We start from the raw sequence: 61,703 nt of genomic DNA on the forward strand, positions 1-61,703 counted from the left end.
ACTGCAAATCGGTTGATCGGCTGAGGTGCAGACGCCACAGCAGAAGTGGGACAACACCTGAAGCGGAAAACACATCAGAACCACGGAGACCTTCAGGGCGGAGGGAAGAGGTTTCATGTCAAATATTAAACAGAGGAACTCAGGACGGATGACAGCAGCAAAGAGAGATTAGGAGTAGGAGTCAAGACAGGACAAAAGAGGACATCATGCACCACCTGCAATGCTGCACTAACTGTGGTGTTAGCTACCTTTAGCCCTCATCGCTACCCGCTGCAGCCGTCACCAGTCTGACAGTCACACGTCAACTCTCACTTTTCAATCTCTGCCAAAGGTCATATTATTACACTGACCACACCTGTTACGCGTCACTGTGGAGATTTTCTTCTCTTTTTCACTACAATTAGGAGTAACTACAGCAGGCGGTGACGAGGGAGTCGGGTGGAGGCTGAAGCTCCACAAACTCTCCTGAAGTGTGAGCACTTAGACCAGGAGGTTTTCAGAGGTACCACAGAAGTCTTTGTTCTTTCAAACTCCACCCACATGTCCCTTCTCAGCCTCCGTACGTCACAGAGGAGAACAGAGGGATTTCGCTGTGACACTTTGTGGTGTGAACGCCTGAACGTCCGTGGCAGGAGACTGGACTCTCACCACATAATTCTTGCAATTTACGCTTTTTGACCAGCAGGAAATGAAGGAGCGATTGAGGTCTCTCGCAGCCTGCCATCTGTGCACTCACAACCTGAGCTCTGATGGCCAATTTCAGCTCAGAGAGGCAATAAAACACACACACCCAACTGTTTTCTCACACTCAGTGCAGGTTGATGTTTTCAGGGTTTGTCCGTCCTGTGAATAACAACCCAACAACAACAACAACATCAGCCAGTTTCAAGGCGTCGCCTCTCAGTCCACACATCACAGCCCGGCAGTCGTTCAGCATCGTGTCACTGACATTTGGCAGGTGAACCACACCTGAAAACCTCTGCTGACTTCCTGACCCTGTGACAGCAGGTTGTTACACTTTACGGCAAACTGGCACAGAAATCCTCTTCACGCAGAGCGACTGAGCTCTGATTTTATTGTGTGCAGTAACTTGCACCATGACTCAGCTGCAGGTGCTGAAGTAAACAAACCAACAGACTCATGAATTAGTTTGGTTATTCTGAAACTAGTTTTAGACAATGTGTTGTAAACCTGCGTTTCCCACGTGGACCACGTGGACCAGGCAGACCAGCTCACGTGTTCTGAACACCACACACACAGGATGAGGTGTGATGTGGTTCTCCCCCCAGCAGAACCTGCTGATGTTCTCTGAAAACTTCAGGACCTCCTGTCACATGAATCACACACACACACACACACACACACACACACACACACACACACACACACCTGCCGAGTGATGACACGCACAGAAAACAGTTCCTACAACAAGCTGCTCACAATAAACTCTGTGGATTGTCTTGGGTTGGACTCCTGGACGGTTGCTGTTGTCATCTGGTTCCATTACGCTGCAGAGGAGGCAGACGTCCCCACAGCTGACGGACCAACAGCACGACGGGGGAGGAAGTTTTCATTTTGAGGTGAACTGTTCCTTTAACACAATATTAGTGCTTGTTAGTGCTGTTAGTCTTTCTGGATACTGTTTACACAGTTACCACAGAGTGTGTGTGTGTGTGTGTGTGTGTGTGTGTGTGTGTGTGTGTGTGTGTGTGTGTGTGTGTGTGTGTGTGCTTCTCACTCGCGTTAATGTGAGTGTGCATGCGTGAGTACTTTAACATTGTTATTTCAATTATTTGTGTGTTGTGCGGTTGGGAATCCACTGTGACAGCTCATGAATAATTCTGCTGCTGCTCAGGAAGCGTGTGTTGATTCACAGACACACACACACACACACACACACACACACACAGCGGCTCTATTGGAATGATAATGCCACAGATAATTAAGAGTGATACTGAATTACAAAATGGATGAGAGTCCCAGTTTGAGTCTAATTAAAAGGTTCTTTGGCCCTGTTTTGTGGAAAATTAATATGAACCCACACAGAAAAAATACATTCATGCATGTTGGCTGTTGCTGCCCTGCACACACACACACACATGTGGACGCACGTGGACACACACACACATGTGGACGCACGTGGACACACACACGCACGTAGACACACACACACATGTGGACGCACACACACACGCACACACATGTGGACGCACGTGGACACACACACACATGTGGACGCACACACACACGCACACACATGTGGACGCACGTGGACACACACACACACACACACACACACACACATAGTAAATAAGTATAAATAATGCAGTCTTAGGGTGTGTCCTGACCAACAGCCAGAAACATCTGAAAGCAAAGTTAAGTTCTTGGCTCGGTTTTACATTTTACGTCCTCACGTCTCAGACTCCTCTCAGTCGTTTGTTAAAGTCTGTGAAATGTGCGACTTCAGACGGATCACATGACCCTCCTGCAACATGCATGTGAGCCGAGGGGAGGAGGCGGAGGATGCAGAGGAGGTGGTGGAGGTGGAGGTGGTGGAGCAGATGGCCCCTTTGTCTGCACTTTAAATGAAAATCTTTCCGATTGTTAAATCACATGTGGGTCCTGATTGGCTCACACAGCCTGCATCTTTTCCTGTGAACACACGTGGACATTTATGAGGAGGTCATGTGACCTGACGTCACCACCCACAGCGATCTGATCTAAAGACATTTTGTTTGCCGTTAACGAGCTTCCAGTTAACTGCACGGCCTGACCGTGTCAACTTCCTGTTGTTATTATCACACGGATTCACGTGATTCTCCTTCAGATCTGATTAGATTCGATGACTCATATCAGTTTCATTAATGATAGAAATTGTGAGCCGAGTGTCGGGGTGAAGAAATGTCGTATTAACGCACATTAACGCACGTATTTGATCGTATCGCCATGTAAACACGTTGTGAACACGTGTTGGCTGGTTAATCTGAGTGAATCACGTCTTGGTTTCAATTCGTTCCGGCTTGACATTTTGAAAAAGCGTCAGATTCTTCCAGGCTGCAGTGAAATCAAGACGAAAACTCTCAAAGCAAACCAATGAGTCAAAAACAAGACACGCACAAGTTTAAGGCCCCTGAAAGCTTCAACGGGACCTGTCTGTCTGCAAACAGCCACAGACAGCTTCCTGTGCACACACACACACACACACGCACACACACACACTGTGGGACACACAGGACCAGTCACTGTGAGCAATCAAAGCGGTGCACAGAGACAGAGGCGCCACATACCTGCCAGCATCCATCAACATCACAGGTTCACACTCGTCCACTCACATTCATGTCAACAGGAAGGGAGGACAAGAGAGGAGGAGAGGGGGAGGAGAGGAGGAGGGGGAGGAGAGATGGAGGAGGAGGAGAGGAGGAGAGGGGGAGGAGAGATGGAGGAGGAGAGGAGGAGAGGGGGAGGAGAGAGGGGGAGGAGAGAGGGGGAGGAGAAGAGGAGAGGAGGAGGAGAGGGGGAGGAGAGGAGGAGGGGGAGGAGAGATGGAGGAGGAGAGGAGGAGGAGAGGAGAGGAGAGATGGAGGGGGAGAGATGGAGGAGGAGAGGAGGAGGAGAGGGGGAGGAGAGATGGAGGAGGAGAGGAGGAGAGGGGGAGGAGAGAGGGGGAGGAGAAGAGGAGAGGAGGAGGAGAGGGGGAGGAGAGGAGGAGGGGGAGGAGAGATGGAGGAGGAGAGGAGGAGGAGAGGAGAGGAGAGATGGAGGGGGAGAGATGGAGGAGGAGAGGAGGAGGAGAGATGGAGGAGAGGGGGAGGAGAGATGGAGGAGGAGAGGAGGAGGAGAGGAGAGGAGAGATGGAGGGGGAGAGGAGGAGAGGGGGAGGAGAGATGGAGGAGGAGAGGGGGAGGAGAGGAGGAGGAGAGGAGAGGAGAGATGGAGGGGGAGAGGAGGAGGAGAGGAGAGATGGAGGGGGAGAGGAGGAGAGGGGGAGGAGAGATGGAGGAGGAGAGGGGGAGGAGAGGAGGAGGAGAGGAGAGGAGAGATGGAGGGGGAGAGGAGGAGAGGAGAGGAGAGATGGAGGGGGAGAGGAGGAGGAGAGATGGAGGAGGAGAGGAGGAGGAGAGAGGGGGAGGACGAGAGGGGGAGGAGAGATGGAGGAGGAGAGGAGGAGGAGAGGAGAGGAGAGATGGAGGGGGAGAGGAGGAGAGGGGGAGGAGAGATGGAGGAGGAGAGGGGGAGGAGAGGAGGAGGAGAGAGGGGGAGGACGAGAGGGGGAGGAGGGGGGGAGGAGGATGACATGAAGGAGGTCAGTTGTTACAGATCAAGAGGAGTTTGCTGGGCTTCTCCCTGACACTTCAGAAGCTCCTCGAACGTCTCATCTGAGTCAGAATTATTTCATGATGATCAGACAAGTCGAATTATCTCCACAAGTGACCAGTTTAACCAGCAGGAGAGACAGAGAGAGACAGAGAGAAAGAGAGAGAGAGACAGAGAGAGAGAGAGAGAGAGAGAGTGTGTGTGTGTGTGTGTGACTCCACAGGGTGTGAACACACACTCAGCCTCTTAAAATGCCACCTGACAGGTCTGTGAGCTCCTCGGCAGCAAAACTGATTTACATGCAGCTCCCACTGAGACTGAGCTTTACCCCGGGACACGCAGACAGGGGGACAGGCAGGGGGACAGACGGGGGGACAGACGGGAGGAGAGACAGGCAGGGGGACAGACGGGAGGAGAAACAGGCAGGGGGACAGACGGGAGAAGAGACAGACGGGAGGAGAGACAGGCAGGGGGACAGACGGGGGGACAGACGGGAGGAGAGACAGGCAGGGGGACAGACGGGAGGAGAAACAGGCAGGGGGACAGACGGGAGAAGAGACAGACGGGAGGAGAGACAGGCAGGAGAACAGGCAGGGGGACAGACGGGAGGAGAGACAGGCAGGGGGAACAGACAGGAGGAGAGAGAGACAGGGGGACAGACGGAGGGAGAGACAGACGGGAGGAGAGACAGGCAGGGGGACAGATGGGAGGAGAGACAGGCAGGGGGACAGACGGGAGAAGAGACAGACGGGAGGAGAGACAGGCAGGAGAACAGGCAGGGGGACAGATGGGAGGAGAGACAGGCAGGGGGAACAGACAGGAGAAGAGAGAGACAGGGGGACAGACGGAAGGAGAGACATGGGCACAGATGGAAGGACAGGCAGGAGGACAGACAGACATCAGCTCGCTGCAGTGAAGCAAGCTGAAGATGCTGGCACTGATCTGAGTTCAGCTGCAGGGGAGTTTGTTCCAGTGAACAGTGATGCTGCTCTGATCCTGTTACAGTCCCTTCATCCAGCTGCTCTGACCAATCACATCCCACAAACGGATCCGCTCGGCCGGCCGTCTCACGTGTTTTTTCAGCATGGATGAAGAAAATGTCGGGTGATGAGTGAGAACGTCCACATTCACACATGAAACCAGCGCTGGAGTCCATGTTGACTTCACAGGCGTGAAGTTTAACGTTTTTCTGCCACCCCGTCATGTGACGACCCCTCAGGTGTATCAGGTGGCCCTCTGCAGGGGCCCAACCCCTCTGGTTGGGAACCACTTGACTGAAGGGCCCGCAGCTCAGCCTGAGGTTTGTCAGGAGAAATCGCATCCGGACAGACGAACAGCAGCTTCGTGACCAGCGTTTGGGTTTACCTGCAGGCCACAGAGCTGCTCTGGAGAGACCACCCTGACTGCGGTTGACCTGGCGGTGTTTGGACAAGCATCTCGACTGAATGTGCAGTCAAATTCCAGTTCATTTTATCACACTGACAGACGGTGAAACTCACAGGCCAACAGCGCCACCCAGTGGCCACCTGCAGGAGTGCTGGTCTGTAGGTGAAAAATTTGCCGGCAAACTGCAGGACTATCAGATCCTGTGTTTTGATTAGTTTCACTTAGTCACACCCACTGAGGGGTATGTATTTGTTCCCCACCAGACTTGCCTTGCTTTAACTCTTAGAGTGGATATGACCTGGATGACTGAGAACCTCCACAGACACGTCTGTAGGTGAAGCACAGCAAACTTTGATTCTCTGGATGGAAAGCGACTTGACCTCCTGCTGTAGTTTACCTTCAGGTTTCTGGTATCCACAAACTAAACTGTGCATAAATTACTGCTGGTGTCAGTGATTTATAAATGTATGAATGGATGTTTGACATTCATTACTTTCAGTCCGCTCTGTCAAAACCTGTCACATCAGATTTTGGTTCATTTTCAAAATGGATATGAAATAATCAAAAGTGAAAGTTAAACTTATTGTGTCAGCGGAGCAGCAGAGGTTCTCCGACTCCTCTGAAGTTCTTGAACTGAACAGAACATCCAAACATGTGGAAAAAATCAATCAGGCAAAGATCCTTTTGCAATCAATACAACTGGGTAACTGAGCGTTATTTTCATCACGGGTTCACCTGACAACAGGGTCCGTTTTGTGGGCTTCTGATCGGCTTCTCGAGGCGCTTCAGTCGCACGTGGTGAACCTGCTCATGATGGACTGCATGTACTTCATTGTGGACATTGAATGTAAATAACACATGAGTCCTGCAGCAGATGTGGAATAAGGACACAGCAGCAGCTTTTATTTCAGATGATACATGAGGCACCAACAGGAAACATTCAGTGCATGCAAGCCCATTAAAACATCCAGCAGGTCAACATGCACACACAGCTGGAACAGAAACGCGTCGACGCTCAAAGTCCACAACACAGACACAGAAAACACTCGAGGCTTTTGGCGCGAGAATAAAAGGATGTAAAGAGAAGAACACGGACATCAAACACCGAAGGAATGAAGGTTCACTTTCAGCCTCCACATGCACGTCGTCACTTCGTCTTCCTCCTCTAACACCGACAGCACTTGATCCGAACAGGCCGCGTAGCTCACCGCAGAACACGACGGGGTGTCAAAGTGTCGCGATCGTGTGGCAAGAACAAGGACAGGAAGTGTGCGCTGACCGCCAACAGAAAACTCTTTAATGAGCTCACGCGCCTGTCATCAAACCTCTAAAGTTCACTCAGGTGAGACGTCTCGTTAGCCGCGGCGCGTTTACACACAGAAATGTTGACTCCGGCCGAAGCTTCACTTCAGCCTTCAGAGAATAAACACGAGGCGAGAGCTTCAGTCGGCGGTCGTGACGCTCGATCACAGCAAGTTTTGAAGCTTGAAAACGATATTAAAAAGTTACTCATCCTGCCCTGAAAAGCTTGTTTCTACTGACCTCTGGTGGTTTACCTTCTCAGCGCACTGCAGTGACACACAGGCGGACTGCAGTGCGCTGTGACATCACACTCTCCTCTCCCCTGTGGGATGCCTTTAAAGGAACAGTCAGACATTTTGGGCAAAACGTCCAACGGCCTGACTGGTGTGAAAAGCTGCTGGGATTCGATTTATTTCTGGACTCGTTTGCTAACTGATCGCCCACACGGCGACTTGGTTCTCGACACTCTTCACATTCACACTGCGAACACATACAAACGTCTGCGTACGTCGGCGCTTCCTCTGCATGTTTCCGGTTTGTTGAAGCAGAAATGGCGTGTTGTCGAGGCCACGTGAATGTCAGGACGGTTACAGCATGTGACGGCACAACACTTTACTGTATGTACGCCGTGAGGGTTCACTGAAACACCTCAGTGTTTGGCTTCTCGCGGGTAGAACTCGGCTAAGGTGCTCTGAGGGATCCTCTTCAGCATCTCTTTGGGGAAGATCCTCATGAGCTGCCATCCGATGTCCAGGGTCTCAAACACGCTGCGGTTCTCGTAGGCACCTGGACAGGTAAACACAACACATCAACACGGCAGCTTCATGTTCGCCCACTGACGTGTTCTTCGGTGGCCTACACTACATTATTATGTCATCATGTGCTGTCAGTAGCTTCAAACTGTGAAATGTTGTCACATGACGTGATGACACAAGCTGCCTGTTAGCTGACTGACAAAACATCAGATTTCTGAACTCCTTGAGTGTTTAAATGCCAGACAAACGCCGCCCCACTGCACCTTGGGAGATGAAGTTTTTCTCAAACTTGGTCAGGAACTCCAGATAGAGCAGATCGTCAGCTGTCAGAGCCTCCTCCCCCACCACGGCCTTCATGGCCTGGACGTCCTTTCCTATGGCGTAGCACGCATACTGCACGCACGCGCACACACACACACACACACACACAGACGCTCAGAGCGTGCTCAGAACGGCAAGCGTGTGTGAAGTGTGTGTGTATGAGAACTCACGAGCTGGTTGGAGACGTCCGAGTGGTCTCTGCGGGTCATCCCCTCCCCGATGGCGGACTTCATCAGACGTGAGAGAGACGGCAGCACGTTGATGGGAGGGTAGATCTAAACCACGACGACACAACACGATGGGTGAGGAGAAACGAGCACAAACCACACCGAGTGCCGCCTCCTCAGGGATCCCATCAGGAGCCGACTCCATTCTCACAAGAAGCCTCCAACGGTGGAGGCCTTTGGCTTCTTTTTTGGTCTTTAAGGCTTACAAATCAGAATCTCAATGAAATGTTTGCCAAACGTTGAGGACTTAATGGCACCTGAACAGGAGGCACCACACACACTTAACTCAGGAGTCAGGATCCACAGCAGGAAACGCTTTCGTGTGTGTGTGTGTGTGTGTGTGTGTGTGAAGGTCTCAAAACCAAAGGGACTGAATAATCTACGTCCCAAGTCAAGACAAATGTCCCCTGAGCCAAATCCCAAGTTAAGTCCCACTTCCAAACCAACAAGGTCCAAGTCAGACCCCAAGTCAAGACCAGCAAAACAAACAAATCATTTTGTCGAGTCAGATTCACGAACAAAGTCATGTGACTCACATGCGTCATAACGGACAGGAACACGGTCTGTTACCTGTCTGTTGTGGAGCTGTCTGTCCACGTAGATCTGTCCCTCTGTGATGTATCCGGTCAGGTCAGGAATGGGATGAGTGATGTCTGCGGGACACAAGAACACAGCGTGTCAATGGCGCTGCGGTGCGAGCATCACGAGCTCGCGGTCGGGCGTGTGCGTACCGTCGTTGGGCATCGTGAGGATCGGGATCTGAGTGATGGAGCCGTTACGTCCCTCCACCCTGCCGGCTCTCTCGTAGATGGTGGCCAAGTCCGTGTACATGTAACCGGGGAACCCTCGCCGGCCCGGCACTTCCTCTCGGGCCGCCGACACCTGAGTGGCACACGGCTGAGTAAATGCACAATTTACTTCACATTTCCTGCAGTCATTCGAGAACAGATGGACTGAAAGAGCGTCTGACCTCTCGCAGAGCCTCCGCGTAGGAGCTCATATCGGTGAGGATGACGAGGACGTGCTTCTCACACTGATAGGCCAGGTACTCCGCTGATGTCAGAGCTAAACGCGGCGTGATGATTCGCTCGATGCTGCAATGCAGAAGGAAGTTCAAAACCTGCATTAGTCACATGAGACCCTCTTCTGGCTGATGAACCTGAGGCTTCCTGAAATGAGTGATGAGTGACCAAAACCTCTCAGTGAGCCTCCAGACATCTGACTTACAAAACCCAGTCACTCAGGAACTTAATATTTTCTCGTGTCCACCACATCTGAAGCTGATACGTGAGGGTTCTCGGGTTTTACGAGGCAGAAGTGGACCAAAGCGTCCCGTGTGCCAAATCTGTCTGAAACATCTCCAAAACGCCACAATCTGTTTTCAGTATTTCGATAACTAATCTTTGTTTGATCAGACTCTCCGCCGCAGCTGATGATGAACGCAAGCGGCGCTTCATCATCCTTCACTTTCGCCGCCCGCTCGTGTTTCTGTGCAGGTCACACGTACGTGGGGTCGTTGGCCAGGTTGAGGAACAGGCAGACGTTGTCCATGGAGCCGTTCTCCTCGAAGTCAGACTTAAAGAACCTGGCCGTCTCCATGTTGACCTGCAGCAGGAGGAGAGACTGCAGGTCACTGTGGAGCACAGGCCAGCACGCTCAGCGCAGGTTTAACGCTTTCCCCCCACCGCCGTCACTTCATGAAACTCAGTGAAATCTGAAACGTGTACAAAGTCATGAGTTTGTCGTAACGAGACGTAAACCACTTGTGAATTTGTTCTCACCCCCATGGCTGCAAACACGATGGCGAAGTTGTCCTCGCTGTAGTCCATCACGTCTTTGGACTTCCTCACCAAACCGGCCTGGCGGCAGATCTGAGCCGCGATCTGACGAGCAGCGGGAACAAAGATTTCCGTGTAACCAAATACATTTACTCAAGTGGTGTACTCATGTACACATGTGTACTTTACCTGTAAACCTCAGCCATCACCTGCAGTCCTGATGAGTGTGGGACACCATCAGCTCATCACAGATCAGATGCAGCAGGACAGCAGTCACAGGGGACATTTTACTGCATACTAAGTACTGAGGATACCTTATATAATACTTCTACTGTGAATACTTTATATATATGTTGATTAAAGGAAGAAGTTAAAGGGAAGTGACACGATAAATTAATGAAATCTAATCAGGATTCAGCCCTCAGGCGGCGGCACACAGAACGTTTCAGTCAGGAAACAAACTCCCTGTGTGTGTGTGTGTGTGTGTGTGTGTGTGTGTGTGCCTGCCTCATTGTGTGGCAGCCCTGCAGCAGAGAAGATGGGGATTTTCTGCCCTCTGGCGATGCTGTTCATGCCGTCGATGGCTGATATTCCGGTCTGGATCATCTCTTCAGGGTAGATTCGACACTGAGGGTTTATAGGCTGACCTGCAGAGGGGGAGGAGTTAAAGCTCGGCTGCCATAACCACATCTGCAGGTTGGCAGCAGACGTCAACATTTTGTTATTCTGCATTTACTGAAGCTAACTGCAGCTTGACTGTCTGTGTGTGTGTGTGTGTGTGTGTGTGTGTGTGTGTGCGCTTCAGAGCACAAACGCACCCATGATATCCAAGAAGTCTTCAGCCAGGACTGCTGGTCCTCTGTCAATAGGTTTACCAGATCCATTAAAGACACGGCCTGCAAACACACGCATGCAAACACAAACACATGCGCGCGCACACACACACACACACACACATACAGTTTTGGACTGTCACGGATTTATGGAAGGCTGCAGAGCTGAAGTGGTCTCAGTCTGGACCTGAATCAGTGCAACATGGTTATGGTGTTGTGTGTCGTACCCAGCATGTCCTCAGAGACAGGCGTCCGCAAGATGTCTCCTGTAAACTCACAGCTGGTCTTCTTGGCATCGATACCTGAAGTCCCCTCAAACACCTGCAGGGGGCAGAGTGGAGCAGGGACACGACAGTCCATCAGAGGACTATCAGGACACACACACCTGTAATGATGGACAGCTTAAAGACAGAAGTATTTTCTCTGTTAGGATTTCACTTTTACTCTCTGATCAATAAAAATAAATGACGTCACAGAACAAGAGCCCCAGTCTGCAGGCATGCAGCTCCACCCACGGGGAACTGGTCACAGACCAAAGTCTGGGACAAGGTGCCGTCCATCCTGAGGCCAGCCTGGATGTCATCACAGTCTGTCCAGTCGTACCTGGACCACGGCTTTGGAGCCGGTGACCTCCAGCACCTGGCCGCTCCGCTTGGTGCCGTCCGGCAGCGTGAGGTGGACGATCTCTGCGTACCTGGGGAACTGTTGGAGAGGGACACTCAGAGTGCGTTCATTCATGTCCTCGAAGGACAGTCGGATCATTTAGCAGGACAAACGTTTGATCTGCACTGTGACAGCTCAGTCATCGAGGTCGTCCTCACCTTCACTTGGTCCAAAATCACCAGCGGACCGTTGACTCCCGACACGGTTTTATAGGCTGAGGACGAAGAACAGCAGAGTGATAACCTGAAGGGACTCTGTCAGCGTACCTGCACAGGTGGCTGATGGGCGGATTTATTCAAACAGAGCTGAGCCCATTTGTCCACAGACAGGAAATGAACCAGCATTAATTTATCACTTCATCCAGTGTGAGGATTTGCTTCTCTGTCTAACAGCACGCTGGACTGAGTGTCCTTCAGCCTCTGGACGTGTAGAAACCACACAAAGCGCCTCATTCAGGTCCCACAGAACCACAAGCCTCCAGCTCAGCGGCTGCAGGGCTGAGGACCCGCCGAGCCGAGCCGAGCCGAGCCGTCAGCGTCAGAACATCATGACAAATGGGACCGCAACGTCTCTGTTTGGTCAAAGCCCAGCATAATCTACCAAACATCCCAACAGAGGAACACAAACACTCACACCAGCGAAGCTGAGAGCTCAACACGTTAACGGCTTTGAAATGACGCATAGGAGACACGCGTCGTGACTCCGGACTGAGGCGGACTCACTGAGGCGGGGCTGGGAGATGTAATCCCGCTTCACGGCCATCACATGCTCCCGGGAGGCGGCGGCGGCGGCCGGAGCGGCGGCCGGAGTCCTGTTCCCGCTGACGGCCGAGGACAGCTCACTCATGGCCCCGTTCATCATCCCTCTGAGCGCCTTCATCGCCATGTCGACACCCGCAGCGGCAGCATCCGAGTCGTGACGGGCAGCCTCGGCGCATGCGCGATGGACACACCAGCCGCATCATGGGGGAGGCTGAACGTTTATTTATTTATTTGCTCATTAATTTTTTTTAAATTGTAAAAGTGTGACTAAACACAATGGAAAGAACATTCAGATTAACCGACGGGATCAAACCTCTGAACTGATCTTAATGAGAAATCTGTGACGTTTGAATAACCTGAGCCATACCGCACCTGGCTTCTGCTGTCACGTGGGCTTAAGGAAGTGAGCTTCACATCCGTCAGGTAATGAAATCAGTCGAGATGTCAGAGATGATTTACAGTTCGTTTAATCCCACTCTGTAAAAGTTCATTAAAGTGGGTTTGACAGGCACACCAGGACACAGAGGACCAACAGAACATGATACTGTCACTTTGGACATCCACTGATTATCAGTCAGCTTCCAAACAACACGTCCAAGTTCACATTTTGCTTCTCAGACATCTGAAAACATCATTTTGGAGATACAAAGTGATCAGCTGAGTGAATAATCGATCGTACAAAGAGTCCAACAGAAACAAAGTGAACCTGAGTGTTAGCTAACTTTTCTGTGTGCTTCTGGACACCAGAGGAAGACATAAAGCTGTCCTTGAAGTGTCCATCAACTAGCCGATGAATCAGAACGGGACACACGGAGACACAACAAAAGAACTTCACCATCTTGGTCTTTCTCTCTCTGTGAATCTGTTTCTGTGTCTCATCCCGTGTCTGTCCCAGTCCTCCTCCGGTGCGTCACGGCCGCTGGACTCATTGGTCCAGCGCGGAGAGTAGCAGGGGATGGGAGGCGGGGGACGAGGAGCTCTCCTTCGATCCTCCTGCCAGTGGGAGGCCAGACTCCAGTCCGGCTCTGCTGGAGGATATCCGGACCTGCTGTCCTCTGAGCGGGGGGGTCTCCTCCACTGACCGTCCGGGTGTGAGGGGGGCCATCGGTACGGGTGGTGGACGTGGGCTCCCATCGGGGGACAGTAAGGAGGCGGAGGCAGTAGTGGCGGAGAGGGAAGGAGGCCGTTGAGCGGACGGTACGGATGTGAGCGGTGGTCTGTTCCAGATCTGAGACAGAGAGACAAGAAGACCAGTCTGTCCAACGTGCCCACAGGAGACGGCAAGCAGCAGAAACAGGACAGAAGGAGTCGGAAGCTCCTCGACTCATTTTTATTAACAAATAATATTTATGTGCTGCTACCCCAATCCAGACAAAAGCCCCAAACTTTAAGCACCACACGAGCACAACCGTCAGGACGGACGGCAGTGAAGAAACCCTCGCAGATCAGCCGTGAAGCACAGACACAAACCCCCCGCGGCCATCACAGCTCGTCCTCCCACGGGCCGTTTCTCCTCCTACCTGAGGTACCACGAGTCGCCGAAGTGAGGTCGTCTCTCCTCCCTGCTGTCGGGCCGACGTGCAGCGCGGCCTCTCATTGGCTCCTGCTCGCACTCGTCCATCCCCTCGTTACTGTTCCAAAACCATCACAGGAGACGAATCGATAAGCGCCATCGATAGTCCCATCAAACTGGAGCACAGACTTCAGATAATATTCACACATTTCTGCCCTCGCTGACCTGCAGCAGTTACTGTTAATGTTAATATTGTGCTAACGTTAAGACACCACCTTGTCCAGCAGGGGTCACCCTCGAGCTCTGGCTCACAGACAGTACAGGGAGGGACTGTCACTCAGGGGACAGGAGCTGCTGGGCGGAGGAGGACAGATCGTTTTTCGATGCTAAGCTAGGCTAACACGGCGTTGTGTTACTGGTGAAATGTTTGGCTGCATGGAGATTTACAGACACGTAGCAGGATGAAGAAGGTTAAAGGTGAGCCGTAAACTTCTGAGACAGGAAGCAGAGGTCGGACGTCAAACAAACACTAAAGTCTGGACGTGTTCTCAGTGAGGACGACCGTCTCTGTCTCACCTCCTCTTCGGTCCATGCTGCAGGTCGTCCAGGTAGTTCTGCCTTTCTATGGCGTGACCGCGCGCCAGGTTGAACACTGAGAACAAAACAACATTCACGTTCATTCAGAGATGCGGCCGACGCACACCAAAGTAAGACACGAGGACGCCGGCACTCACGCTCCACAGCCGCCTCAGGATCCATCCCGTCGACGTCAATCAGATACCTGCAGGACAGACACAGCGGTTAGGCGGCGTCACAGCCACAGGACAAAGTGTGCGCTTCGTGCCGAACACACCTGCAGATCAGGTAGCCGGTTCGATTCAGACCGTGGGTGCAGTGGACGCCGATCAGCTTGTCTGGAAAGGAAACCACAGTTTTAACGTGTGCGTGTAAAAGCAAAGCGTGTTTGTGTGTGCGTGTGCTCATCAGGTTTCAGATGGCCTGCACTACAGGAGCTGAGGAGGGTCAAACGGGGACAGAAAGTGATTTGTACTGAACATCACACAGACTGACAGAGAGCTCATCAAACCAGCGACCCTGAGGGGGACACGCAGGACCAGACTCACCACATGTGAGCGCATGTGGAATCTGGTCCCAGTTTGCCCTGAATGATGGACAGGAAACATCATGATGTCACAGTGAAGCTGACCTTTGACCTTCTGGAGAGAAAAAGTCTTCATTTCATCATTTCACCCTGTTAGACATTTGGGTGAAACGTTGTCATGATTAGTGTGTGTGTGTGTGTGTGTGTTTTGTTGCGTTATGTTTCGTGAATCTTCCTGTCAGGCTGCGTTCAGCTTCAGCAGAAGGTGCTGACCGTTTGTAGCCAGGAAGGCGAAACTCGGGGCAAAGAGAGATGCTGCTGGCCGAGCTGCCTGACGGCGGACATTAGCGCCGGCTCGCCGAGACTCCAGCGAGGCAGCCTGAGGAAACTACACGGTCACATGACGGTTCCTGACATGTTCCTCACTGACTAACACATCATCTTCATCAGCAGCTCGGGGTTGTCTCACCGTTATCGGCGTTGTCTCGCAGGAACCTCCGCACGGCGCGTTTGAAGCTCAGGATGGTGCGGTCGCTGGGAACCGCGTGACCAGCTGTGAGGATCTTCACAACCAGCAGCGACTCAGGGACATCCTGCGCACACGACAGCAGACGTCAGCTGACGTCCGTCTACACGGGAAACCCAGTAAGACCCGAGCGAGGTTACCTGCAGGCTGTAGTAGCGTGTGGTGAACGTCAGGTCGATTACCAAGCCAAGCTCCTGCTTTTCTTCGCTCAAAGCGTCCAGCAGCTGCCAGTGGCCAAACGCCTCCGAACTCGGAAGCTGACGGCTGAGAGACTAAAGAGAACAGACTGCGATCAGCGGCCCGCACACCCTCACCCCACACCAAACCAGACGGCTGCAGCTGCTGACCTGCTTCAGGGGCACTTTGAAGGCGACGAAGCGCGTCCCGTCCAGTCGCCTCCCCACAGCTTTGTAGTCCTCCCACCTGCCGGCCAGAAAACATCGCACGGCTTTAAAACCAACAGGCCGCCATCCTGTAGTCACCGTGGACTGAGTCACCCGAGACGCCAGGGACAAGCTGCTGTGTGGATCACTTCTATTGGTTCTTATTTTTAGCTTTACTGTTTTACTTTACTTTGGGTTCAGATTTTCTGAAGTTTCAGGGACAACAAGGTGACGCACTGAGCTCCCGGTCCTGCTTTGATTCATGTGATGTCATTGCGGTGAACCTGCTGACTTTTGGGCCTTTCCAGCCCAAACTCCATCTGAGGATCAAGTTTCTTCCAGTCTGCATATTGAACTGATCCCACACAGCAGCGACGTGACTTTCATGGCTCACCTGCACTCTGCACACCTGGCAAGGTTTCAGTCCTCAGCTGAACGTTGTTGACGTGAAGCCTACCTGTCCGGCACTCCGCTTTTCTTCCTGTGTCGGGACATCTTCAGGGTCTCCCGCAGCTGTTTCTTCCTGCTTTCCCTTCGCTGCTCGGAACAAACCAAACATTAAAACGTCCCCACGTGTGACCGCAGAGCAGGTAGCCTGCTGCTAGCCGGGTACTTCTACAACTGCTTATACTTACTGCCCTGTACACGCTGACTAAACGTACACGTACAAGTATTTCTAATCATTTCTCAAAACAAAAAAATGCTACAAACGATCTGAGAGCAGCGGTGCCCACACTACAAGCTGCCGGGCTTTCGTGGACAGCGGCTAACTGCCCCCGACCGCAGGCGCATGTTGACGACGTCACCACACGCCGTCCAAGCGCGCGTGACCGCCCCCTGGTGGCCGGCGACGCAGCTGCCACAGAATGTTGTGTTGGCTCGTACGCCAGGAGGACACCGAGTGTACCCGACGGCTCCTCCAATCAGGAACGAGCTACAGTGACTGCGCTCAGACGCTTAGGGAGCCCCTCTTCCTGTGACCTGTGAGCCACACGTGACCTCTGCCAGAAATACTTTTCAAGGTGAAAAGGGCATTTGGTTTATCACCAGAGTGTTATGAAGATTGTACATTCATGTCATTCTGATCAGCTTCTCAGCTTCTAACAGGCACCAGCATGTCAGAGTGTCACAGCATTAATGGAAAAGCTCATTAATGTTGCCTACACAACAAACTGTGAGTTTACAAAAGGATTTACAAAATGATGTCAAATCAAGATTTTACTACATTTTGCTGAATGTTGTGGGGTCAGTTTAATGTTTAAAAGGTTCCAATACAAACAGTCTCTGAGACGCTGAAGGAAATGCAGAAAGTGTTGCAGCTGCTGTGGACTTCAGCTCCACCTCACACACACTCACACTCATCACACACAAACACATCAGTGACACGTGACAGCAAAATACTCGCAGGGGAATTTTTCAGCATTAGATGTACTTCTACTTGTGATACTTTCAGTACATTTTACTGATAATACATACTTGTAAATCAGGAATAGTTTACTGCTGTACTTTCACTTGTTCACAATATTGTACTTGTACTTCACTTTCAGCTCTGAGCAGTTCTGATTACTGCACGGAGTACTCTGTCTCTCAGTACTCTGCAATACTTCTGCTCTACTTGTCATGACAGATTTACTTTGTTTGTGTGTCGTGTGGTGGAAATTCACTGCAGGCTGCGGGACTCGTTCTGTCACATGATTCTCCTTTTCAGGGTCATTTTTATTCTTATGTGCGACTGCAAGAAGTCCTGTTCTTTAAAAACTGACCAACAGTGACTGACTTCAAACTCCACCTGACCCTCCATCACGAGGCCTTCTGCATGAACTTTCCTCAGACTGCAAGACTGGAATTTCCTCCTCGCCTGCAGCTCGTTGTTTTTATGGTGTGTAGACGAGCAATGACTCACCTGGACACACCTGGAGGAGACGGCAGAGCGACTGCACACACTGTTTCCCAGCACATGCGAGAAAAGGTTAGCTAACACACCGGATCTAACTTCCTGTTTCAGCCCATAGGGGGAAACCCATTTATGTTCATCCAGGTGTGACTGATAGTGTGTCTGCACCTTCACAGGTTGGACTTATTGGGGGGCGGAGACAGAGACACAGAGAGACATAACGGACACACACAGCACAGGAACACAGACGTCACTGAGTGAGCAGAGGAGTCGAACACAAGAAGAAGAAGAAGAAGAAGAAGAAGGATCCCACAGTTCAGAGGACAGATGGACCACAGCGGGAAGTGTAACAGGGCAGTGCTGGTCTCCGTGGGACAGTTTGACCCCGAGGTGAGGCTGAGGAGGAGGCCTGGAGCCAAGAGGGACACCAAGAGCCTCCACCGCACCCTCAGCAACCTGGGCTTCCAGGTGGACATCCACAACGACCTGAGAAGTGAGGAGATCTATGAGCTGTTTCTGAAAGGTACCACACACACACACACTCACACACTCTCTCTCTTTTGCTGGGATCTCCATCCGCTTTGTGTCTGTTAGCTGCTCGCCCTGCTGAGCTCCGCTTCACTCAGAGCTCAGACGAGCTCTGAATGTTTTCAGAAGTCCAGGACTCTGGTCCCACAGGCAGCCTCACCGGCCTCTCTGGTCAACCTGCCGAGTCAATCCCAGCACGCACCGATGGACTCGTGTCCCGCAGCAGGTCACGGTCAGCAGGGCCGCAGCCAGGGTTTTAGAAACCCTGTGGAGGCCCAGAGAAGAGGCCCTCGGGGGCCCCGACTGTGGAAGCAAAGTTTTACACCAAAGCATTCAAGGCTTTCAGGTTCCACATCAGACTTTCCTGTTTGGAGTCGGCTGAGTCCTCAACTTCCAGACTAATTAACAAAGTACAGCCTGACTGTTCAGGCTGTTATCACTGACAGATAAAGTGCAGCGCGGTCACGAAGCGGACGTGATCATTGGTTATGTAATCACCTCTGAGCGTCACAGAGAACTGAAGCCGTCCCACTGAACGTTAACTGTGTTGTGTGAGCGTGAACACACGCTCTTCACACTCTGTCCTGCGTGCATACCTGCTGTACTCCACCTTTTCATGTGTCTTTGTCTTTCTGCACGCGGACTAATAAAGACCGACTGAAGCGTGTAATCATCTGAGCGTGTGCGTGTCGGTGTGTGTTTGTGTCGCAGAGAGCCGGCGGCCCGTGAAGGACTGTTTTCTGGCCGTCTTGTCGTCTCACGGGGACGAGGGCCACGTGTTCGGAGCTGATGGGGAACCCGTCCGCCTGTCACGGATCTTCACGTGTTTTGACAACGACTGCATGGAGAAGAAGGCCAAGCTGTTCCTCATACAGGTGGGCAGCGGGAGGAGTCCGCCGGCCGACTTTTGACTTCAGGACGCGTCTCACCGAGCGCTTTGTCTCTCTGCTGTGTGTGCAGGCCTGCCGGGGAGACGGTCTGGATGACGGCGTGGAGGTGGATTCGGCCGCTGAGACCGGCGCAGAGTGCAGCCTTTCGCAGCCTCTCTCAGTTCCTGTAGACACAGCTGTGATGTACGCCACAGCACCAGGTACGTCAGAGCCAACAGCTCAGCGAAAAGTCCTCGTGTTGGACGCCACATCAACCTGTCCTCTGTGTAAACCCTCTCCTCAGGTTACGGAGCTTTCACGGGCCCCCTCGGCTCGGTCTTCCTCCAGACCTTCTGCACTTTATTGCAGGAGGAAGGCGGTTGGAAGCTGGAGCTGACTCGCCTGATGACCCGCCTCTCCCACAGAGTGGCCTACACCTTCCAGGCCAAAGGCGGCGTCCTGGCCGGGAAGAAACAGATGCCGTGCCTGCTGACACGACTGACCAGAGACGTGTTCCCGTTCGTCGAGCCGGGGAAGGCCGGCGGGGGGGCGGGGCTCTCGGCCACGTCCCTGGTCTGCTGACGTGTTGTGCTGGTGTTGTACAGAACTGTGATTAGACTGTAACATGTCCACGTGAGAAATGTTCTTTATTTATTCCTGCATTTGTTATTAAAGACAGAGCGTCAAAAAATGTCTCAGTCTTTATTGTCTCACGATGACACATGCTCGTTTAGGTCTGTTTGTGGCTAATTACTGCCACGCCATTTTAGGAAAGATTAGATCTAAAATATAAAAAAAGTGTAGGAATTGGGTTTCTAAGTTGTGTTCCAACAAATAACTTTTGCAAATTTATGACTTGATGAGACAAGACACATTCATCAATAAACTTGAACCTGTTTGTGTGTTCTGTCCGACTGGTGTTGCCGTACTGCGGCCGGCGTCAAACACTGTCCTGTCTTTCATTACTTTCAGATGTGTTAAAAAGTGGAAAACCAGAATGAATATACAGAAGTGATCTGAAAACATTTTATTATTGGTTATTCATTATTCATTTTACATTTCATTTGTCAAGTTCTGTGTAAATATAAGATCCATTAACCTTTACACTTACATTCCTGTTAGAAAATCCATGCAAAAAATAAAATATTTTGAAAAATATTTTACAAAGGCAGGAAATGAACTTTGTGGATTTCATGAACACTGACTGCGTGCTGTGGCCTTCATTTATAGGCTTTTTAAAAATCAGCACAGCAGCTTTGGCTACAAGTTTTAACTCTGATAAAACAAAACAAAACACACTTAATGTTTCTAAACAGAAAAGAAAGCAGAGCAGAAGTGACTGTGTTAGCATCAATGAGTCATCTTAAACTTTAAATGCACCAAAAAACGTCTTGGTCGAGTGTGTCACAAGCCACATAAAGTAGTTGGTTTCCACGAAGAGTCTGTCCCCCTTCTGCAGGTGGAACACTGCACCCAGGTAAGAGGAGTCCAATCCGTCCTCAGCAGTGCACACCGACTTCACTGTGTCCATCAGCACGATCACTCTAGAATAACTTAAGGACAAGCACAGGATTCTGTAGCTGAGACGTGAGGGCCCTGAGCTGCAGGAGGGCGTGAACGCCGCCTGGCTGTACACGAAGTAGGCGCCCGTTTGAAGGATCACGATGGTGTTGTTTTCCAGGATTAAACCACCCTGAGAAAACGCCTGGGAAAGATCAGCTGTCCACTCCAGCTTCTCATCCAGTTGGGATGTGATTGGAACTGCAGCAAGAAGAAGCAAACGAATAGCAACTGATTGCAACAACTTCCTTTCAGTGCTCGTGACCGACAAACTCGAGAAGCAGGAGCTGAGACGCTGATGCCGGATCGAATGGGGGTGACTCACCTAAGTGGATGGCTGCTTTGTCTCTGCTGCTGAAGCTCAGCCTGGAGTTGGACTCTGAGGAGAAGAAGACGAATGTGAGCTTAATCCACAAAACACAGCAAAACAAAACCAAAATAAATCCCACCGTGATGCTGTAAAGGAGGTGAATAATCGGTGATGTTCTCAGCAGCTTCGGTTTCCGTTTGATTGTGGTGCTCTGCTTGTGTCTGTGAGGACAGAAAAGAGACGAGAACACAGTCCGGATTTCTGGGTTGAAAAATACAATTTTTAATCATGAGGATTTCTGATTGAAGCTCCTCGTTACCGTCACTTCTGGCCTTCCACTCCAGTACCAAGCAAAGAGGCGAATGGCTCCGACACAGAGGGCCACACAGAGAAGGGCCCCGGACACCCTGCACACCCACCCTGTAGAGGACTTCCTTTCCCTCAGAACCTCCACCCTCCCCTTGCGGTCCGTCTCCCCGTCCCCTGGTGCCAACATGTACTCCGCCATAGTGCACACAGCTCAGATGTTCACTGCACTCGCCTTCAGAGCTCTGTGGGAGGCTCCTCCCGTCGTGTTGCTCTTGTGTTTGAATGGGCCGGAGGGTGGAGGCTCCGCAGGTGCAGCGTCAGAGCAAAGTGTTTCCTCTGTGACTCTTCACATGGGAACTACGTAATGTGGTGCACTGGCTGTAATGTGACGGCTGTGCTCACTGTTGTCTTCATCACACGCACCTCAAACGAACGCTGGCTGATTCATGTCTGGACTACACGAGTGACGGAGAAAACATTTGCTCCCGCGGTGCTGGACTTTGACCCACGAGGTCGCAGCCCGCTGAAAACCCTCTGAGGTCCGAGACGCCAAACATAAAGCAGCTGCTGCTCATATGAAGCCTGCTGAAGTTACAGAATAACTGAGAAGCTTTGGAGGCTTATCAATCTGCACTCATCTGTACACACTGAACGAATGTCGAAACGTATCTGAAAAATCAGCAAACGGCAAAACCACATGTACAGTCTGACTTTCCACTTCCTTTACGTCTCTGTAGATGTTAACCACATTTTCCAGTCCACACCTTCTTTAATTTTTGGGTTAAAGTTGATTTGTGTGAGGTCTTCTGAATTCATTTTACTTTTCAGGATGGACGCTGGCAGCTTGAGACCTCGAACACCAAATGAAGGTGGCTTTGTGAAGCTGCAGCAGACAGGAAGTCAGACGTTCTGTTCTGATATCTGCTGGTACAATCAGAGGCGAGTCGGAAAAGTGAGCAGTTTACTGTGATCTCACATCACGCACGCAGTGGGTTTTCTGAAGAAGCTGACATTCATTTTTCAAATTCCAAAACGAAATTATCTGTTGGTGTAAGCAGGAGGCCTGAGCTGAGTTTCCTTATGGCGTGATGTGTTGGAGACACAAACGAGCCGTCGTGTGCTGGGCGTGAATGTTGGCTGGTTGCTCTCTGAAGGAAACAGAAACTCAGTCCAACATGTCCGAGTTCAAGGTTCACAAGCTGTTGGACCGTGACGCCTACCGACACCTGAAAATAAACTTTAACAAGAAGAAGCTCAGCGACAGAAAGCGTTTCTGGAACAATAATCAGATTTTATTTGGTTATTCCCTCCCTTCTCTGTAATTTTATTTGTTAGATCTAATCTTTCCTAAAATGGCGTGGCAGTAATTAGCCACAAACAGACCTAAACGAGCATGTGTCATCGTGAGACAATAAAGACTGAGACATTTTTTGACGCTCTGTCTTTAATAACAAATGCAGGAATAAATAAAGAACATTTCTCACGTGGACATGTTACAGTCTAATCACAGTTCTGTACAACACCAGCACAACACGTCAGCAGACCAGGGACGTGGCCGAGAGCCCCGCCCCCCCGCCGGCCTTCCCCGGCTCGACGAACGGGAACACGTCTCTGGTCAGTCGTGTCAGCAGGCACGGCATCTGTTTCTTCCCGGCCAGGACGCCGCCTTTGGCCTGGAAGGTGTAGGCCACTCTGTGGGAGAGGCGGGTCATCAGGCGAGTCAGCTCCAGCTTCCAACCGCCTTCCTCCTGCAATAAAGTGCAGAAGGTCTGGAGGAAGACCGAGCCGAGGGGGCCCGTGAAAGCTCCGTAACCTGAGGAGAGGGTTTACACAGAGGACAGGTTGATGTGGCGTCCAACACGAGGACTTTTCGCTGAGCTGTTGGCTCTGACGTACCTGGTGCTGTGGCGTACATCACAGCTGTGTCTACAGGAACTGAGAGAGGCTGCGAAAGGCTGCACTCTGCGCCGGTCTCAGCGGCCGAATCCACCTCCACGCCGTCATCCAGACCGTCTCCCCGGCAGGCCTGCACACACAGCAGAGAGACAAAGCGCTCGGTGAGACGCGTCCTGAAGTCAAAAGTCGGCCGGCGGACTCCTCCCGCTGCCCACCTGTATGAGGAACAGCTTGGCCTTCTTCTCCATGCAGTCGTTGTCAAAACACGTGAAGATCCGTGACAGGCGGACGGGTTCCCCATCAGCTCCGAACACGTGGCCCTCGTCCCCGTGAGACGACAAGACGGCCAGAAAACAGTCCTTCACGGGCCGCCGGCTCTCTGCGACACAAACACACACCGACACGCACACGCTCAGATGATTACACGCTTCAGTCGGTCTTTATTAGTCCGCGTGCAGAAAGACAAAGACACATGAAAAGGTGGAGTACAGCAGGTATGCACGCAGGACAGAGTGTGAAGAGCGTGTGTTCACGCTCACACAACACAGTTAACGTTCAGTGGGACGGCTTCAGTTCTCTGTGACGCTCAGAGGTGATTACATAACCAATGATCACGTCCGCTTCGTGACCGCGCTGCACTTTATCTGTCAGTGATAACAGCCTGAACAGTCAGGCTGTACTTTGTTAATTAGTCTGGAAGTTGAGGACTCAGCCGACTCCAAACAGGAAAGTCTGATGTGGAACCTGAAAGCCTTGAATGCTTTGGTGTAAAACTTTGCTTCCACAGTCGGGGCCCCCGAGGGCCTCTTCTCTGGGCCCCCACAGGGTTTCTAAAACCCTGGCTGCGGCCCTGCTGACCGTGACCTGCTGCGGGACACGAGTCCATCGGTGCGTGCTGGGATTGACTCGGCAGGTTGACCAGAGAGGCCGGTGAGGCTGCCTGTGGGACCAGAGTCCTGGACTTCTGAAAACATTCAGAGCTCGTCTGAGCTCTGAGTGAAGCGGAGCTCAGCAGGGCGAGCAGCTAACAGACACAAAGCGGATGGAGATCCCAGCAAAAGAGAGAGAGTGTGTGAGTGTGTGTGTGTGTGGTACCTTTCAGAAACAGCTCATAGATCTCCTCACTTCTCAGGTCGTTGTGGATGTCCACCTGGAAGCCCAGGTTGCTGAGGGTGCGGTGGAGGCTCTTGGTGTCCCTCTTGGCTCCAGGCCTCCTCCTCAGCCTCACCTCGGGGTCAAACTGTCCCACGGAGACCAGCACTGCCCTGTTACACTTCCCGCTGTGGTCCATCTGTCCTCTGAACTGTGGGATCCTTCTTCTTCTTCTTCTTCTTCTTCTTGTGTTCGACTCCTCTGCTCACTCAGTGTGTGTTCCTGTGCTGTGTGTGTCCGTTATGTCTCTCTGTGTCTCTGTCTCCGCCCCCCAATAAGTCCAACCTGTGAAGGTGCAGACACACTATCAGTCACACCTGGATGAACATAAATGGGTTTCCCCCTATGGACTGAAACAGGAAGTTAGATCCGGTGTGTTTACGTCACTGAGTTATGTGACTGTCTGTGTTCGTCAGGCATTTCCAGTCAACGCTGAAACAGGAGTTTTACAGCCTCGACACATTCAGCAACCTTTGAGCATTCAGTAGATTCCCATCATAAATCTGTTTGTGTTTCTGTTTAGTGCATTAATGAAGATATTGAACACTCATGATATTTTTACAGTGTAGTACTTGTACTTAAGTAAATGTTTACTATTTGTATTTAGAAAACCTTCCTTACTTTCACTGCAGTTGTACTGCGTTCTCTACTCTGATGACTGCAGGCGTTCAACTTTCCACAAATCATGAGTTCTTTTATTGATTAATGAATCGGAATGAAACTGAAAGTGAATCATGGTTAACGTGACTGAGAACACAACCGACACCCACACACACCCAGCTGCTGTGTTGCATCACAGCCCACTGATGGATGAGTTCAAGAACGAGTCACATGATCACGCCAGCAGGAAGTCACATTGGCAGACTGAGGATCACAGCGGTCGGTGTTGCTTCACGAGCCTCACCAGCAGAGGGAGACAAAGTCAAATACTCTGAGGTGTTATAGTCAGGGTCAATGTTAGGTCTCATGTCCAGGGTCAGCGTCCCCTCAGCCCCCCGTCGCCCCCTTTAGGGACAGCCCTGCTCCTCTCTTCACCCGACTGGTCTGATGATGTGACCACAAAGTCCTTCAGCATCTGCTCAGGTAACCTGTTGGTTACGGCCATCAGGTCCCTCCAGGTCTCGTGTCGCTGCCCACCTGAGGGTCAAGTCTCTGGATGTAAACAGGAACTATGTGGTGGATTCAGTTCATCGGCTGTGGACCACAACCATTTCATCCCAAACCTGCATACATTCGGTCAACCTGGCAACACTGAGAAGGTGCAGCTGCTTGCGGCTGTCAGTGGATGTTCGCGCGAGACCCACAGTGACATCACGTACACGTTCACATTCGACCGAGATGTGACTCTTTGTGTTTGTGAAAACAAAAACACGACACGGCAGCGTTAGAACTCAGTGAATATTTATTAACACAGAGGAGGAACCAGAAAATAAGGTTTACACTCATTACTATCAGGTGAAAAAAGTAAATCTGAAACAAACGCACCCCAGTGCCACCCGCGCTCTCAGTTACAACAAGCTGATCGTTCGGAAAAAGTTCTTAGAAAAAGTGACAGTTTGCAAAAACACGAAGTTAGAAAAGCAGTCAAATATTGACCAATTATTTTCATACTAATATAAAATGTGATACATCTATAAAAAGTTTAAAAAAGCAAAGCCTATTTACAGCATCAAAAAGAGGTACCAATCATGTGATTCCATTGTTTTTATTGTGTGATGGTCGACAAAACAAACCCCGCCCCTCACAGCTGATTGGTTCTTCTGACGGAGAGCAAGGCACCGTGGGAGCTCGCTGCTGATTGGTGAGCAGAGGTAGGAGGCGGGACGAGGAAGGGCTGGGAAAGCAGAGGAGGAGGAGGGGGAGGGGGAGGAGATGAACATCTGGACGAAGCCGTGAGGGGGGAGGAGGTGGGGGTGTCGCAGGAGGACGACGGAGTGGAGGGTCCGGGAGTGATGGTGTTTCGGCTCAGCGGGTGGGGCGTCCTGTGGGGTTTGGTGGTGAGGGACAGCGGCTGCAGCTGTTCGCCGTAGGGGGACGTGTGTCCGCTGTACGAGGAGTGTGTGTGCTCGGTGTGTGTCGGCGCCGGAGCGGCGGGCGAGGCCAGTGCGGTGGTCGGCGTCGCCGGGGAGTCCAGTGAGGAAGCGGGGCTGGCCTGGGACAGGTGTGTATGTGTCAGGTGTGACATGGTGTGCGGCTGTGTCAGGTGGGAGCGGGAGTGTGCGTGAGGCGTCTCCTCTGGGACACGAGGTCTCTTCAGCTGTGGGGGGACGTCCTCCTGAGGAGCTGAGAAACAGACAAATGAACCCGTCAGTCGTCTGCAGCTGCGCAGACTCTCTTCAGCTGCCGCTAAAGACTGAACGCAACAATGAAATAAACACCATTAAAATGGGAGGATAGTGTGTGTGTGTGTGTGTGTGCGCGTGTGTGTGCGTGCGTGTGCATGTATCTGAACTCATTTCCTGCAGAGCTCCAGGACGTCCTGGAGGGATTTGTGCCACAGCCTGTGAGTCCAGCATTCGGTCTTACCTTCCTGAGTCTCACTCTTGGCTCTCTTTCTCTTCTTCTTTTTACCCTGCACAGAAACAAACACACCAACGTGTTTCATCAGCAGGAGGGGAGGAAACTCGCCGCAGTCCGACTCGTGTGCGAGCTGCTGTACTCACGTAGTTGTCTCTGGCCGACCAGCCGGGGTAAAGTTTGGAGTGGACGAGTCTCTCTTTCCGAGCCAGTTCGTAATATTTGGCTTGTTCCTCTTTGGTCAGCGAATGCCACTGTGGACAGAAAACATCAGTCACTTAACTGACCTGAGGTCAGCATGAATATGCTGCACGTGTTCAGTTTCTGCAGACCACAAAGTGCAACAGCATCGGGGCCACATTTCAGTGATGAAATTAACTTTGACCTGTAAGGCTCTGACCTCTCAATCACAAATCTTTGACTTTACAACTGAAATATCGCCACTTGTTCTTAAAAAATTCTGACCTAATAATTAAAATAAAAATATCTAAAATATAAAATAAGATTCTGCCACTGCCCCCAGCCATGATAACCTTCACAGAAACATTACAAATTCTCAAAACAATCCAACTTAAATTCTTGGAATTACTTTGTTTTTGATTGTAATTTAATTCTCGCAGGGCTGTGGTTTCCACTGAACTGCAGAAACATTCAGAGGTTTTCTTCTAGTTTTTCCTGAGCAGTTTCTCACCCTCTGGCCCAGGATCTGGTTGATGGTCGCGCTCTCTTTCACTTTGCACTGAGCCACCACTTTGGGCCGCTCGTCCCTCATGTACAACATGAAGGCATTCAGCGGCTTCTTGATGTGAGGCTTCTTCTCTTCGTCTTTCTCCTGCTGGCCGTCGCCCATCGACTTCCTGTGGGGCACGAGAACACGTTAGCGCCGTGTTGATACAGCAGGATGAGCGGAACGAGACAAAAGGGGGGTGGGGTTCATTAGAAGATTCATGCAGGTACAAGCAGGAGGCCTGAGATTTGATGGAGGCTCATTTCAGAGCAGCAGAAGCTTGTCAGGCTGTCAGCAGTGATGACAGACGAGTTTCGTTACCCGGGCTGGCTGCTGCTGCTGCTGCCTCCGCCTCCTCCTCCACCTCCATGCTCCTGCTTCACTCCCATGGGGACGATGGCCGAATGGGGGACGGACGACTGGGGGGTCGGCACCAAGCGAGGAGAGAAGCTGCCCGACACCAGGCTGCCGAGCACACAGCAGACACTCAGTTTAATGCCAATCACAGCAAAGGAAAACAGCCTGACTTCATGTCTCCTGAACTTTCAGCTTTACTCTTTAAACACTGAAGTATTATTATTATTCATTCATTCATTCACTCCAACCTGCTTCCTGTTTCCTGTCAGGTGTCCCGCCTTTGAAACACTCACCTGGACATGGACGCGTTCATGGCAAGAGCAGCAGGTGAGAACCCCCCCGCGATGGGATACATGGGCTGTCCCGGCCTGCACAGACAGACAGACAAACAGACAGACAGTCAGACGTCCCGCGCTCACTGAAGGTCACGTTTGTGTACATTTACAGCATGTGTGTTTTACTCACAGCCATCCGAGGGGGTGTGTGATCTGAGCCACGCCTCCAGGTGAGACGGGGTAGCAGGCTGCATGAGGGGTCCTCGACATACCTGCAGCACAGGTAGGATTCACGCGGTTTACAACACAAGGACGAGTGAGTGTTTGTCAGGATTTGATTGGAGGACAGGTGAGAGTATGAGGGCTACCTGTGTCAGGGGAGAAGCCAGGTGAGGCCCTCTGAGGGGAGAAGGCCTCGGGGCTGTAGGACAGCAGGGGGTGCAGGTGGGTCATATGAGGGTGCTGCACCACCGGCACACTGTTAGACTGCACACACACAGACACACACACGTGATTACTGAACATGCAGCAGTGCCACCTGTCCACCAGGTGTCATCATTTCTCCTTTTTGAGTTTGATGTTGCTGCTTTAAAATGTCTGAAACGCTCATCAGATTCTGAAAATAGCTGTTGAATAATTTTCATAAACATTTCACTGAGTGAATCTGTCCCAGACGTTTCAGCGACACTGAACATCTGAACACAATCAGTCGGTCCCGTGAGAGGGAACCGAACTTTGTCTCAGCATCAGATCCCCTGAGGGAGGTTAGTTTGTTCACCAGGTAAACCAAGTACTGCAGTCAGAGCAGGACGGAGACTCCACAGGTCACCCATCTGAGTGTCTGTGTGTGTCTTCATCTCAGAAAACAGGCTGAAAGGCTGCTGTTCTCAGCTCGTGTCTCAGTGACGGACTGATGCACAGCCGACCTCCATCGTTTCTTCTGCTTCTTCTGTGTTGGTGACTTTGCGTCCTGACAGATGATTCATTTCTTGGTGAAATGTGAGAAAAACATCAATGACAGTTCGCTCTAAACAAAGAAACGCTCCTTCAGGAAACTTCAGGTGTGATTCACACTTTGCAGTTTATTCTACAAGCGTGTCTAACACACACGACTGCTGAAGTGCTGAAGAACTGGACTCTTTTTTTCTCAAGGAAGTAAAAATATTGCAGGAAGTCTTAGCTTGATGGGAAATCACAACATCAACTGATAACATTCAGTGCTGCTCATGTCAGGAGTCACTTTATCTCTCAGAACAATGGTGGTTTTCCATCCATGACGCCCAGCAATTATCTGAATCAAAACACGCAAACTGGACGAGGTGGAACTGGTCCCAGTCTGATGGGTTCACCCTGACAGTCAAAGCTCCAGTCCACTGGACATCAAACTGTCGAGCCAATTTCAAGAAACTTTAGAAAAGTTACAAAAAAGAAATGAGGCTGCACAGAGCAGAGTGCATGTTAACAAAACCAGAGAAGAAGAAACAAAACCAACATCCTCCTTCTCCTCCTCCTCTCGGAGTGAAAACAGCTGATCATGTGAGCTAAACTTATTCAGAAAAGTCGGGTCCACCTTCCACTAGCAGCTCTGAAGAACCACCTCAGCCTGCTGTGCTCCGACATGTTTTATCTGCACTGTTGTTACAGCTGCTGTTTTATTCCAGTCTGATTGGCTGGTTCAGAGGGTGTGTGTATGTGTGTGCACGTGTGTGTGTGTGGTCTCACCAGGTGTGTCGCAGTAGCAGAGTCTCTGATCGCAGCTCGTGTGGGGACGTCCAGCAGAGGCCACTGAAACGGCAGGTACTACGCACACACAAGCACATTCATGTTAAGTGAGTGAACATCACAACAGAAGAGATAACAAACACAACTCAACGCTGTTCGTGCCCCACATGCTTACATTCCTTCTGCGGCCACACACACACACACACACACAAAGCAGAAGTTCTGGATCAAAGTTCAATTATTCTGAAAGGGAAATGATAATGAACAGTTAGGAGAGAGTGTGTTTGCTGGCTCAGATGGAGTGTGTGTGTGTGTGTGTGTGTGTCTCTGCGTCTCAAAGCTCTGAGTTAGACAAAGGACAACAGTTTGCCTTGTCCCACCACCCCCCAAACACACTCTGGGGTCCCACTGTTGATGGAGCTGTCTGAGACTGGGAGGCCAGACCCCCCTCAGCCCTGACACACACACGCAGACAAGAACAGGCCTTTACTGCTCATTCAACTGTGAGTGACGTCAGCAGAACCAGCAGTGTGACCTCTGAGCCTGACGAGGAGGACGACGAGCATCTTCATCTCCAACACACACTAACAGGATGATCCATATTATTCACCTCACCTGTCAGGTCTCAGGTGCTTCTTTAAAGCTCCTGACATGTAAGCAGAAGGAGATGTTTGACTGAAGCAATTCATAGTGTTGACGAATCGGTCGATCGACTTCCTGTCAGCAGTTTTTTGTTGTCTGATGTGAACGAGCAGAGTTTGTGGGGTGCTGCTCAGACTCTGCAGGTTTACGATGTTTCCCCGTTTAAACAGCTTTGACTCGACTCACACACACTGTGGTCCATCTGCATCCACGCTGCAGGTCAGCAGGTCCGCCTCATTTAGTAAGAACGACGTGTGACAGCTTTCATGTCTGACATCTTGTGTGAAAAACAAGGTTCAGGTTTTCTAATTCTTTCAAACGACTTTCTGATACAAACAGGTCACTGCAGGAGGCCGACTCACTCACTTCAAGCTCCTGTTTTCTTGGAAACAAACTGTCAGTGTTACAAAAATCCTCTGAGGTTGACCAAACACACTTCCTTCTGATTTTCTGCTTCGTTAACATCCATATTTACGGCCTTGTAGCCGCCTTCTTTCCTGCCCTTGTTGGAAGCAGACCATTGCTCATTACTGCCACCTGTGGCTCAGGGGAACAGTGCAGCAGTGAGGACCGCATGAAGAGCATCACATGGGGATGCAAAGTCTTAGAAATATTAACGTTAACACACAGCAGCAGCGCAACACAACAGACAGACTGTGTCCGCCCTCATCATTACACCCCAGGTCGTCCCCGTCCTGCTCTGTCAAAACCCGTGACTTCTGCTAACCCCAGGCTGGACACACACACACACACACACACACACACACACACAGTGCAGTCTCATCCAGGCCCCCATTCAGAGACCTGAGGAAACTCTGGCTGCGAACACTAACTGGATCCAGCTGTTGGAAATACCAGGAAAATCAATGCACACGCACACACGCGCGCACACACACACCCTGCACAATCACAGTCAGAGTGAGGCAAGCACAGAAATCACTGAGTGCCCACAGGGGAAGGTTGTGAGACCTGCCGCTGCTCTGCAAGCACACAAACCTCACGTTGAAGACAAAGAGCCGAGCGTCGAGTCAATACAAATCAACACCACGAACACGCACACAGACCGCCATCGGACCCGAAGCGTTCAGCCCGCAGTATCCACTCTTCTGTGAGGGCAAACCAAGCCAGAGTCCATTACACAAGTGGGGTTGTTCAATTGTGGCACATCAGAGTTTATTAAAGATTTAGAGATCTGGACAGCTTTAAAACAGCTCAGATCAAGTCTCGAGTTAATCACCCGAAAGTGAGACAAAGTCAGAGCGACAGCTGCAGCAGAGAAGTTTAAATCAGGTTTTTACAGCTCACTTGCTGAATGAATATAAAAATGCGTGAGGATGAGGAAGAGCGACGGAGGCTTGTTTCCTCCTGGTGATGATGATGATGATGGTTTGAGGTCTGAACGAGAGCTTGAAACTAAAACTGTCTGAATACAAGAGGGACTCAAAGTAAATAAACCGTCCGATCGCTTCAGGTGAGTCTCGACGCTGCAGGTAAAACGACTGACGAGTCCGATTGCTCCTGCGACTGTCGTGTTGCTCTGCTGCTCGCTGTGCCGGACTCTGACCTGAGATCAGCAGAGGCAAAGGCTCGGCGTGTGGCCGATGTTGAGGTGGACACACGACTTTGCAACGTGTGCTGAGGCTTTGTGGTGCGTTCTGATGCGTCCACGAGTGTGTGTGTGCGTGCAGCTGTCGTGTCAGAGCCGTCATCCTCCTGGTATTTTAAGACTCTGGAGACAATGTCGAGTAAACAAAGGAATTCTGGGATTGTTCAGCCTGCTGAAAGGGACCAACTTAAACCAAACAAGCTGAACCACACACACACACACAGAGTCAGCTTTAGAACAGAGAGTGAAAATAAAACGAGACGCCTGCCACCTCCAGCAGGACCAACACTCAAACACAGCAGGTAGCTTATCAGTCCTCCTCCTGCCATTCACTGCTGCTCAGGTGTGACGCCTCAGTGTGTGAGTGTGTGTTTGCATGACCGATTATGAAAAGTCAGCAAACCTCTGAGCCAACAAAGTCCTTTTTTTTCTCTTCCCACTTTGTGGTACATTTCACATGTGGTTGCTGTGGTTTCAGTCACCTTCAGCTCATTTCAGAAAAAGGAAAAGCTTTCTGTTTGCCAGACGGGCTGATGTTCACTTTGAGGTCAATCGATGACGTTTATTTCAGCTATAACTTCAATTATATTTCTGTGCTTCTGCAGGGCTGCCATTAACGACTATTTTCACTATCTATTAATAAATTGCTTAGTTGATAAAATGTCCAAACTGATGTCTGCGAGTTGCTTCTTTTATCCCACCAACAAAGACTTTTCATTTACTGTCAGAAATGACAAATAAAAGCAGCAGATCCTGACATTTAAGAAGCCGGACGCAGCAGAAGTTTTTGCTAAACTAATCGACTGATGGCTGCAGTTGTGTAGGCTTTCACCTGCAGCTGCAGAGTCTCTACATTTGGTTGTGTTATTTGTGTTTGTTAAGCATAATAAGAAGGATCAGGAACACAAATGTCTCCATCTGACCGAAGTGAACAGCAGTCCCTGAGCAGAGACAGGCGTGAGGAGCAGGAGGGGGAGGAGGGGGAGGAGGGGGGACTCAGACAGGTCGTCTACATGCTGCCTCCTGCTTCCTGCCTGTGTCCACGAGCACAGTAAACAACCCGTACTACGGTTCAGGTAGAGTCCAGCTGACGACCGCTTGTTCACCTTGACTCGCCTTTAGACTGGCAGGCGCATCTCATCCTCCTGTCTCTCATAAACACGTCTCACTGAGGACGCTGAAAAGTTCACAAGGTGTCCATTATGTAAAGAGAAATGTGAGGAAGGAGAGAAGGAGAAACTGTTGTCTCAGGGCAACATGCAGCCAGCCAGCCATGGAGGAACAGTGTGTGTGTGTGTGTGTGTGTGTGTGTGTGTGTGTGTGTGAGAGAGAGAGAGTGTGCGTGAGAATGTGTGTGTGAATGTGAGAGTGTGTGAGAATGTGTGTGTGTAAGTGTGTGAATGACAGAGAGAGAGAGTGAGTGTGAGTGTGAGTGTGTGGAGGAGCCACAGGCAGTGTGTTAGGTATAATGAGGTGTAACGATCCCCCTGTGGAGCCACACATTAGGACCATTCAGACTCTGCTAATGACAACAAAGAGCCACTAACGGAGGGGGAGGGCAGGACAAAGCTGAGGAATGCAGGTATGTGTGTGTGTGTGTGTGTGTGTGTGTGTGTGTGTGTGTGTGTGTGTGTGTGGGTTTGGCTGTGTGTTTAGCCTGCAAGTGATTCTGGGCTCTGCAGAGGAAACACTGAAAACAAACCAGAGAAGATAAAGAGATCACAAATGTGTGTCACTGGGCAATCAGAACTCTGGAGACCTCAAACATCTGGAGCCAGAAAACACTGGAATCAAACCATCCACCGTGTGTACGAGTACGACACAAAAACAGAGGATATGACCTCAGTGTCTTCACCAAAGAGGAATCTGCTGTTGTACAAGCACATCAGGACTGCAGGACGCCACACGAACACACAGCAAAGTGCAAACAACCTCAGCACAACCTTGTGTTGGAGGTCACGCCTTCCAAACTGTCCTCTGCAATAACATTTAGCTTAAAATTCCTTGCTGTGCCAATGAGGCAATTTTTAGATTAGTGGCCATGAATGTTACTGTATTAAACCCAGCATCGCTATAATCCCCGCTGAGCTTCCAAACGGCTTCAGGGAGCAGCAGACTGGGCAGCACACGGTCGGCACCGCTGTGCAGCTAAAGCAGCTAATCCGCCGCACAGCAGCAGCCATGATGAGAGTTCATTCCTGCTGCAGCAGACTGTGTCCAGGCCTGCCTAACCCTGCACCATCACCAGCCTCCTTATCATCACAGCTCTCACACACACACAAACCAAATGCACACGCACAAAAGAAGCTCTCGGGACGATGGTGAGTCACTGGTATCCAGGTCTCGATTTGCAGAACAACGTCCTCACAACGTGAAGCAGCTACAGCGTGCTGCCGCGTGCCGGGCGAGTCCGGGTTCGAGTTACGCCTGTGAAGTTAATCTGCATGACGTCGGCGTCTCAGACACTTCTGCTCCAGCCCACAAAAGCTGCAGCAGTTTGAGTTTTACAGAAAGTTCATTTGGTCTGCTAAACGGTGGTGAGACTTGACAGATATGCATGTTTGATTATCGATCAATGTGCTGATCGCTGTCAGAGAATCATTTGGTCTCTAAACATGAGGAAACAAGGCAAACTGCCCATCACAGCATCCCGGAGCACAACATGACCTCTTTAAGCCTTTTGTTCTGCCTCACCTGCAGCCCAAAAGCCAAACAAGAGCAGCAGTTCGAGAGCCGAACGATTAAATTAACAGTTGCACGTTCGTTTTCTTTTGAACAGCTACTCATTGCAGCTCTTAACTCACACTGCTGTGATTCTCTCAGCCCTGAGGAACATTTCAGCTGTCGCTCGACGCCATACAAATATCTCTCCTTCCCTAACAAGCGTTAACTACATGTCCCAGCTAGACGTGTGTGTGTTGCATCTGAGTCACTGAGCGTCCTCAGCGGGTGGAGTGTGTGTGTGTTGTCTCACCGTCCTGCCACTCGGTGTGAGGGCTCCGTTGGGGAGGTAGGGACTACAGAGATTCCCGAGGTCTGGGAACATGAAGAAGGGATATCCAACATATGGAGATGGCTGGAAGAGACCTCCGTCCTGCCGTCTCCTGAGCACTGAGAAACAAGTTCAACACCACAGACGTTTTGTCAGACATACTGTCACAGGAAAAACTACAGGGAATGGTATTACTGTCATTTCACGATGCTGATGGTATGAAAACTAAACCCAGTCAAAGAGAAACTGGAATGTGAAATTCTAATAGAAAATATGAACAAAATAAAACCACACAACAAACATAACAACTAAAATGACTCTCATAATGGCTGACGAGGGACGAGGAGTGACGTTAACCTGCTAAAGAGGGGTGTGTGTGTGTGTGTCTGCAGGTAAAGGGGAGGTCCTGTTTAACTGTCTCTGTGGTGAGGAGGAGGAGGAGGAGGAGGAGGAAGATTACTGGCAAGGTGATGACCCTGCAGACTGACTGCACTCCTCCACTCACACAGAAACTCATTCTGACGCTGTGCTCCTGTAACTGGAAAGACAGGTCAAGGGATGTGGTTGAGGCACAGTTTCTGCTGGTGGTTGGACAACTGAGCAGGTCACGGCATTCACACAAAGTTGCCCATCGAGCCAGTCGGGCCAGCGACTGAGCAGATGCTGTGTAGATATGAGAGTGTGTACTCGTCGCTCCGGTGACGAGTGCATTCAAGGATGCTGTAACAGTAGACTCGACCACTGAAAAGTTTTATTTTATTGAGTTTTTGTGAGACGAGTAGAGCTGGAGAAGTGAGGGTGACGACTGCACTGCTGAGCCAGTCGCAGCTTTAAGACAAAAACAGTCAAACAAGACAGCGAGGGGAGCAGTAATACAACCTTTAATGAAATGTTAGTGTTATATTCATGATATGAAGTGAAGGAGGACACTGAGGGACAGACCCGTCCATGTCCCTGTGCCACAGTTTAAGGGTGATGCAAATTAAAGACAGTAAACACAGCAGCTGAACGTCAGGAGGAGAAAGACCTGGATGTCACTCCTGACCTGAATGTATGTGCTCCACAACACGAAGTACACGAAGGAGTGGAAGCATAGTGGACTGTAATTAAAGCACAGCATGGCCTGATCCCGATCCCAGTGACTAACCCTTTAGACGAGTGTAAATCCACCTTAATACTACACTTTAACCCTCATGTGCATTACAAGTACAGTCAAGTCTGAGAGTCATTAATGAGACACGTAACTTCAAGCCTGATGAGGATTCCCACAAAATGCAAAATGCTGAGTGTGTTCATTACCTTCTTCTTCCAGCAGCTGACTGTGTCTGGCCCTGCTCTGTAGATCTGGATTGGGCTTGAGACGTCTGTCTGCCTGCACATAAACAACACACACACACACACACACACGTAAGCAAAGGGAGATGAGCTGTGTGGAGGCTGTGGACACACACACCAGCCAGCTCGACTGGGAATCCACAAGACGATGGACAGAAGCTGATGAGCCAACTGGTCCCAGTTAACTCACCTCCGAGTCTGAGCTGCTGTTCGTCTCGGACTCGTTGACCAGTGAGGACTTGACATCGTCCAGGTCCCGTTCAGCGGACACGTTCCTCTTCTCCTCGTGTTCCCCCTCGTCTTTAAAAGCAATCAGCTCATCATTTGCGCCCAAGTCGTCTCCGTCTGCCCCGTTTAGCTGCGGCATGTCTGGACGTTAGCTGCAACAGCTAACATTAAAGGCGGAGTTGGACCGAGTTTATGGCTAACTTACAGTTTGTAAAAAAACAACCCACAAGACTGAAAAACCTTTAGCTGAAATGTGAAAATATTTAGTTAACGTTAGCTGTGAGGTAACAGCATCACAGTCAGAACTAATGCCAAGTTTAACGATTGTTTTATCCGTTAGGGGGTTTAAAAAGATCAAAAACTAGCTTAGAAATTAGCCAACAAGCTAGCTAGCTACCTGCTGCGTTCACGGACGCGTCAGTCTCTGTCGTCGCACTCCTGAGCCGTGGAAGTCCTCCTTGAGCTTGTTTCCACCAAGAAAAGAGTCCACAAAAAGCAACGCATTGACAGTAGATCCTCAAAATGGTTCACAGATGACCATAAAAATCAGTTAAAACCAGCTCAGTACCGCTGACATTATAAAAACGAGCGCAGCCCGTTCGCACCGCCTGAAAAGTTTACGTCCCCTTCTGTGCAGTCACTCCAGTGGAAAAAGTAGAGGCCTCTTCTGATTTAATTCCTGCATAGTATGTCCGGTCTGAAAGGTGCATAATTCCCCCCAGCGACGTCTTAGAGCGGTCGTTTCCGCATTTCAATCTGTGTGCCGATTCAAGACGTTTTCTGGTGGCTTGCGGTGTCGAGGCGTGGGAAAGTCGGGCTGGCTGGTGTTTCACAAGTGGAGTGGAAGGAAAAGACTGCGGGGCCGTCGGAGTACACCGAGGAGGAGGACTGGCGATCCTTACAGACCCCGGATCAGTTTAGCAAGGGCGCTCGATTGATTGAGCAACATGAGAGCAGTTAGCTGAACTGATCCTCGACCAGGCACAACAGGTTGATCCCGTTTGTTTGCAGAGGACGCACAAACAGGAGGGCGGGGTTTAGGTGGACAAAAAGGACGCTTTTAGACCTTAAAGGAGCAGTTCGACACTTTTCTGACCTCACGACCTGAGGACGGAAACACTCTAGTCCAAAAGTTTCAGACGAAGAGCCACTATGTAAAAATACAAATTAAAGTAGTGAAAGTAAAAGTAGCCAGGCTCTCAGCTGACTTAGTTTAAAGACATATAAAACACCTAATAATAAAACAATTTGTGTCTGATTCAGTTTTTTTTTTCACAAAAAAGTTCAAGGACTTTTAAAGAGAAGACTACAAGAATAGAACGGCACCCCAATCACCCAACCGAGTGCTGAAGTTGCATTGTGGGTAATGTAGGCATCAGAAAAAACGTGTGGAATATGATACCTGATATGATACCCCTGGTTCTGCTGCATCGGTTTTGTTCTTTATTTAACTGTCCACTGTCAGCGTCTGACAGGGAGTGCAATGACAAATCTGTGGAATACACCTTTAACTTTACCTGTAGAACGTAGATTCATAGACAATACAGCCTGTGGACTTTCTCAAAAGTGCTCTTTGTGCTCCAGTGAGTGCGAGACAGAGAAACTACATCTGGAGTCAAGAATACACCCGAGTCTCCAGTTTCATTTCCATCATTACAGGCAGGAAAAGGAGGTTACAGACCCGAAACCTGCAGGTGTTCACTGCCGCCTTCTGTGAGTGCAGCACTGAGCCTCAGCTCCTCCGCTGAAAGGCTTCCCACTTTGTGACGGAGCTAAAAAACCCATCGCTGCCAGAGGCGAAGAACAGGAGACAGTCATTGTAGGCCAACACTGCACACACACACACACACACACACACACACACACACACGAGCAGCTGTGTGTATCAGCAGGAGGGATTACAGAGGGGGTTCAGTCTTTGGCTCTGGGCCAGGCTGAAGATCCTCTCCCCCAAAGTTACGCAGGAGCTGGGAGGGGGGGTGTCACTGCATACCTCTGCTCAGTCGTAACCTCCATATCTGGAACACACACACACACACACACACACACGCACGCTGTAGGACGTGTGGCTGACCCTGGACCACAGGGTCTGCTGTGTAGGGTTTAGTGTGTGTTGGGCCTGTCGGCGGGGAGGAAATCCCTCTTTTGTTTCCGAGGAAGCTGAGTGTATGCCTTGTGTGTTTAATGAAGGAAACTCAAAGACGGTACAAGCAGAGGGATGAATATGTGACCCCCCCTCAACCTACCAGACAGAAAGGGAAAGTCCAAGAGGAGCGGCCAGTGGCCAAGTGCTCCAACTCTGCCTTTCTGGTTTGTTTTCCTAAATCCTGAACAATGTTCAACTGGAGTTTGTTGAGATTAGTGAGGTGAGCCTGTACTGTAAGGTGGCCCAGGCCCAGGCTGCGATGGAGGGGGTGTACAGGTGAGACCATGAAATATGATCCAGATCAGTCAGCTGGAAGCTTAGTGAGACGTAAACTGATTAAAGTACTGTGAGACAAATTGGACAAGCCTGTGAAGATTTTCCATCCGACTGAAACTAGAGAGGAAAAGCCAGAGATACGAAACAAAAGGTAAAAAATGTAACTTTGTGTAGAGTGTTGGTGTGTAAAGTAAATGAGACAAAATGCAGTGACATCATTTCCAGCTTTAACAGGAGCTCTTTAAATGGCATCGTTTCAGCGGACTGGTGCACTCAGCCATGGGCACATTTCTCTGCATTAAGTTTGGATGGACAGAAACTCAACTTTTCCAGTGCTGACGACATCTAATCTTTAGGATTCACATACCGGGCGCACATTCTTAATCAAATTAAATGGACGATTAGTCCATGAGCCCTACAGAATAAATCTCATTTCAGATTGACAAACTGCTGCGATGCTGCGTTGTTGATGTCAGTGGTGGATGCTGCAGGCTGAGCGTGTGTGTGTGTGTGTGTGTGTGTTGACACAGCTTAAAGCTCATTACAGCACAGTCACAGAGGAAATGAGACACCGTTAAAGCCTAACTGTGGCTGTAAAAACACACACTCCTCAGTCTCACACTGTGAGCAGAGCAGTTCTGTATCATAAAGTACATTTACTTTTCATACTTGAAGTGCACTTGGCTGATGATACTTCTGTGCTTTCACTCTCACTCGTAATGGAATATTTTTACACCATTTTGCTCTGACTGCAGTAAATGACGAGACTGATGGTGTTCTTCACGTTTCTGGAGTTTCTGTCATGTGATACGGGAGGTTGGGACTTTGGGTCCAGCGGAGGAAAACGTGAATGTATGTGAAATGAAATGTTTCAGCACTGAGGTCATCGGCAGCTGGAGTGAGGACAGCTGCTCTCCGTCGACATCTGCAGCTCCAAAACATCAGCTTATCATATGTAACTCAGACTTTGTTTTATTCTTCCAGTAGATTTACGGGAGTATAAAGTGACAACATTGTTAAAATTGTCCTTTTCTAGGACAGATTGTGATTATGGTAAACATCCTTGTTTTTCCACCTAAATGTTTTTGTTTTCTTTTGAGAGTTTTTCCTTTACATATTAAGGTTTTAAGTATTCAAGGTGAGGAAAGTTTTAAATTGTGATTTTGAAATATAAATAAAATGACAACAACTGCGCCTCAGAATTCCGACACTGAAAAGGTTGTTTGAAGCAAACTGACGCCTTTACTTTCCAAACTCGACTGCTTCCAGACACTAAACACTGGATGGTGAGGTGTGTTTGTATGGAGAGCAGGAGAGGTGTGAGGGAGGATGTGAACGGTACCTGTGACAGCCTGAGCAGATAAGAGAGGAGGGCTGAGCTGGAGGGGGAGGAGGGGGAGATGGAGGCGTGGGGGGGGGGGGGCAGCTAAAGAAAGGAGGGAGCTTAGCCTCAGGGGGCAATTTGCTCCTGAGCTTCAGTCCATCAATCACCCATTCATTTACTAACAGGATCGTCTGCCAGCTCTCACACACCCAGTGTGTGTGTGTGTGTGTGTGTGTCACAGGGAAAACACCGTGTGATTAAATTAAGGTCAACAGCAGTGGAAAATTGGATTAATTATGTCCAGGAAGTCTACATCACTGTTTCACACGTCGTATGGATTTACATTTAATTTCTGCTGTAAAGCACTGATTTAAACAGAAGACATGTTGCAGTGTCTGCCAAAATGGTTTGAGGTACTTAAACTTTAAGTGAGTATTTTCCATGTGTATGTGTAGCTACTGCAGCTACTGCAGTTATGTAGCTACTGCAAGATATAACACAGAACTTTTCCTCTTTAAAATGTCAAAGAACGACTGCGGAGTCGTGTACTTACATGATCAGCATGATGTCCAAAGCTGGAATTCCTGAGCTCATGAAGATACAAGAATAACAAGTTTTGTCAATCACAACAAAAAATGCACCTCATGGAGTGTTTAGAGGCTGAAGAGCAAATAGGAGGGGGTGGAGACCAAAACCAGAGCTAAAGAGGGTGAATACTGGGCTGAGATTCATCAGGCGGTACAAAGAAACGATCAGCTGTTCATTAATGATTAACCAGTGTTGTGTTCAAGATGAAGCTGACAACAGCAGTGTGTTAAAGGCTGCCGAACACCAGAAGAAAGTAATTACATCTGCAGAGACAAACGTGCACATGCTGACAGCCCAACAAAGGACCAGCAACGATCTTAAAGTTCACACTTTTTATCACTTCGTCATTTCTTCTTTTCTATTTCAATCAGTGATGTCAAGCTGGGGTGACTGAGTTTATGAGAGAAAACAACCACATGCAAACCAACACACTGCAGGAGCTCCAGGCACTTTTTCACTGGTCCCTGATCCTGATCCTGATCCTGATCCTGATCCTGATCCTGATCCCTGCTCCTTGTCCCTGCTCAAAGATTAAAGATTAAAGTGACATATCTTGTCATTGGAGGGAACTCACCCCAACGAAATTTGTTCTCTGCATTTAACCCACCCAAGTGACGTGCACACACACAGCAAACCCGGGGCAGTGGGCGACCGCGTGCAGCGCCCGGGGAGCAGTGGGGGTAAGGTACCTTGCTCAAGGGTACCTCAGCCATGGACACCGGGACGGGGAATCGAACCAGCGATCCACCGGTTACGGGTCCGACACCCTAACCGCTGATCCACGACTGCCTCCTGGTCCCTGCTCCTGAAAATGCAGTAGTGGTAGAAAGTAGAGTAAAATATAAATACTTGTACATTCACTTAGTTATGTTGCATCACTGTGCATAATAAAAGCTTTACCTTTAAAGTGATGAAAACAGACGGCAGCAGAGGTCACTGCGTGTTTTGACCTGTAGCATTGCACAGGACATGTGACGATTGGCCGCGGAGGGAGACGTAAACTGATGTCTCATGCAGCATGTGAGAGGTTGTCAGGCGGCGGTGAGGGAGCAACTCAGCTGATGGTGGAATTTACCTCCTCAGTAGGAACCAATGGGCTGTGAGCTAAGAGCCACCGACAGGAAGTCAGACAGGACTGAGAGACGGATTGACATGGCGCTGTTTGAGTCTGAACAGGAGATTTGTTTGTACCTGGAGGTTAAAGCGTTTGACATTTCTCATGTTAAAACCCCCTCTGGTGGTGAAGTGTGTCCTCACACCACCACAAAAGGCTTTTCATTGTAAACCACCTGATGGCTTAAAGGATATTTTACCTCTTTGAGAAGTCTTTGTCTTCCCTCCAGAAGCAGGCTCAGGTGCTGTGGATGAAGATGTTATCAGTTCCAGTTCTTCTGCATGTATGAAACTAGGGGTATAAAGCCTTCGGTGCCTCCAGGGGGCGCTGTGGGACCTTTGATGAATGTCCTCGAGTGATGTCAGCTGAGTCAGCTGAAGACTAAAAGTTTGACAGTGAAACAAACCTGTTGGTGTAGATTTAGAAAGAAGTTAGCTGCTCCTGGTCTCTGCTGCAGGACACATGAGCTGCTGCTGGCATCACACGCATTTTCATAAGTCTGACACACCAGAGAATCAGTGGATCAATGGAGAAAATCATCAGCAGATGAATCATCAGCTGCAGTCAAAATGAGCTCCAGCTCAACCAACTCCCACAGGAAACACGAATGTGCTGTTACACGAATGCAGGAGTCACAATCAGCTGATCAGAGATCAGACATAACAGGACAACAGTCACAGGGGACACTTTACTGCACTACTTTGAATACTTTGAGTACATTTATATTCCTTTACTTAAGTGACATTCTTAACACATGATTCTAACTTGTAACAGAGTATTTTTACTGCATGGTATTAGTACTTTTACTTCAATTCTGGAGCCTGGAGCTGATTAGCTTAGCTTAGCATAAAGTCTGGAAGAGTAAATACATAAATTAAGTTATTGAGTCTGATGCTGCATTTGTTCCTCTTCCGTCTCTGCTCACAGCAGTCACAAGTAAATCAAACCCTTCTTCTGTCATGCAGCCCTCTCTCTTTCACACACACACACACACACACACACACACACACACACACACACACACACACACATATTGCTTTAAAGGCACATTTCATATGAATATGAAGGCTTTCCTTGACTCTCGGTGGGGCTTTATGGAGGAGAACACACCCAGTAATACTATGGATAAATGTGTATTGGTCATTCATTGTTGAACGAGTGTAAGTCAGAGTTGAGTAATGTCTGTAAGAATGTGGCTCATCAGGTTTTCATCGTCTCCCCTGACTGGTTTGACACATCGGAGCAGAAGAAACTCTGCTGTGGAAATGCTGTGAGAGTTTCCCACAGAGACCGAGGACTCACGGAGGAGGTTGGTATCATCCCGTGGGTTTGCTCGGCGGTTTGAGTTCACTGCGCGTTCGATTCCCGGCAGCTTGTCTGAGCCGTGAACAAGGAAACCTGGGAGGAAATGGCGGTGAATCTGAGTAAGAACGGTCCTGAGCTCCTGGTCGCTTACAAGGAAGTGGTGAACAGCAAGTCGAATACGAACTGGTGAGCGTCTCTCCCTGACTGTGAGGCAGAATCACACGCCCGCATGTCCTCATGTCCTCATGTCCTCATTGGATTTTACATCTTTGTGTGTGTTTGCAGGGTGCTGTTTACTTATGAAGGGAACAGTAATGACATTCGTCTGGCAGACAAGGGAGGTTAGTCTGTCTTCAGGTTACTCTTTACAGCACAGTAACTGCAGTATTATTGGCCTTGTGCAGTAAAATGTCTCATTTTTCTGTAACTCTGTGTGTGTGTGTGTGTGTGTGTGTGTGTGTGTGTGCGTGTGTGTGTGTGTGTGCAGATGGTGGACTGGAGGAGATGGTGGAGGAGCTGAACAGTGGGAAGGTGATGTACGCTTTCTGTCGTGTCCAGGACCCAAACTCTGGTCTGCCCAAATATGTCCTCATAAACTGGGTGAGACACACACACACAAGAACACAAGATAAGTACAAGAACAAATAAAAAACAGATGTTTTAGATCAGCTCTGTGTGTGTGTTGTGTGTCTGTTCACACACACAACAGACAGGTGAAGGTGTGAAGGACTCTCGGAAAGGTTTATGTGCAAACCACGTGAGCTCGATGGCCAACTTCCTGAAGGTGAGTGTGTATCAGCCACTCAGTGTGAATCGTGTCCTGCTCAAGTGTCCATGTGTAGCCGTGTCCTGTGGCGCCCATGCTGCGAGGGACACCGGAGGACACTGCTTAGCTGTGATCTGTGTGTGCGAGCGCAGGGAGCCCACGTGACGATAAACGCTCGGGCGGAGGAAGACGTGGAACCAGATGCCATCCTGGAGAAGGTGGCCAGAGCGTCTGGAGCCAACTTTAATTTCCACAAAGAGTCAGAAAAGTACAGAGACGCACCCAGAGGACCTGTGGTGAGGAGACACGGCAGGCGGTGAAACACACTCATTCTCAGCAACAGGCCTTAACGTAGCAGGATTGGTTGAGGTGTACAGGACTAACAGTCACATGACTTGGACTCGAGTCGCACATTAGATTAACAGCAGTGACTGGTGACTTTATTCGTACTTGAGCCATTTCACCTGAAAACAAAGTTTTGTTTAAATGCCACCAATCAAATATTTCCCTTGATTTCCTGTTAAGTTAACCCTGTGAGTTCAAAATGAAACTTCATCCACCAAGAATCAGATGAAACTCAAACTCACTTGAGGGTAAAGACTTTGAAATGTGTTTTCCATCAGTGATCAGTTGTCCTTCAGTGTAATTTCTAACAGACTACAAACTAAAACATGACCGTGCTGGAGTCTAATTTCCTCTGCATCTCCTCCTCTGACCCGACAGGGTTCGGTGTATCGGAAAGTCAACGCTGTGGAGGAAATTCAACAAACCAAGAGGGACGACTTCTGGGACCGAACTCAGGTTTCTCTTCACACTAATCCTACAGCAGCACATCTCCTGTGGCTTCATGTGACACCACAAACACTCTGTCCTTCAGAGGGACGAGGAAGTTCGCCGACGGGAGGAGAGCAAACGGGCGGAGCGGGAGAGGCAGGCGTCAGAGAGGGAGAGGAGGGAGATGGAGGAGAGGCGGGCGAAGGAGAGGGAGACGAGGGAGATGGAGGAGAGACGGGCGAAGGAGAGGGAGACGAGGGAGATGGAGGAGAGACGGGCGAAGGAGAGGGAGACAAGGGAGATGGAGGAGAGACGGGCGAAGGAGAGGGAGACGAGGGAGATGGAGGAGAGACGGGCGAAGGAGAGGGAACAGGAGAAGTGAGTCCAACACACAACAACAACATCAACACACCCTGAGGATCACAGTCCCTGATTAGAGCTCTTTGTGCTGGTGGCCTTTCAGGACGTCCCAGAGGCAGAGGGAGGAGGACGAGGACAGAGACAGGGAGCAGCGGGGACAGGTGACTTCACAGAAAAACAGGTTTTGGTAAAGGATCATTCTGCTTTACTACAACTTGAGACAGTTGACTCGGCCGAGAGACATGACAGACTACAGACTGGGCCTTGACCAATCAGAGCGTGACGTCATGGTGCGGGAGGTGCTGCATGCACAAACATCCCGCACAGGTCAGGCGTGAGCTCACAGGGAAACATCACGGGTTCACGTGGTTGATTACCGCATATTTTGGCGGGTCGTGTGCGAATACTGAAGACAAGACTCAAGTTGCAATAACTCAGATTGATCCCGTTGTAGACTTCAGTTTGCTGTCAGATGAGAATGTAAAAGCAGTGCGGCTAACGTCACACGTCTGCCTTCGAACCAGCAGGAAAACAAGAGCAGGAAGACGGGAATCAACTTCGCTGCGTCGGTGCAGAAAGCTAACGTGAGTGCGACTGATGGACGGGGGGCTGACATGTAAATGATCTGATATGTTATTACAGTAACCTTTGATGACATGCTGCTGCTGCTTTCAGACGTGTTGGTAGGAGGGTCTGATGAAAGAGGAGCATGATGGGAAACGGGTCCATGCAGTGGAGGGACCTTCCTCTGCTGACGCTTACTCTTGAAATCTGTCCCTTAAACTCCCTCACAGGAGGCCAAATCCCTGATTTCCCAGAGACCTTTTAATCCTAGAGACGTCTTCAAGCAGAGAGAGCAGAGCTTTGAGGCCAACAACAGACAGTTTCCTGCTGCGTCCCGACCTGGTAAACAACATGACAGGAAATGTAAACAACAACAACAACAACACCTGCTGACACATGAGGTGATTCGTGATGTTTTTACTCTCAGGGAAGCTGCAGAGTCCATTTCTGTCTCAGAAGTCGTTTGAAAGGAAAACCGCAGAGCAGCCTCAGCTTCCTCCAGCCTCACCTGTCTCACCTGTGCTGTCTTACTCACCGGCTGCAGCTGTCTCCCCAACGCCCCCTGAGACAATCGGCTCACCTGTTCAAGCTGCAGGTCAGAAATTTTAATGTTCAGAGTGGACGTCACTTAGCTCCTGATGCCCGTACACAGGACATGGATTAGACCGGATTAGACTGTCACAGATTTTCACAGTGTTATTTCAGTAAAAATGACTTCAGTTTGACAGGCAGGTGAGTGTGTTGTCCTGACCTGACATCAGTGTCTCTGATCCACACAGACTCGGTTCACACCGAGGAGGAGGAGGAGGAGGAATGGTCGGATGAGTTTGATGACGACGCAGATGAAGTGGCTGCAGGTTTGATGCCTTCTGTTGATAAAATGATCAGTGAGCAAGCTAGAATCACAGTGTTTGACACCTTGTCGTGCACAGGAAAAAGTCCAGCTCAGGATGATCTGTACGAGGCCCCACCAGCGCTCAGGACGGAGGAGGACCTGTACGAAAATGTCTACCAGGACATGTTCACCGTGAGTCCTCTGTCTGCCAAGCTTTACTTCATCTTTAACACCCTCCCACATGACTGTAAGACACAGAGTTCAGTTCAGTAGTTCACAGTTCACACAAATGTCACATCTGCTGCCCCCAAGTGGCCCAAAAACAGAACACATCAGATTCCCATGAAGCCACAGCTGGGTATTTACATTTGTCCTTATCAATGGATTTATCACACAGGATTTCATGTGTTAATCGGTTAACTGAAGAGATTTAAAGAAGATTTTTTTTTCCTAAAAGGCAGAGCCAAGCCAGCTGTCTGCCCCTGCTCTCATTATGTTAAGCTAGGCCAGTGCTTCTCAATTATTTTCTGTTGCGCCCCCCCCCCCCAGCAAGTAGAAAACAATTCGCGCCCCCCCCCCCCCCCCCTCCGCCGCGACTATAAATAATAGTAATAATAATATGTAATAATATTTAATAATATGTAATAATATGATGCTAACAGTGCTCGCTGGTTTACTGAAGTAGCATTCACAAAGCGGGATGATTGTTGGCAATATTCGGCACGTTTTGGCTGAAAAATCTCCAGCGGCTTATCAGCATGATTGGGATGTAATGTCTTCAAGTGGCGCCTTAATTTATTTGGCTTCATGCTGTCCGCTGCCAACATTTTTAGACAGTAAACACACCGGTCTGTCGTCTCCCACTGTAGTCACAGTGAAGCCAAGCGCTACATATGCTTCGTCATATTTCCTCGTCTTAGCTTTCGGGTGAGTTACTTTTGTCTCATTATCTTCGTCTCTCTCCGCCTTTCTTCTCATCCCTGTTAAAAATGTCTTCATGTTGTCTCTTAAGGGTTCGTTTACTGCACTTCATATCGCCTGCTCGGTGCAAAAAACCCGCTACACCATAGAGCTAATACTCCCTGCGCACACTCTGACAATGAGAGCGCCACTGCCAACTACTGTAGTGGATGTGCAATTACACTTTATTCTAGTACGGCAAAAAAAGCATGTTCCCCAGGGTCACACGCGCCCCCCCTGGCATCGCACCGCGCCCCCCCAGGGGGGCGCGCCCCACTATTTGAGAAGCACTGAGCTAGGCTAACTGCAGCGTCACACTCTCAGTAAGAGCAACATGAAAGCAGGGTGGAGCTTAAAGGAGATCATAAGAACAAAATTAACCTTTTTTAAATTTGTGTTAAATATTAGGCTGAAGACCACAATACAGAACGCAACGGACAGAACATCTGTGCCAGAGCTCTGTATGACTACCAGGCTGGTATGTGCACACATGGACGCACAGACACACACACACACACACACACAGTGTATATAGTCTCACCATCACGTCTCCTCCTCAGCGGACGACACTGAGATCACCTTTGACCCTGATGACATCATAACGGGGATAGAGATGGTGGATGAGGGCTGGTGGAGAGGATACGGACCAGATGGACATTATGGGATGTTCCCCGCCAACTATGTCGAGCTCCTTTAGCTTTCATCCCTCAGTTCTGAGATGAGACAGACAGGAAGTGTTTTTGACATCTCTGCATGAAGGGACAGTTTAAGTCCAGCTGTGCAGACTGTCTCCACGCCTCACTTTCTGAAATGCATTATTCCATGACAACAAAGCCCATTTTTCTGTGATAACGTGTGAATTTATCCTGTCATCTCAAGAAAACAAAAGGCCGGATGCTTCAAGATAACATAGTAATGTGAAAAATGTGGACACGCCCACACCACAATGTTTTCTTTAAAACATTTTGTTTCTCTCTCTCTGGAAGTTAAAAAGATACTTAAGAAGCTCTGCATCCATGGTTCTGCTAGTCCTGTTAGTTAAATATCCTAATAATGTAGTACCAACATGTAAATGATGTATTAAATAAATAACTAACGGAGACTTCGATTCATATGGCTTTGAAAGTGTCCTTGTCGTGCCTTTCTTACACCTGGAGTAGATTTTGTATGTTATGTTGCACTAACAATAAATAACAACAACAATACAAATTAATAATATTATTATCATTATTTCGTTGTTGTTGTCATCATAAAAGAGTCGCTTTCTGATTTTGCAAGAATTAACTAACTACCTGCTCGACAACATTATTGTTGTTGTTAATATATTGTCAAGAACATAACTGTTCAAACGCAGTGACGCGACAATAAATCCCAGACGTCATCATCGTGCGACCAGCCTTAAGCGACAGCAAGAAGGAGAAATGGCTGCAAGGTTACTGCTCCGCACAGCTCTAAGAGCCGCGACAACTTGCCGGGCTGCCCCGGTTCCTGCTCTGACCCGCGGCATGGCGGCTGGAGGTGAGAACGAAGCCAACATCCTGCTCTAAATCAGGAAAACCAAGTGAAATGTGGCTTTGTAAAAAGGCAATCTGTCCGCAGCGAGTTCAGCCGGAAGAGCTCCACACGCTAACTGATTAGCATTAGCAACGTTAGCAGAGAGGTCAAACATGATTTTCAATAATTGAATCACCTGTCAGTATTAGCTACAAATCAGTTTTGTTCAGGTGTGTTCATGTTTCCGTCAAATACTGCGCAGTGCAGTACACTGTATTTTTTAAAATCAATTTTAACTAATTGATATTGACCCACACACAGGACGTCAGCCAGTAAGCGAAGTGTCACAACATTGAGCCTTAACAAGCCACAGCTAAGTTACACGTACAGTCGTAAGATAAGACAGGCCTTTGTTAGTCCCGCACTGGGGAAACGTGTGATGTCTTGAAGATGTCTTGCTGGACTCTGGGATGTTATGTGTTTCCACGTGTGAAGGTTTCAGAGGGTCAGATGTTTTTTTCTGACTTGATGTTGGCAGGGATTCCCACTGATGAAGAACAAGCCACAGGACTGGAGAGGAAAATCATGGAAGCCATGAAGGAGGGAAAGGTAAGATCACTGATCTGTGGTCAGTTTTGAAGTATACATTCAAATTCACATCTGTCTGTCTGGCTCAGCTGTTAAATATAAAGTTTAAGTGATATGAATATTTGTTCCTGTTGAGGGTTTGGGATTGTGCCAAAGTGGCCTGGATAAAAGAGAAGTAGCCCTTAATGTCACATCTGGGTATTTAGCACCAGTATCCATCCACACAGTTTGAGTGAGATTTTTTTCTGTGATATGAAATCTAACACCAGGACCGTCAGACTCTGGTTAGGCCATACTTGGTTCGACTGATACTTGTGGACACGGTGGTTCAGTAAACCTTCTCTCACCTTCAGGATCCCTACAGCATCATGAAGCCAAAGCAGTATGCTGGCACCAAGCAAGACCCCCACCTCGTTCCCTCCATCACCAACAAGAGGATTGTGGGATGTATCTGTAAGTGGTCTTTTTTTTTTATGTGGCTGCTTTGGATGAGCGACTGCACTGGAGAGGCTGTAGAATTGAATCCGTCCACCAACACAGCGGCTTCAAACTTCTTTCTTTGGCAGAATCCCCTTTGACCTGATGAGTCTGCTCTGTGGACGTTATGTCATTCCAGGATGTCGGCAGGCAGTGTTTTATCAGACATGTTTTCAGACAGAATTTTAGTTTCACAAGAGAAAAGACTTCAGTGATGAACACTAACAGGTCGGATGTGCGTCTCCGATAGACTTCGTTTAGATGACCAAAAATCAAAACTCGCACAATGAAAGTGTTTTCGTGTTCTCGTTCCTTCGTTAACAGTGAACGTATTTATGATCCTGTTGTTTTCAATCACTTCTCTTCTGCGTCTGATTTCCTGTGTGCAGGTGAAGAAGACAACACGGCCATCATTTGGTTCTGGCTCCATGAGGGTGAGGCCCAACGCTGCCCCTCCTGTGGTGCCCACTACAAACTGGTGCACCATGAGCTCCCCCACTAACTCCTGTCTGCCTCTGATATTATACAGTTGATTATTTGTGGCGTCTTTAAAATAAAGAGAACTTAGTTCAGACAATGAAAATGTTGTAACATCCTGTCAATCGGTAACAGTAGGATAATTTATTCTAATCATGTTCATCACCATCAATAATATACTGTGTAGACAAAAGTATTGGAACACCCGCCCATCACACCAACAGGGACTTTAATGACGTCTGGGGTTGAGGTCAGGGCTCTGTGTGGGCCAGTCAAGTTCTTCCACACCAAACTCATCCAACCATGTCTTTATGGAGCTTTGCTTTGTGCACTGGGGCACAGTCATGCTGTAATAGAAAAGGGCCTTCAACAAACTGTTGCCACAAAGTTGGAAGCATAGCATTGTCCAAAATGTCTTGGTGTGCTGAAGCATTAAGGTTTCCCTTCACTGGAAGTCAGTGGTTGAGCCCAAACCCTGACAAACAGGTCCATAGAGAGGGGGTTGTCTGGATACTTTTGTCTACATAGTTTGTGAACTGTGTTCACTGGGCAAAAACTTTGGAGAACTTGAATCTTTTATTTCCAGGTTTGTGTAGAAAAGTGATCTTCATGTTTGTCTCCAAAGTCCAACATTTTACTTTGAGTAGTTTTGTGTATGTGAGTGAAGGAGAAGTAAACTCGTCTGCCTACAGGGGGCGCCAGTAACAAATATGTTCACCTGCTGCTGCTGCTGTACGCTGCTCAGCGTGTTAGAGCTGCTGTGGCTGCAATGGAAGAAGGACTCGGATCCTTCACTGAAGTAAAAGTACTAATGCTGGGACAGACTCAGTGTTGACCCTGTGCACCACCTCAGGTTAGCATGGACACTCAGCACTGAGTCCTGTGAGCTTTACACACCGACTGCAGAGCAGCAGGACATCTTTTTCTTTTGTGGAGGCTTTTACGCTCACTTTCAAGTTTACTGTGTACATTTATTGATGCATTTAAATCAGGGAAAATCTAAGACATCCATCTACAGGTGAAAAAACAATAATATAAATGTATTCTCCCAGCATATTGGCGTGGATCAAATCTTCATCTTGGTCTGGCAAACACAATCAATCTGAATTGTGCAGCAGCCTGGTGAACAGATAAAGTCAACTACAGAACCCATACAGGCCGCTAAAACAACAGGAATGGATCCCATACAAGAGCACAAGGGATGATAAACCAGCATTTTTGTAAGTAGTTTACCTTAACTGACCAACCACAACAGTGAAATGTAACATAATGAATACAACACAAGGTGTCTGACTGCAGCAAATCTAAATAATTCACAAAAGAGTCGCTTACTGGTTTTGTTAAAATTAACTATTGCTTTTTATACAAACTTAAGGTTTACTCTGTCAAAACATACTTGGTCACACGTAGTGATGCGACAATAAATCCCAGACGTCATCATCGTGCGACCAGCTTTAAGAGACAGGAAGAAGAAGAAATGGCTGCCAGGCTTCTACTCCGCACAGCTCTAAGAGCCGCGACAACTTGCCGGGCTGCCCCGGTTCCTGCTCTGACCCGCGGCATGGCGGCTGGAGGTGAGAACGAAGCCAACATCCTGCTCTAAATCAGGAAAACCAAGTGAAATGTGGCTTTGTAAAAAGGCAATCTGTCCGCAGCGAGTTCAGCCGGAAGAGCTCCACACGCTAACTGATTAGCATTAGCAACGTTAGCAGAGAGGTCAAACATGATTTTCAATAATTGAATCACCTGTCAGTATTAGCTACAAATCAGTTTTGTTCAGGTGTGTTTATGTTTCCGTCAAATACTGCGCAGTGCAGTAAATTGTATTTTTTAAAATCAATTTTAACTAATTGATATTGACCCACACACAGGACGTCAGCCAGTAAGCGAAGTGTCACAACATTGAGCCTTAACAAGCCACAGCTAAGTTACACGTACAGTCGTAAGATAAGACGGGCCTTTATTAGTCCCGCACTGGGGAAACGTGTGAATTAAGGGTTCAGCTGTGATGTTCGGGACATTTAGACTCACGGACCAGACGAGCAGAATGAGCATATTAACTGAGTAACCGTCACTTCTAACTAGTTATGATCAATGGTAACTTATCGCTTAGCAGCTAAGCTAAATGTCTGTCCGCTTTATATTCCACAATTACAAATGTCGTACTTAATACACATTTTTCTGATAGATTTATTAGTTGTCATTATTATTAGTCATTAGTTAACGACACGTTTGAAGATGTCTTGCTGGACTCTGGGATGTTATGTGTTTCCACGTGTGAAGGTTTCAGAGGGTCAGATGTTTTTTTCTGACTTGATGTTGGCAGGGATTCCCACTGATGAAGAACAAGCCACAGGACTGGAGAGGAAAATCATGGAAGCCATGAAGGAGGGAAAGGTAAGATCACTGATCTGTGGTCAGTTTTAAAGTGAGTGCGCATTCAGAAAAACAGTTTACATTTCTGTGACTTTTCACAAAGTAAGTGTTTGCCACTTGTTTGGATTTCCTGCCTTGTCACGTGAGCAGATCTGAAGACAGTTGACAAAAGTGTCGTAGTTTAACCACATAAACTTCAGCTTATTAGATGATGCAGATCAAAAGTTGTAAACTGGTTAAATACATTCTCATCAGTGCTGTTGTGACCCAGATAGACAACTGAAAGCATGTATGTACAATCTGTATTGATCAGAATCTCTATGGTCCAGCTGACAGACATCACTGAAACTGTTCCCCTTTTCTCTGAGTAGTCTTTCAGGAGATAAGAAATGTCCTGATGTGCGTAATCTTTGGCCAGCAGGTGACAAACTGGGAAATGAACTTCCCTTATCTCGGACATGAGGTGTATTACATGTTTACAGGCTGATTTGCACTGGGTCCCAGAGCACTAAGTAATGAATTTGGATTGTCACAGTCTCACGTCCGTCTGTCTGGCTCAGCTGTTAAATATAAAGTTTAAGTGATATGAATATTTGTTCCTGTTGAGGGTTTGGGATTGTGCCAAAGTGGCCTGGATAAAAGAGAAGTAGCCCTTAATGTCACATCTGGGTATTTAGCACCAGTATCCATCCACACAGTTTGAGTGAGATTTTTTTCTGTGATATGAAATCTAACACCAGGACCGTCAGACTCTGGTTAGGCCATACTTGGTTCGACTGATACTTGTGGACACGGTGGTTCAGTAAACCTTCTCTCACCTTCAGGATCCCTACAGCATCATGAAGCCAAAGCAGTATGCTGGCACCAAGCAAGACCCCCACCTCGTTCCCTCCATCACCAACAAGAGGATTGTGGGATGTATCTGTAAGTGGTCTTTTTTTTTTATGTGGCTGCTTTGGATGAGCGACTGCACTGGAGAGGCTGTAGAATTGAATCCGTCCACCAACACAGCGGCTTCAAACTTCTTTCTTTGGCAGAATCCCCTTTGACCTGATGAGTCTGCTCTGTGGACGTTATGTCATTCCAGGATGTCGGCAGGCAGTGTTTTATCAGACATGTTTTCAGACAGAATTTTAGTTTCACAAGAGAAAAGACTTCAGTGATGAACACTAACAGGTCGGATGTGCGTCTCCGATAGACTTCGTTTAGATGACCAAAAATCAAAACTCGCACAATGAAAGTGTTTTCGTGTTCTCGTTCCTTCGTTAACAGTGAACGTATTTATGATCCTGTTGTTTTCAATCACTTCTCTTCTGCGTCTGATTTCCTGTGTGCAGGTGAAGAAGACAACACGGCCATCATTTGGTTCTGGCTCCATGAGGGCGAGGCCCAACGCTGCCCCTCCTGTGGTGCCCACTACAAACTGGTGCACCATGAGCTCCCCCACTAACTCCTGTCTGCCTCTGATATTACAGACTCGTATCACACAGCTGTGTGAGCTTCTCTCAGAAATGTTTCTCTTCAAATTCATTCTTCACATTATAATGAGAAAATTAGTGCAGACATTCACGTTGCCCAGAGGATGAACCATCATGACTGTGGAGAACGTGGTTGAGATGGTACCTGCTAAATGTTATCATGCCTCACAGAGCTGCTGACGTGGCCATCGACTCTCACTCTGGTTTGATCTGTTCCTAGTGAGCCTCTCAGCTTTATGGAAATGTAATCCTACATCACCGAAAAACATGTTTAACTCTGACTCTGCTCGTTGCAAACTGTTTCTCCTGAGTTGAAGAAGACAACACAGCTGTGGTTTGGTTCTGGCTCCATGAGGGTGAGGCCCAGCTGGTGCACCATGAGCTCCCCCACTGGCTCCTGTCTGCCTCTGAAGTTGTAGACGTTTATCACACAGCTGTGTGAGCTTCTCTCAGAAATATTTCTCTTCACATGCAGAACATCAGACTGTAACGTTTTTATTCTTCAGTCAATAGGAAGTTGGGCTGCGTTGGCTCCGTCTACTTCCTGGTCTTAAATTGCGGGTCCTTGTCTGATTGTTCTTTGGCTTGTTCTGTCACGGTACTTGATCGACCGGCTAACCTCATCGGTCTTTGCTTTACGTGTTACCGTTAAGAGGGATCACAACTGTTTAACGTTTCCATTCAACTTAGAGTCATCCTGCATCTGCTGTCTGATGTTCTCCTCCTCCTGTTGAACCAATAAAGTCTGCTGTGGTTGTGCTTTACTTGCTCTGTTCTTTACCTACCAGGAAGTTGAATTCAGCCAACACCCACAGAAACACAAACCAGCAAACCAGTCAAGTTCTTCCACACCAAACTCATCCAACCATGTCTTTATGGAGCTTTGCTTTGTGCACTGGGGCACAGTCATGCTGGAATAGAAAAGGGCCTTCAACAAACTGTTGCCACAAAGTTGGAAGCATAGCATTGTCCAAAATGTCTTGGTATGCTGAAGCATTAAGATTTCCCTTCACTGGAAGTCAGGGGCCGAGCCCAAACCCTGACAAACAGGTCCATAGAGAGGGGGGTGTCTGGATACTTTTGTCTGCATAGTTTGTGAACTGTGGAGAACTTGAATCTTTTATTTCCAGGTTTGTGTAGAAAAGTGATCTTCATGTTTGTCTCTCCAAAGTCCAACATTTTACTTTGAGTAGTTTTGTGTATGTGAATGAAGGAGAAGTAAACTCGTCTGCCTACAGGGGGCGCCAGTTACAAATATGTTCACCTGCTGCTGCTGCACGCTGCTCAGCGTGTTAGAGCTGCTGTGGCTGCAATGGAAGAAGGACTCGGATCCTTCACTGAAGTAAAAGTACTAATGCTGGGACAGACTCAGTGTTGACCCTGTTCACCACCTCAGGTTAGCATGTCAACACTGGAAGACAAGCAGCTGAGGCTGATGGGAATGTCAGAAGCTCTGCAGGTGTTTGCTCACAAAGTACTGAATACATCAAAATTAGATTGGAGGTGTCATCCATGTAACAGCTGACATGTTTCAGTTTGGATCAAAATGGTGGACCTGCGTGGCTAAAACAAAGTGGTGTGTAGAAGCAATGATTGACAGGTGAGCGATTAGTCAGGCAGACCTCAGATCAGTGAGATGATTGAACGATCTGCTGGAGTCAACAGGGAGCAATAACATGAACGCTCAGCACTGATCTCTGTGACCTTTACACAGCGACTGCAGAGCAGCAGCTCATTATTCTGCATCAACACACACACACACACACAGAGCCAGAGAGCCTTTCACATCTTTAATGGCACTGATAATCAGGCTTTTCACTCGAGGTCTTTGTGAGTCGTGTTCCTGTGGCAGAAACGTTCAATCAGGTCTGTGGCTTCCTTTTGTCTTTAGCTGCATAATGAGACGAGTTAATTACACTGTCAGTGAATCTTTCTGGTCTGAAGTTTCTCCTCTTTAAATAACTTTTCAGTGCGCTCAGAGAGACTGTGGCCTCAGCTTCTGGGAACTGGACAACAGCCCTGAGATCCTTCTGCAAACTCAGAGCTGCTGGAAGAGGATTAGTTTGCAGAGCTTGTTGTTGGTCCTCGAAGGTGGGCTGAAAAGCCTGCTGTCGGCGTGGAGACGGACGAGCACATGGAAGATCCCAACGCAGTATCACAGCAGCTCCTCAAACAGTCTCAAAATATGACCTGCGTGGACGCAACGAGACCTCCAGCTTCTCCTGTCAGGTTCTTCATTACATTACATACAAACAAACAGGTTTCAATAATTCATTCTGGACAACCACAGTCCTCATTCTGTGTAGAAAGTCCTCTGAAGTTAATGTGAGGCTGAAGCAGTAAAGTGTAGACCAAGTAGTAGCAGTAATTGTCCTTTACAGCTTGGTCTTCTCTCAGTTCACCAGGTAGCCCATCAGAAAAGCGTTTCCGTCAGCAGGAGGACATGTGAGTGAATCCAGGACACACGGACAGCACCGAGGCTGACCTGTCAGAGTGAGCAGCTCTCCTTCCACCTCCCCTCAGCTGCTTCCAGGTGTCCATGTTCTGTCGGGCAGCTCGCTGGATCACAGCTGGACTACATGACTTTTGCTCTTTTCACCTGGTCGGCTACAATGGATTTTTGACCTTTAACGTGTTTCTTAAGCAAAGTTCCTTCCTTCACAACATCTCTGTCACCGGCCTGATACGTCCAAGAGGGTCCGGCCTCTGACGAGCCTCAGCGCTCTCTGCAGACGTCCTCGTACGCTGGAAACACTCGTGAGGTTAGCTGGCAGCTGACTGCTCAAAGGGCAGATTACATGTACAGTCACTTTATTATACTGTGAGTTCATTCGTATGAAGCCTTTAGTCTGAACTCTTTGTATTATTTTAGAAATGCTGCTTTTATGGTTGACGGGCGTCTCCAGCAGTTAGCAGGTCTGTGAGTGAAGATATGACAGCATGCTGTGAATCCTTTGTAAAAACCTCAGCTGTCTTCTCACCCCTTCCTCACTTTGATGTGTCAATTTTCTGTCCATTTCCTGTGCAGGAAGACAGCGCATCTCTGTCTGTCAGTGGAATGGACGATAATGAGCAGAGGAAGAGACGTTCAGGGGAAGTGAGCTTAACTTAACACAAATCAGCTGAGAGACGCTGACACGTGGACGCGCAATTCCTTCAGTGCGGGACATCGGTGTCCTTTTTGGTCGTCATGGAAACTCAGCCTGATCCTTCAGAAGGATCTTACGCTCCAGCAGCTCATTGGATGGTCACAGCGAAGACATGGACGTTAAATATTTGTCCATTTGGTCACAGCTCTGCGTCCAGTAGTACTGCCCGTAGTAAAAGTACACATGTGTACTTAGCTCAGTAGTAAAATCACAGCATTGTCATTGGTTTTGTGGCGTAAAAGCACCGGCAGGTGCAGCTGAAAGGCAGGTGATTTCTGCTGTTGGTTGATTCAGGTCTGATGCGTATTTGAGGGCAAACTGTTGCTCCAGGATTTGAAGTGTTTGGTTTGGGGAGATGAGGAGAAACATCTGGGAGGAAGCTCCTCATCATTATAAGCGAAAGGACACATGGGACTCTGAAGATAAGACGGCTTCCAGTGTTTCATGTGAGGCTGATAGGCCCACAGACTTCAATGCTGGCTTTACCTTCTTTGAGTTATTTCAAGTCAGTGTTGGTCATTACTGCGAGGAAACATTCGAGCCAACACAGACTCCATCCTGATGTCCCTGAAGAGCTTCACAGCAGGCTGCTACACCTAATTTGAGTTCCTGTCAGACCGAGGTACAAACATTCATCACAGAGGCCTCGGCAGACTTCACCCGACTTTATAAAGGAGAATTCAAAAGCCATATTTCTTCGCATGCAGCTGACTTTAGGGACCTTGTGTTTCACTCCGGCCAATCAGAAAAGCTCTCCCCGTCCAGAGAAATTTCAAATCGTACATACTGAGATGAAAGCTGTTCAGAACAGTCCACTAATAAACCCTGACCTGGAACTGAGCCGCAGCGCTGCAGGCTAAGTCTCACCTCAGACAGTTTGATGTGAAAAAGATAAAACGCATTTAGATTTTGTGTGACCACTTAGTGTCAGTTTCACTCCCGACGAAGACACAGCAGATGAGACCACAAAAAGACACGACGCGTTTCCGGGTTCCTGATCTACAGCAAGAGTCTGAATCGACAGCTGCAGCTTTCTTTTGTTCAGAAAAGAACGCGTTTACATTCTTAACGTAATCAGAAAAGTCCTGAACTCGGATTGAAGCCGAAGTTATCAAATAAATGTAGTGGAGTAAAGAGTGAAATGTTTGCCTCCAAAATGTAGTGCAGTGGAGGTGTACAAGAGTAGAAAATGTGGATACTGCAGTGAAATAGAAGTGCCACAAAATAGTTCTGAAGTACATTTCTTCAGTACATGTACTAAGTCACAGCAACAGTTGTCTCAACAGGTCTGGACCAGAGAGACCCAACCAAACCCCCACGAGACTGCCCTGTAAAAGGCAGAAGCCTCAGACCCCAACTCAATGTGGGCGGCCATCTGCCTCGACCGGGCGGGTCACGAGAAAGGGGAAGCTCAGTGCATTGTGGGAGATCCCCGGCAGTCTCAGCCAGCCTTGGCTGTAAGCTTTGAGACTGAGTGGAGCAGCAGCAGAGTGAGATTTAGTCGAGCAGAAGACGGTGGATTCTCCACGCTGGTTAAAGTGTGACATCAGCTTGTTCACTTCCTCCCTTAAGTGGAACCCGTTGATTAAAACTGGACTAAATCTTGTTGGATTTTTCTCAGTGGGACGGACTACATCTTTAACATGTGACCGGCTCCACAGCATGTCCCCACATCTTGTGGCAAAGGTGGGTTCAAAACCACTAAGACTTTTCTTCCTGCATGACTCTTATCATGTACTTCCTGCATGACTCTTATCATGTACTGCACAGCAGCATGTCAGCTGTTGGCGTAAGACGTCCCGCGTCGGCCTTTACGGCCATCTCCGTCTCTGGTCTCCTTAATGGAGCGTGAGTTGTTGTGGCTTCGGGCCGTCTGGAGATGCGGACCAGTCGGAGTTTCGTCTGGATTCACTTCTGGGTCAGAGCACCTCGGCGCTCCAGAGGCTGAGGTTTGTGTGTTGTGTCAGCCTGTCGTCAGAGGCGTCGAGCTGCGGGGAAACGAAGACGTATCGCCGTGTCCTGTGTGTCCTCTGACAGAAAGAGCACACGTGGATTCAACACGTGCAAAGTACGTGTTACAGGTTTATCACGGCAAAGTGCAGCACACGTGGTTTTCAGCACACGGGACCTCTTTAGGTAGCTGTCTGTGTGGAAAACGAAGATTATTAACACACACACACACACACACACACACACACGCATGACTTGAAACATTAAACCCACAGCTGGTAGGAGTGCAGTGTGACTCGAGTAGCCCTGAGTCGTCCACTTTTTCTGTTTGGCGTCTCTCAAACACTGAGGACCTGGAAAACACTGTGGTCTTTATTCATTTTTGAAAACCTCCGAGACAAGACGTGAACCCCAGTCCCTGATGTCAAAGTCTCACTCAGATGTCAAACCACTTCCTGCTCCGGAACAAAACGAATGTAATCCAGGACTGAAATGTCTCGAATGATGAGCAGACGCTGATTGTCATTCAGAGACAACCGCAAAGAGACAGGAAGTGAAGTGCAAAGTGAGCTCTGAGTGTCACAGAGGGACGTATCCTGAGAGGAAGGAGGACGCTGCGTCTTTGTTCCTGTAATTTACATACAAATCATCAGGCAGGCGGGGGGACAGACGGAGGGAAGAGAGACAGACGGTGTGATGATGCTCGCAGGGGTCGACACGGTAACAGCAACACCAGTCGAATACAGAAGTCTGTCTCTTGGAGTCCTGCCATCCTGCCATCAACACAACGACGTTATCATCATCACACGTCTGTCCCTCTTGCTGTTTGCCTCCCTGTCCACGCTGTCCAGACATGTCTGGACGGGGTCAGGTGATAACACCCAGCAATGCGTCCAAATGAGAGCCAGTTGTGTCTGTATTTCAGTTCTTCTTCAGAAGGAAGTCCTTCATTCAGTGCTGCTCTCAAGTACAAATCTCAGGTACTTGTACTTCACTTTTTCACATTTTGCAGTGTTGTATTAGTACTTCAGTACAGGATCTGACAGAAACAGTTAGGGCACAGGACATGTCAAAAACCAGCTGACCAGGTGCTGCTCGTTCAGTCCCAGCAGACAGCAGCATCGACCTGTCAGACAGAAACAACCAGCAGGATCACCCGAACCTGCAGACCACCAGCAGCCTGTCCAAACACAGAACTTCTCACCAGTCTCAGCTGTCTGCAGGGATCGTTTCTTTGGTTCCGTCAGCAGCAAGTATGATGACAAGCCACAGTTATTTTATACATGTTCAGCTGTTTGACAGAGCAAACAGAAAACCTTTTCTGTTTTCACTAAAGTGAACATTTTAACTGAGCAGATCTCCAGCTCTCATTTCCAGCAGCTGCTTTCAGCAAAGACAACCAGCAGACAGCAGACAGACTCGGTCCAACAGCAGCTGGTGGACACAGCGCAGCGAGTCCATGGAAGGATCGTGTTAATGCTAACATTTCTCTGTGGCTGAAACATGTGGCTGTTTGCTAACAGAGAGTCAGGCGTGTTTTCTGTGTGTGTGTGTGTGTGTGTGGTCACTGCAGAGGAAGCCTGCTGGGATATCAGTGTGCTGCGTTTCCTTTTCCTGCTCTGCATGTTTAGAACGTCTTCATTCATTCCCTCCTTCCTTCTCTTCAGTCTTCATCTGCAGGCCGGGACAGATGAGGATGAATGTCCTCGCTGTGTGTGGACAGCACCTGTAGCAGCCTCTAATGAGATAAATAAGGTGGGGGGAAATACTGCATGGAGATGAATGGCAGCGTGTGTGTGTGTTGTCAGTCTCCTGCGTGTTGCAGGATTAAAGGAACAGTTCACCCAAAAATGAAAATGCAGCCCTCATCTCCTCACCCACATGCTGCTGGAAGGTCGGCTGAAGTTTCTTCATCCGCA

The 61,703-nt window shown here is 49.0% G+C and overlaps 9 protein-coding genes and 1 long non-coding RNA gene across 13 annotated transcripts; 5 read left to right on the plus strand and 5 right to left on the minus strand.

Annotated features, from left to right (window-relative positions):
- Window positions 1–6,577: 6,577 nt before the first annotated feature.
- On the minus strand, window positions 6,578–12,656 carry atp6v1b2 (ATPase H+ transporting V1 subunit B2). 4 transcript variants are annotated; one of them, XM_046375511.1, is made up of 14 exons: window positions 12,302–12,656; window positions 11,738–11,793; window positions 11,520–11,618; window positions 11,144–11,237; window positions 10,902–10,979; window positions 10,591–10,730; window positions 10,087–10,188; window positions 9,813–9,910; window positions 9,276–9,399; window positions 9,037–9,187; window positions 8,876–8,958; window positions 8,249–8,353; window positions 8,021–8,150; window positions 6,578–7,788 (listed from the first exon to the last, which is right to left on the minus strand). In XM_046375511.1, the coding sequence occupies exons 1-14, from the start codon at window positions 12,462–12,464 to the stop codon at window positions 7,652–7,654; spliced, it is 1,560 nt and encodes a 519-aa protein (XP_046231467.1). In that variant the 5' UTR covers window positions 12,465–12,656; the 3' UTR covers window positions 6,578–7,651. The 4 variants fall into 4 exon arrangements, with proteins under 4 accessions (XP_046231467.1, XP_046231468.1, XP_046231470.1 ...); XM_046375512.1 differs by lacking the exon at window positions 12,302–12,656 and adding an exon at window positions 12,213–12,289; XM_046375514.1 differs by lacking the exons at window positions 8,021–8,150; window positions 8,249–8,353.
- Window positions 12,657–12,791: 135 nt separating this feature from the next.
- On the minus strand, window positions 12,792–16,710 carry dusp11 (dual specificity phosphatase 11 (RNA/RNP complex 1-interacting)). Its single transcript, XM_046375515.1, has 9 exons — window positions 16,322–16,710; window positions 15,829–15,904; window positions 15,622–15,753; window positions 15,425–15,548; window positions 14,707–14,767; window positions 14,588–14,634; window positions 14,430–14,505; window positions 13,861–13,971; window positions 12,792–13,568 (listed from the first exon to the last, which is right to left on the minus strand). Exons 1-9 carry the CDS (start codon window positions 16,357–16,359, stop codon window positions 13,172–13,174), a joined length of 1,062 nt encoding a protein of 353 aa, XP_046231471.1. The 5' UTR covers window positions 16,360–16,710; the 3' UTR covers window positions 12,792–13,171.
- Window positions 16,711–16,783: 73 nt separating this feature from the next.
- Window positions 16,784–19,865, plus strand: LOC124051646 (caspase-3-like). Its single transcript, XM_046375220.1, has 6 exons — window positions 16,784–16,886; window positions 17,573–17,833; window positions 17,935–18,281; window positions 18,998–19,161; window positions 19,247–19,376; window positions 19,460–19,865. The coding sequence occupies exons 3-6, from the start codon at window positions 18,086–18,088 to the stop codon at window positions 19,735–19,737; spliced, it is 768 nt and encodes a 255-aa protein (XP_046231176.1). The 5' UTR covers window positions 16,784–16,886; window positions 17,573–17,833; window positions 17,935–18,085; the 3' UTR covers window positions 19,738–19,865.
- Window positions 19,866–20,167: 302 nt separating this feature from the next.
- LOC124051648 (tumor necrosis factor-like) lies at window positions 20,168–22,704 on the minus strand. Its single transcript, XM_046375222.1, has 4 exons — window positions 21,345–22,704; window positions 21,165–21,246; window positions 21,041–21,094; window positions 20,168–20,916 (listed from the first exon to the last, which is right to left on the minus strand). The coding sequence occupies exons 1-4, from the start codon at window positions 21,531–21,533 to the stop codon at window positions 20,519–20,521; spliced, it is 723 nt and encodes a 240-aa protein (XP_046231178.1). The 5' UTR covers window positions 21,534–22,704; the 3' UTR covers window positions 20,168–20,518.
- Window positions 22,705–22,758: 54 nt separating this feature from the next.
- LOC124051647 (caspase-3-like) lies at window positions 22,759–24,601 on the minus strand. Its single transcript, XM_046375221.1, has 4 exons — window positions 24,326–24,601; window positions 23,446–23,609; window positions 23,231–23,360; window positions 22,759–23,147 (listed from the first exon to the last, which is right to left on the minus strand). Exons 1-4 carry the CDS (start codon window positions 24,519–24,521, stop codon window positions 22,870–22,872), a joined length of 768 nt encoding a protein of 255 aa, XP_046231177.1. The 5' UTR covers window positions 24,522–24,601; the 3' UTR covers window positions 22,759–22,869.
- A 1,165-nt stretch (window positions 24,602–25,766) lies between these two features.
- tcf7l1a (transcription factor 7 like 1a) lies at window positions 25,767–37,763 on the minus strand. The gene is made up of 13 exons (XM_046375219.1): window positions 37,181–37,763; window positions 36,746–36,944; window positions 36,520–36,592; window positions 35,203–35,339; window positions 29,981–30,058; window positions 28,627–28,744; window positions 28,449–28,530; window positions 28,277–28,351; window positions 27,948–28,091; window positions 27,591–27,756; window positions 27,046–27,153; window positions 26,909–26,954; window positions 25,767–26,665 (listed from the first exon to the last, which is right to left on the minus strand). Exons 2-13 carry the CDS (start codon window positions 36,920–36,922, stop codon window positions 26,124–26,126), a joined length of 1,746 nt encoding a protein of 581 aa, XP_046231175.1. The 5' UTR covers window positions 36,923–36,944; window positions 37,181–37,763; the 3' UTR covers window positions 25,767–26,123.
- A 5,555-nt stretch (window positions 37,764–43,318) lies between these two features.
- dbnla (drebrin-like a) lies at window positions 43,319–48,920 on the plus strand. Its single transcript, XM_046375997.1, has 14 exons — window positions 43,319–43,722; window positions 43,822–43,877; window positions 44,024–44,136; window positions 44,246–44,320; window positions 44,455–44,598; window positions 45,026–45,238; window positions 45,514–45,597; window positions 45,961–46,020; window positions 46,231–46,342; window positions 46,428–46,595; window positions 46,780–46,857; window positions 46,933–47,027; window positions 48,204–48,273; window positions 48,356–48,920. Exons 1-14 carry the CDS (start codon window positions 43,640–43,642, stop codon window positions 48,490–48,492), a joined length of 1,488 nt encoding a protein of 495 aa, XP_046231953.1. The 5' UTR covers window positions 43,319–43,639; the 3' UTR covers window positions 48,493–48,920.
- A 236-nt stretch (window positions 48,921–49,156) lies between these two features.
- Window positions 49,157–50,937, plus strand: LOC124052018 (cytochrome c oxidase subunit 5B, mitochondrial-like). The gene is made up of 4 exons (XM_046375870.1): window positions 49,157–49,313; window positions 49,828–49,898; window positions 50,231–50,330; window positions 50,744–50,937. The coding sequence occupies exons 1-4, from the start codon at window positions 49,217–49,219 to the stop codon at window positions 50,854–50,856; spliced, it is 381 nt and encodes a 126-aa protein (XP_046231826.1). The 5' UTR covers window positions 49,157–49,216; the 3' UTR covers window positions 50,857–50,937.
- A 252-nt stretch (window positions 50,938–51,189) lies between these two features.
- On the plus strand, window positions 51,190–55,919 carry LOC124051967. The gene is made up of 2 exons (XR_006841900.1): window positions 51,190–51,431; window positions 55,831–55,919. It is a non-coding gene; the product is annotated as an uncharacterized LOC124051967 (long non-coding RNA).
- Window positions 52,250–55,449, plus strand: LOC124051966 (cytochrome c oxidase subunit 5B, mitochondrial). Its single transcript, XM_046375797.1, has 4 exons — window positions 52,250–52,405; window positions 53,158–53,228; window positions 54,032–54,131; window positions 54,545–55,449. Exons 1-4 carry the CDS (start codon window positions 52,309–52,311, stop codon window positions 54,655–54,657), a joined length of 381 nt encoding a protein of 126 aa, XP_046231753.1. The 5' UTR covers window positions 52,250–52,308; the 3' UTR covers window positions 54,658–55,449.
- Window positions 55,920–61,703: the final 5,784 nt, after the last annotated feature.

Source organism: Scatophagus argus, chromosome 20 (assembly GCF_020382885.2).
Source record: "Scatophagus argus isolate fScaArg1 chromosome 20, fScaArg1.pri, whole genome shotgun sequence".
Taxonomy (NCBI): domain Eukaryota; kingdom Metazoa; phylum Chordata; class Actinopteri; family Scatophagidae; genus Scatophagus; species Scatophagus argus.

Coding starts and splice junctions, on each gene's coding strand:
- atp6v1b2 (XM_046375511.1), bottom strand. CDS start 12,464: ATGGCGATGAAGGCGCTCAGAGGGATGATGAACGGGGCCATGAGTGAG. Junction 9,188..9,275: donor ACGCGGAGGCTCTGCGAGAG/GTCAGACGCTCT, acceptor TGTGCCACTCAG/GTGTCGGCGGCCCGAGAGGA. Junction 7,789..8,020: donor GAAAAACTTCATCTCCCAAG/GTGCAGTGGGGC, acceptor TTACCTGTCCAG/GTGCCTACGAGAACCGCAGC.
- dusp11 (XM_046375515.1), bottom strand. CDS start 16,359: ATGTCCCGACACAGGAAGAAAAGCGGAGTGCCGGACAG. Junction 14,635..14,706: donor ACCGGCTACCTGATCTGCAG/GTGTGTTCGGCA, acceptor TCTGTCCTGCAG/GTATCTGATTGACGTCGACG. Junction 13,972..14,429: donor CAGCATGGACCGAAGAGGAG/GTGAGACAGAGA, acceptor GTTTTGGAACAG/TAACGAGGGGATGGACGAGT.
- LOC124051646 (XM_046375220.1), top strand. CDS start 18,086: ATGGACCACAGCGGGAAGTGTAACAGGGCAGTGCTGGTCTCCGTGGGA. Junction 19,162..19,246: donor CCAAGCTGTTCCTCATACAG/GTGGGCAGCGGG, acceptor CTGTGTGTGCAG/GCCTGCCGGGGAGACGGTCT. Junction 19,377..19,459: donor GATGTACGCCACAGCACCAG/GTACGTCAGAGC, acceptor CCCTCTCCTCAG/GTTACGGAGCTTTCACGGGC.
- LOC124051648 (XM_046375222.1), bottom strand. CDS start 21,533: ATGGCGGAGTACATGTTGGCACCAGGGGACGGGGAGACGGACCGCAAG. Junction 21,095..21,164: donor ACCTCCTTTACAGCATCACG/GTGGGATTTATT, acceptor TCTTCTCCTCAG/AGTCCAACTCCAGGCTGAGC. Junction 20,917..21,040: donor CAAAGCAGCCATCCACTTAG/GTGAGTCACCCC, acceptor TTCTTGCTGCAG/TTCCAATCACATCCCAACTG.
- LOC124051647 (XM_046375221.1), bottom strand. CDS start 24,521: ATGGACCACAGCGGGAAGTGTAACAGGGCAGTGCTGGTCTCCGTGGGA. Junction 23,361..23,445: donor CCAAGCTGTTCCTCATACAG/GTGGGCAGCGGG, acceptor CTGTGTGTGCAG/GCCTGCCGGGGAGACGGTCT. Junction 23,148..23,230: donor GATGTACGCCACAGCACCAG/GTACGTCAGAGC, acceptor CCCTCTCCTCAG/GTTACGGAGCTTTCACGGGC.
- tcf7l1a (XM_046375219.1), bottom strand. CDS start 36,922: ATGCCGCAGCTAAACGGGGCAGACGGAGACGACTTGGGCGCAAATGAT. Junction 35,340..36,519: donor TCAGCTGCTGGAAGAAGAAG/GTAATGAACACA, acceptor CTTGTTTCTCAG/TGCTCAGGAGACGGCAGGAC. Junction 30,059..35,202: donor TCACACCGAGTGGCAGGACG/GTGAGACAACAC, acceptor GTGTGTGCGTAG/TACCTGCCGTTTCAGTGGCC.
- dbnla (XM_046375997.1), top strand. CDS start 43,640: ATGGCGGTGAATCTGAGTAAGAACGGTCCTGAGCTCCTGGTCGCTTAC. Junction 44,321..44,454: donor CGATGGCCAACTTCCTGAAG/GTGAGTGTGTAT, acceptor GTGCGAGCGCAG/GGAGCCCACGTGACGATAAA. Junction 44,599..45,025: donor ACGCACCCAGAGGACCTGTG/GTGAGGAGACAC, acceptor CTGACCCGACAG/GGTTCGGTGTATCGGAAAGT.
- LOC124052018 (XM_046375870.1), top strand. CDS start 49,217: ATGGCTGCAAGGTTACTGCTCCGCACAGCTCTAAGAGCCGCGACAACT. Junction 49,314..49,827: donor CCGCGGCATGGCGGCTGGAG/GTGAGAACGAAG, acceptor TGATGTTGGCAG/GGATTCCCACTGATGAAGAA. Junction 50,331..50,743: donor GAGGATTGTGGGATGTATCT/GTAAGTGGTCTT, acceptor TCCTGTGTGCAG/GTGAAGAAGACAACACGGCC.
- LOC124051966 (XM_046375797.1), top strand. CDS start 52,309: ATGGCTGCCAGGCTTCTACTCCGCACAGCTCTAAGAGCCGCGACAACT. Junction 53,229..54,031: donor AAGCCATGAAGGAGGGAAAG/GTAAGATCACTG, acceptor TCTCACCTTCAG/GATCCCTACAGCATCATGAA. Junction 54,132..54,544: donor GAGGATTGTGGGATGTATCT/GTAAGTGGTCTT, acceptor TCCTGTGTGCAG/GTGAAGAAGACAACACGGCC.